Source organism: Oryza sativa, chromosome 8 (assembly GCF_034140825.1).
Source record: "Oryza sativa Japonica Group chromosome 8, ASM3414082v1".
NCBI classification, from domain to species: domain Eukaryota; kingdom Viridiplantae; phylum Streptophyta; class Magnoliopsida; order Poales; family Poaceae; genus Oryza; species Oryza sativa.
Window position 1 is genome coordinate 19,746,727 of NC_089042.1, and position 54,934 is coordinate 19,801,660.

The 54,934-nt window shown below is 46.9% G+C and overlaps 6 protein-coding genes, 1 long non-coding RNA gene and 2 other non-coding genes across 9 annotated transcripts; 7 read left to right on the plus strand and 2 right to left on the minus strand.

The window, feature by feature from the left end:
- Nucleotides 1-316: 316 nt before the first annotated feature.
- LOC4345543 (endochitinase A) lies at nucleotides 317-2,096 on the plus strand. The gene has a single exon (XM_015793510.3). The coding sequence runs from the start codon at nucleotides 533-535 to the stop codon at nucleotides 1,811-1,813; it is 1,281 nt and encodes a 426-aa protein (XP_015648996.1). The 5' UTR covers nucleotides 317-532; the 3' UTR covers nucleotides 1,814-2,096.
- A 20,446-nt stretch (nucleotides 2,097-22,542) lies between these two features.
- Nucleotides 22,543-26,035, plus strand: LOC4345544 (uncharacterized). The gene is made up of 3 exons (XM_015792969.3): nucleotides 22,543-22,958; nucleotides 23,515-24,260; nucleotides 24,656-26,035. The coding sequence occupies exons 1-3, from the start codon at nucleotides 22,668-22,670 to the stop codon at nucleotides 25,143-25,145; spliced, it is 1,527 nt and encodes a 508-aa protein (XP_015648455.1). The 5' UTR covers nucleotides 22,543-22,667; the 3' UTR covers nucleotides 25,146-26,035.
- Nucleotides 25,559-25,631, plus strand: TRNAK-CUU (transfer RNA lysine (anticodon CUU)). Its single transcript has one exon. It is a non-coding gene; the product is annotated as a tRNA-Lys (tRNA).
- A 7,826-nt stretch (nucleotides 26,036-33,861) lies between the features above and the next one.
- LOC9269859 (uncharacterized) lies at nucleotides 33,862-35,954 on the minus strand. Its single transcript, XM_015792970.3, has 2 exons — nucleotides 35,849-35,954; nucleotides 33,862-35,386 (listed from the first exon to the last, which is right to left on the minus strand). The coding sequence occupies exon 2, from the start codon at nucleotides 35,362-35,364 to the stop codon at nucleotides 34,102-34,104; it is 1,263 nt and encodes a 420-aa protein (XP_015648456.1). The 5' UTR covers nucleotides 35,365-35,386; nucleotides 35,849-35,954; the 3' UTR covers nucleotides 33,862-34,101.
- Nucleotides 35,955-36,434: 480 nt separating this feature from the next.
- TRNAK-CUU (transfer RNA lysine (anticodon CUU)) lies at nucleotides 36,435-36,507 on the plus strand. The gene has a single exon. It is a non-coding gene; the product is annotated as a tRNA-Lys (tRNA).
- Nucleotides 36,508-37,363: 856 nt separating this feature from the next.
- Nucleotides 37,364-39,900, plus strand: LOC9270036 (uncharacterized). Its single transcript, XM_015792720.3, has 3 exons — nucleotides 37,364-37,941; nucleotides 38,397-39,124; nucleotides 39,211-39,900. Exons 1-3 carry the CDS (start codon nucleotides 37,639-37,641, stop codon nucleotides 39,638-39,640), a joined length of 1,461 nt encoding a protein of 486 aa, XP_015648206.1. The 5' UTR covers nucleotides 37,364-37,638; the 3' UTR covers nucleotides 39,641-39,900.
- A 5,326-nt stretch (nucleotides 39,901-45,226) lies between these two features.
- LOC107275360 (probable E3 ubiquitin-protein ligase ATL44) lies at nucleotides 45,227-46,062 on the plus strand. The gene is made up of 2 exons (XM_015793797.3): nucleotides 45,227-45,746; nucleotides 45,824-46,062. Exons 1-2 carry the CDS (start codon nucleotides 45,248-45,250, stop codon nucleotides 45,919-45,921), a joined length of 597 nt encoding a protein of 198 aa, XP_015649283.2. The 5' UTR covers nucleotides 45,227-45,247; the 3' UTR covers nucleotides 45,922-46,062.
- A 1,328-nt stretch (nucleotides 46,063-47,390) lies between these two features.
- Nucleotides 47,391-51,716, minus strand: LOC112939842 (uncharacterized). The gene is made up of 6 exons (XR_003243687.2): nucleotides 51,466-51,716; nucleotides 51,107-51,194; nucleotides 50,133-50,284; nucleotides 48,764-48,822; nucleotides 47,908-48,047; nucleotides 47,391-47,693 (listed from the first exon to the last, which is right to left on the minus strand). It is a non-coding gene; the product is annotated as an uncharacterized lncRNA (long non-coding RNA).
- LOC136351611 (uncharacterized) lies at nucleotides 47,686-53,881 on the plus strand. Its single transcript, XM_066303800.1, has 3 exons — nucleotides 47,686-49,199; nucleotides 49,564-52,869; nucleotides 52,946-53,881. Exons 2-3 carry the CDS (start codon nucleotides 52,412-52,414, stop codon nucleotides 53,487-53,489), a joined length of 1,002 nt encoding a protein of 333 aa, XP_066159897.1. The 5' UTR covers nucleotides 47,686-49,199; nucleotides 49,564-52,411; the 3' UTR covers nucleotides 53,490-53,881.
- The last annotated feature ends 1,053 nt before the right edge of the window (nucleotides 53,882-54,934 follow it).

Consider the following 54,934-nt stretch of genomic DNA (forward strand, 5'->3'; position numbering starts at 1 on the left):
AACCCAACCCCAGCGCCATCCATCGTCTGCCGATCGATCGATCGATCGACAGAGACGACGCTGCTGCTGATCCTTTCACCGTGCCGTGCAGGAGGCAGCCACAGCCACGGCCACCACCAGTCCACCTCCACCACCCCCGAATAAACCTCTGGATCGCTGCCTGCCCCCCCCCCCCACCCCCCCTGCCACTTTCCGCAGCGCCTAATCATGCGCGCTGCAGGCCGCTGTCTGTCTCCACGCCCCCCCGTACACCAACGCACCGCACCTCCCCCGGACAAAAAAGCCACTTAAAACGGTGCAACTTGTGTTTGCGTTTGCGTTGGCCTTGGCCCTTGTGATTGTGGACGAATAATCAAAACCTCTCCTCCCCTCTTCTGCTGCTGCTACTACTACTGGTCTACTGCCTCTCGCCTCGCCTCCCTCACGTTGGATCCCGTGGAGTTGAGATGATTCGTAGGGAGGCGTAGGTTGTGGTCGTTGTTGCGGTTTGGAGTTGCACCGGCGAGATCGAGAGAAAGGGGTGGTTCGTGGGATGGATTCCGGCAACAGCGGGAGTCTCCAGTCGTCGAGTGGAGGGGACGACGAGTTCGACTCCAGATGCGGCGGCGGTGGCGTGGACTCGTCGCCGCTCTCCGCGCTGCTGCGGCAGTCGGCGTCGGCGTCGGGGTTCGGTGGTGGCACTGGCTCGTTTTATGGCTTGCAGGAGCTCGCGTCGCCGCCGCCCCAGCTGCCGCCCTTGTCTCAGGCGGCGGCGCATCAGTGGACGGCGCCGCTTCCCGGTGGAGGTGGAGCGGGGGGAGCGTCGTCCTCGCCGCCGTCGTCGTCGTCGCCGCACGGCGTGCAGGTCTCTGCCGAGCAGGTGGTGGCGCAGCAGGGACAGGGGGTCGGCGCGCCGCCGGCGAGGGGGTCGAGGAAGCGGACGCGGGCGTCGCGGCGCGCGCCGACGACGGTGCTGACCACCGACACCTCCAACTTCCGCGCCATGGTGCAGGAGTTCACCGGCATCCCCTCGCCGCCCTTCGCCGGGCCACCCGCGCGCTCGCGGTTCGACCACCTCTTCCCCGCCCCCTCCTCCCTCCGCTCCGCCGCTACCGCCGCCGGCGGCGGGAACCCGTCCTCGCTCCCGGCCTACCTCCTCCGCCCGTTCGCGCAGAAGCACCACCCTTCCCCGTTCCCGCCTTTCCCCTCGCCCTCCACGTCCTCGCCGTCGCCGTCCAACATTGCCATTGCAACCTCCACCGCCGCCGCAACCACGGCGGCGGTGGCGGCACCCGGCGACAGGTACCACCTCGCGTCGGCGCCGTCGTCCTCTCTCCTAGGGATGCAGGATCACGGCGGCAGTTACCTCTCCTTCCAGAGCCACCTCGGCGGCGCCCAGCTCGGCGCCAGCGACGACGTCAAGTACACCGCGCACACCATGTTCGACGCTCCCGGCAGCGACCTAGCCCCGCGGCCGCCGCCGCAGAGGCTGCAGGATCCGGCGGCCGGCTTCCTCGGCCTCACGCATGGCATCATGGGCGCCGACGGGTCGCACATGCACCAGCAACAACGAAGCCGCGGCCACGGCCACGGCGGCGACGAGCTGTCCGGCGTGGTCGGGGGCGCGTCCATGACCCGGAGCGTCGGCGGCGGCGGCAAGAAGACGACCTTCTCGTCCGGCGCCGGCGCGGCGGCCCACGCAGCGCCTCAACTGGAGCACAATGCGGAGAGCACGTCGGTCACCGTCGCCGCAGCGCCGACACCTTCGTCGGCGGCGGCGACGGCGGCGATGAGAACGCAATCCGTGGACTCGTGGATTTGTACATCGGAGTAGGTCAATTCACTCGCTTCATTATATTCCAAGAGCAGATTGGCTTGTAGTAGTAAAGCTCATTTAGCTAGTAGCTTAATTTCATTTGGTTCTTTAATATCTTATTAATCTCTACTACTCCTTTGGGTGTTTAATTCCCCTATTTGCATATGCTCTTTGTGTAGATCGATCAAACCAAACAACAAGATCATACTATCATAGTATATCACTGCTTATTACAGTTAATTAATCACATTCATGTAGGGGACAGTTTCATATTAATGAAGTTGCATGTATGTCTCCATTAGCAGCAGCTCGTGCGCTTGTCCTTGTGCTAGTGTTTCACCTGTCCTACTTGCTTTCGTCACACGCAAGCTGGTAGGTGTAGATAAGAGTCAGAGAGAGAGATAGATTAGAGAGATCACTGATCAGAGTAGTTGCTCTCCTGCTTAATTCCATTTCAACCTGTCCATGCTTCTTCTAGTAGAAAGATAATCCCAAGATTTTTACCTGACCATATATATATAGAATAATCACCGTCAGCTAACCCATTGGCTAGCGCGATTAGCGGTGAGATTTGACAGCGTAAAATGGCAAAGAGAAGATTTGTTACATCGGCTGTTAATCTCTGGGGCATATACTAATGTAGGGTTCATTGGCCACATGCATGAGCAGCTGAAGCACGGAACAAAAAGGAGCGTCTTTTGTCAGAAAGATCTCTTTTGGCCTTTTAGATCTTTCAAGGTTTAGACGGCTACCTACTTTCACATGGATGTAATATAATACTAATATAGTATTGGAATATAAAAACGGTGGATATTAGACTACCAGCACTGTCCAACAACCGTATCTCCTCGAGCTTAGCATCCACACACAAAGCCACTTAAAAAATGCATGGGGTAGCATTCAGGGAGCAAAAATCTGATCTTTCTTCGTGATTTTCTCCACTCGTGACGAGTATAGATGCAAATAGGGAGTAGTAGCAGTTTGTTTGCATGTGTATTCTTTACATACTACATAATAGTATATTATTTTTCACTATGTGTAGGTTACTGATTGAATAATATGTGCCCAGTGACAAATACACTATTTTTAAAGTAAACTAGAAAGGTAGCCGCGCTGATGCGCGGGCATCTTATTTAGTAGTGTTTAAAATTTGGGCATCTTATTTAGTAGTGTTTAAAATTTTGTTATGAATGTTTATGTATATATGATTTCTTTTTCAAAAAATTTCTCTTCTAAATATGTATATATCAATAATTTGTTTGGGAATGTTTTGAAAGTTAGTTTCGATCATTGGACGTACGGACGTGTGCTAAAAGGGACATGTTTCTGGACATTTGTCTATACGCATGTTGGACCGACGGGGATGTCAGGTCCTTTAAGGGGGGTGTCTGTGACATTTGTCTATACACATGTTGGACCGACGGGGACGTCAGGTCCTTTGAGGGGTGTCTGTGACATCCTAATTCGATTAGGATATGGCCTATGTTTTATTGAAAGAATATGATATGTGTTGTCTATAAGCGTTGTGTGCACTTCAGTACTACCGTATTGCTAGTTAAGCAAGAGTGCAACCAACTTGTAAGGCACTGCCCTTCTAACCATATCATTTTCGTGTTGACTATTTTACATAAAGCGAGAACGAAAGTGTAAGTGTGGGTGGTATTTGTAAGTGGACGTGCCGGTTGAATGGGCTGGGATGTGTTGTTCTGGAGAACGAGTTGTTACAAATTGTAAACTAAAATTACTTGAATCATGTCGTCTTAAATTTATAAGAAAAAATGTCGCAACAATGGATCCGGTTCATATGAAACTATCATTTATACTACATGTGTTTCTTTTTTAAAAAAATTTAGCATCTTAATTTAAACTTTTAAGTAATACTTTTTCTTGTATACTAAAGATGTATTAATAGATTTTAGGATATATTAAGTTAAGAAATTTCATATTAAAAAATACGGTAATGTGACTTCTTTATCTAATTAAAGACATAATTACATATGTCTATTTGCTTGTACTACCTCCATCCATAAATTGAAGGATTCAAATTTTATCCTAAGATATAAAGGATTTTAATACTACTCGTCCCATCCAACCATCCATTATTCAATTTTTATCCAACAGTACTCTAACTATCTTCTAACTCTGCACATACCTCATATTTAATGAGTCTTATTTAGAGAGGGGAATCTTAGTATATTTTTTTCATTCTTCCTTAATTCCTATAAAATTTTAGGATTCAATATAGGATGGACATAGTAATTAAAAAGAACTTCATTCATATACGGATTAACGGATTTATCTGTACGTTTGTAGATTGATTTAGCTTTACATATTTGTATAGGTAAATAGACCTCGTATATATGGTATATATGTTGAGAGATATAATTAAGTTAGTAGAAGTCGTTAGATGTCTAATAGTATAAAGTAATGAGTCCACCATTTTTATTAAAAAATTATTAAGTACTGAGTCCACCATTTTTATTAAAAGATTAAGGTGGATTTCTTTAGGGATAATTTTTAGGATTTTCTTTTATCCGGTGGTTAATTTAATTGCCGTAAGGGAAAACAAGGAGGCGAGAGCCGGTGGGTTCGTCTCATATGTAAGGAGGGAAGTGGATATGTGCATTGTACATACGGATTTTGACGGCCTAGTCGATCCATAAGTTTTATTATTAAGATATAGATCTAACATTTTAAAATAAGGTCTACTGGTTTGGGTAAGATGATTGTTTTTTCTCAAAAATTTTTATATTAAGATATATTAGAGCGTCATATGGTGATTTAGGAATGTTTATAGGAAGCTATGTGGTAGCTTGAAAGAATTTGTAGGACATCTAATGGACTTTTAATATATAATAATAGATAATTCATGTCATATTAATTAATATATCAATCAATAATTAAATAATTTGTGTGTGTAGTGTCCTGATAATCTTTTTATGGGTTCACCACTGAAAACAAAGGGTATATATCCAAGTAATGTCTTGATAATTTTATTTTTGAGTTCGCCCCTGGAAATTAAGGGTATATACATCCAAGTTACATATTATAATTTTTATATAAAAATATATGTACCAAGAGATTATTTAGCTATCTAATTAATTTTTATACTATGCATTTGGTTGTTAGCCAGAAAATTGGAAAGATGGAAAGGGAGGGTTAGACGGGGAGAGAGGGAGTACGTACATACATGTGCGCATTTTTTTTCGTTTTAAAACGTATTACGTGAACTTGTGTTCGGAGGGGGGAACGTACAGATTTTTTTTTTGGAAGATAAAATTTAATGGTGAAAATTAATAATCTAATAATTTAAAATATTGGGTCTACCGATTTAAAGGAAAGTGTCACGTGACGGTATAGAAGCATTTGTAGGAGTGACATGTGGCGGCTTAAGAGTATTTGTATGAAATTTAATGGACTTTTAGTAAAAAAAACACTTTGTTCCGATCACATAGAAATTCTCCATTTATCGTAACAACTCATTATCACTATTATAAAAGTTCATTACCTATTAATAGATGAAATTGCATATGTGCAAATAAAATAAGCCTAATATATCATTAATGCACTACTTAGCTAAGTCTTCATGTCTCACTTATTTCCAAATCCATATATAAATATTCTAAAAGTATCACTTTCTACCAACTAATAGGATAACAACCTTTAAGTTAAACATGAATGCCTCACTAATAGGTGATCTATTACCTTGAAAGTTGGGTACCTCATCGATGTAGCTGTGTCCCCTCAAGATCAGCATAAAGCACAATTTTAATTCCTAATTTACTATAACATTCTCATAGAGTACTATAACATACTTGGGCCACCTCAACTTAGCCATTTGTATGCCACGTGATCCACCAATTTAAATAAAAATTGATAGTGAGATTATATAGTGCCACATGACGATCTAAGAGCATTTGTAGGAGCACCGCATAGCAACTTAGAATTTTTTAGGTAGTTTAGTAGACTATTAGTATATAATATTTTTTCTTGCTGCGGACAGTACTACCGAAACTTTATTTCCTTTTCAATCCTACTTTTTTTAATAGGTACTATGTATACATCTGATCTAATGGTCTAAACAGGTGCACCAATTTAAACGAAAATCGAGGGTGAGACTACACAGTACCACGTGGCGGCCTAGGAGCATTTGTAAGAGCTCCATATGGCGACTTAGAAGTGTTTGTAGGATCACAAATTAGATATATAATTTTAAAATAATTTTAAAAGATGAACATTTATAGATGGTTGATTTGATATTTATATTATAGATCTAGTTTAACACTACATGCAATATATTTCATCTTTATATTGTAGATAGTTCTATTTTAAAGGCCATCGATTTTTTCAGATGGTACTAAGTACTTATGTTTTACTTTAGCTCTATCTTTATAGTAAGTACATGCATTTTTTTCTTCCGGCAAATATTATGTACATGAGAAAGGTGTTACATATTTAATAGTATAAAATAACAGGTCCACTAATTTGAAAATCAATAACACATATAGATAAAATATGAATCCATCTCAATTTAAGTGAAAATCAACATTAAAATTAGTTCAGCTGCATGTGTATATTTGTGGGCCAATATATTTCAACTTTATATTGTAGATATTTGCTTTTTGATAGTACTAATCATGTATGTTTTATTTTGGTTGTCGTATGTACGTACGTACGTTCTATTCCTTCGGCAAACCGTACGGAGAAAGGTAATATATATATAGATCTAATCTGTTGGTATAAAATAGTGGGTCCACTAATTTAAACGAAAATCGACGTTATGTATAAATCTAATCTAACGGTATAAAATAACGGGTCCACCAATTTAAATGAAAATCGACGGTGAGATTAGACTATGCCACATGGCGACCTAGGAGCGTTTGTAGGAGTGCCACGTGGCAGCTTGGGAGTGTTTGTAGGAAGATTAATGGACTTTTAGTATATAATAGATAGATTTAAAAAAAACTATAGAGACTTTTATTGAATTATCATCAAACTACAAATTTAAGAAAGTGTATCATGAAATTATAGATTTAATATCGAATTTATCACGAATTTACAAATTTACAAAACTACAGATTTAACAACAATTTTATCACAAAACTACAACTTTTGTAATTTTAGATACATAACAGTGTTATGGTTCTAAATTCTAAAATATATAGTTCTTTAATAACTTCATTGTTAAATTTGTAGTTTTATGATACGATGCATTAAATCCGTGAAAATTTTGGTGCTAAATTTATAGTTTTGTGATACATATTTATGTAGTTTTGCGACAATTTGGTTCAAGTATTTGTAGCTTTGTGAAATTTACTTTATTTTTTTTATCAAAAATAGCGCACATTTTCACGTAATTGCGCTGAGAAAGATTAACTATTATTTGAAACAAGAGTCGTGTACTTGTATTGGATTCTATTGTAAACATAATTGTACATCAACTCCTGCTCTATAAGAGTTACTCTTTTTCCCCTAAAATATCCACACTTTGGATATGTATCTTAATATCCTACAATACCATAATCTTACTAAATCGAAGCGATATAGATCTCACTTAGTATCCTAATTTGATAGTGTTTGATCTTACCATCTATTCCATACTATCCTATACTTCAAAAAAAAACTTACATTGGGACACTTTTCTAAAGCCATTTTTCAAATTGCTTCTTAAACCATACTTTTACTGTAGAGACGCTCTAGAGATATTTAGCACATTCTGTTAATCTTATATTGTAGAGGTATTTTTTTGGTGCTTTAAAATCTATCTCATGTGTAAAGGCATTTAAACTTGTGTGGAGGCAATTTTTTTAATATTAATGTACACTAAGTAACTAGAGTTAACTAATGCAAGACACATATTTACAACTAATGATATGAGAGTATAAAAATGATGTATTGATCGATGTCTTGGGTTCAAGAATCGGCAATAGCAAATTAGCTTTTTTTAATCGTTTTCTACATTGATTTACCTTGTTAATTTGCTATAGTTGTAGCATAATTTAATACATCTAGAAAGTGCCTCTATTTTTTTTATAAAAAGAATACTAAACGGTATAGAGATATTCTTTTTAAAACGCCTCTTGTTTCTAAAGACAATTTACCAACAGTTACGTATGAGGCATTTTAATGCTCTACAATATTGTAAAGATATTTAAAATGCATTTACAGTATTAGAAAAACGTCTATATCTACAAGACGTACTTTTAATGCTACCGGATCACACATATAGTATCTCGATCCCTATGATCTTACAAAATTAAAATAGAGTGAACTGTAAATAATGTGAATAAGTTCATTCAAGTTTCAAAATGTTCATTAGATTTATCTAAAACAATATTATAGGCTTCAATTTATACAACATATATACTACAAATGCTATATAAAAATATGAAAATTTAAAATTTGGTAGGATCTCGAACTTATGATACTATCATGAAAAATTGATACTATCTTATATCGCAATATCAATTACCTTGGTTGTGATGGTTAAGATGAGGGGATAGGCGGAAATTACTATATTTTTGGTAAAATTTGAACCATAAAAGTTGTTATATTTTAAGATTGGACAAAGGGAGTAGCTAGTTAAAACTAATGTGAATTCTGTTAAATTATGTTGTTGTTTTTTTTTAATTTGCCTATGACATGCTTAAAGAGAGGAGGCCAAAGCAAATCCCTAGATTTATCAATTTTTTATTAAAGCGAATAACACTAAGTATGTGTTTTGAAGACAAGGTGAGATGAGTTATTTATATTTTTAAGATGGGATGGTCGATCCAATCCGTCCATTTGACATGAGATGAAATTGTTGGTGTTCTACTCTTTTACCCTTTTAAGGATGTCTCACATGTGTTAAGCGATAGAGTAAATTAATATGGGTTGGATTAGTGGATCGGTTTTTTAATATGTCTAACCTGGTTCTTAAAAAGAAATTCTCTTTCAGTGATCATTTCATTCCACCTATATATCCTCAAATCAAATACGGATCCAACTCGATATATTCCATCCTTTAAACCAGATCCAACTCGAAATATTCCATCCTTTAAACCAAACGTACGTTTACAGATACCAATATTTGATCTCTGATAATTAAAGTCATGCAACTGCAACTCCAGTTCTGCACTATTATACTACGGAGTAAAAGTAATTCTTCGTACCTAAAGATATTTATAAATCTCTTTGTGGTAATTAGACTAAAAACATCTTCCTCAAGAACGGAGAAGTCCGGCAAACACCAATTACTGATGTTGGTGTCACCGGATGTAGGTATCATCAAAGGAGAGATTCCGTGAGAAACTGTAATGATCAAATTTCTCGTTTTAGCGACTATTGGATGTGATCTCTCTGCATTTGATATTTCGATGTGGACATATATATATGCTACGGAATCTGGCACTGTTCGTGCGAGAGACTAGACTGAAACGTTGACCGTCTACACGTACGCAACCATCTTTTTCATCAATCTTTCCGTTCTAAAAAAGTGCATCTTTTTCTGAACGAATGATCTGGGGATGATTAAGGCATGCGCCTCTGTGATGCTAGTGATTACCGTATAAATGCTTGCACAGAAGAAAGGCTATAAAACCTCGATGTAAAAAGTGGGCATTATTAACTGAATGCCAAACCTCTTTATTTTTCTCCTTTTCGCTGATATGCAAATCATGGATACAGCAAAAGTGAGATCATGATTATTACACAGTCATTCAGATTAGTAGTGTTCTGATGTTCCCTCTCTGCCTAAAATGTTTTTCATGGAGAGAGAGAGAGAGAGAGAGAGAGAGAGAGAGAGAGAGAGAGAGAGAGTTGAGAGTCGAGACATGTGAGTCCTTGTTGGGGTTGGCATGCAATGGCAGCAGCGAGAGCCAAAAGGCCCAAAGGCATCATTCATAAGCATGGTAGCCCATGGCAGCGAACAATCTGCTGCTTTGCAATGATGGCTGGCTTGGTCTGGTCTCTCTTCTGCTCGATCATATCACTCTCTCCTCTCCTGTGCGTCCATGCTGATGATGCTACTAGCATTTCCAATACTCATGTCATGTGAGGGGTGACCTCTCAGTCTCAATTGCCTATGGTAGGAGTATATGGCATGCATGAATGCATGGCTGTCTGTGCCACCTTCGACCTAGGAGTAGGAGTAGTATATGGCTACATGGATGATCATGCTAGCTACACGTACGACGTCAGCGCATATAATTTCGGGCCAAGCACCCAAGATTAGATACGGGGGCTTTTCTCATCTGGCCTTTCACATTGTAAGGACGTGGCGAGTTATCAGCCTCCCGCGTCACGTCGGACCTGCGCATACGTGGCGACAACGTTATACCGGCCGCCAGCGAAGATGTATTTATTTTCGCTAGCGGTCACTTAGATGTGCCACCAGCGAAGATGGATAATTTTCGCCGGCGGTTGGGTTATATAGTCCGGCAGGGAAGATACAATTATTTTTTTTTGCTAGCGGCCCACTTAAGCAACCGTCAGGAAAAATCTAGAAGGAACCACCATCTATTAACAAAAAATCACGCACCGCCCATGCTCCTTAGAGCAAGTTTAATAGTATAGTCTTAATAGTATAGTCCACTACTAGCTTCAAATCATATATAGCAAATGTAATAGCCAATTCATACAATAGTTGCTTACTATACTATTAGGGCCTATTTGGCACAGCTCCAGCTCCAGCTCCACCCCTCCTGGAGTTGGAGCTCAGCCAAACAGTTTCAGCTCCACCAAAACTGGAAGTGGAGTTGGGTGGAGCTCTCTCACAAATTGTATTAGAGTTGTGGAGCTGGGTTTAGTCGGCTCCACAACTCCACTCCAGACTCAACTCCTATAACTAAATTTAGAAGTTGGAATTGTACCAAACATGCTCTTAATACCTGGTCCCACCTGTCATACACACATTACGTCTTGGAGTCCATGCTGCAGCTGGCTACAGATCTATAGCCCGCTGCTCTTCTCTCTCTTTTTTTATCTCTTTAAAATATGTTTATAGCTGGCTTATAGCCTGCTATTGTACCTGCTCTTATCCACCCACCTCTCCAGAATAAAAATATCTCCAACTCTCCTCCTCCCCCTCCAGATCCAGATCCAGATCTTCTCTAGCACCCACCTCTCCTTTCCTCCTCCCTTCTACAGATCCACGGCGTCGGCGTCCTCTCCTCCTAGGCAGCGTCGGCGGCGGTGGCTCCGGCAGCTGTGCGCGGTGGCGACGAGAGACGGTCGTCGGGGGGGGGGGGGCGTGGCGACGGCGACGGGAGGAGCCGTCGTGGGGCGCGACAGTGACTGCGACGGGAGGTGGGGGCACGGCGACGGCGACGGGAGGAGCCATGGGGGGGCAACGGTGACTGCGAAGGGAGGCGGGGGCGTGGCGACAGCGATGCGACTGCAGCGGCGACGGGGGGCTTGGTGCGGCAGAAGGAGCTCGGAGGCAGTGATGCTCGGCAATGGGGCTCACACATCCGGTGCTGCTCGGTCGGCGACGGCGACAACGACCTCCTTCCTCTCTTCTGTTGATGCTGTTTTTCTTTTTTTTTATGTTCAAAATGCTTGTATGCTGTGTTCACTTCCATGTTAACTGAATCTAATGAACTCTGGATGAGGATTTAAATCGATGCTCAAAATTTTGGATGTGGATTTGAATCTGTACATGCTGCGAAAATCTGATTTATTTTCTTTTTTTTTGGCGAAAAGAGATTTTGGGGATTATTTTTTTATGGAAAATCATTTTCACTGGTGGCCCATGTAATGAAGCCGCCAGCAAAGACTATTTTTTCCTAGTGGAGCAAATAAGGTAGCCGCCAGCGAAGACTATTTTCTCTGGCGGCCCACATACGTCAGCCTCCAGTGAAGACGATTTTCGCTAGCGGCTGTCTTTAGCTGGCCGCCAGCGAAAAGTTATCTCCTCTAGCGGTTTAGCGCCGTCAGCGAAGATGCTACATTTTCATTATCCTTTGCTTTGTGGCGGTGCCAAATGCCACCAGCGAAGACTCAAAATGGCCGCCACGAAAGATGGTTTTCGTAGTAGTGGGAGGGCACGCGACGCAGGAAACCTGCGCTGTGGAGGTCATCGCTCCAATCGTTCGCTCCCTCGCTCTGCATCCTCACTCCCGCACTGGAATCCTCACTCCTATCTGGCTCTGTCTGCATCGATGCGCCGGTGGATGGGGAGGATGGAGAAACGGCGCGACGGAGGAGAAGTGGCGTAGGGGATTTTTTTGGGGGGGGGGGGGTGGAGGAGACGGCATGGTGGACACCGCCCCCGGTGGTTTGAAGTACCACCAGCCGGTGACACAGATATCCACCACTGGGGCTGCCTCTCAAAGCGAGAAGGACGACGACCACGAGTTGCTCCATCACTACTCCGCTCAGCGCTTCCCGGAGACGAGCATGAGGACGTTGTCACTGCTCCACTACGGATCCGCGCGCTGCCACCATGCATCCTCCGAGCCCTCGATGGTCCGTCTCCTCGTCGTTGGCCAAGAGAGGAGGAGCGAGGCGGATTGGGGAAGAAATGGCACGATGGATTTGGGGGAGAAGCGGCGCAGTGGGTGGCAAGGAGAAGCGGCGCGACGGATTTGGGGGGAGAAGCGTGCAGTGGATGGGGGGGAGGGAGAAGCAGCGCGGGGGATGGGAAGGAGAAGCGCCGGATTTTTTTTCATTGGTGCGTGAGGATAAGCTCGAAGGGGTAGGTGGATGTGGGGTCAAGGATTTGTTGGTTCGAGGATTCTTTTTGTTGGGTCACGAGCAATGTGGGGTGCATGGCTTTTGGGCCAATTTCATCGCACAAATAGGCCAGAGGCATGCATAGCGTGCCTTGCAGTACTACTACCCTCAGAGCGTGTGAGAAGAATGCCTCCGCCTAATACAAAGAGAGGCAATTTACCCATTGGGGCCATGGACCTAAGGGCCTTTATGGTGCTGAGGATGTGGCAAGTTCCTTCGTTCACCAGCTCAGATATTCGCCTAAGTGTTGACTAAATGCGCATCTCTGCTGAGCCTCTAGCCCCTACGCAAGGAGACGCGTTTTTCGCCATCACGAGACGACGCCGGGCCCAGAAAACGTAGAGGCGCTTGCATTGTGGAGCTCGTGGCTCTGATTCCTCATCCCCTCGCGCCGCACCGAAGCCACAATCCCCTTGCGCATGTGCTGTAGAGCTTGTCACTCTGACTTCGATTTTACAGTTTCAGGAGGGCAGAGACACGCGTGTCTCGCGTTGCTCTTGCCCTAACAAGGACCCCGCCTCTCTAGGGTATTTGTACACCCATTGATCTCATAATTCTTCTAGAGGTAACAATCAGGTTATTAATTTCATCATTGAGTGATCCTTAGGACCGAGAAACTACAAAAAGCATGGAACTATACACACATGCATCACATCTCCCATACTATGTTTGTTTATTTTGAGAGTAGCAAAATACCCACCAGGCCCAACAACAAACGGCAACACGCTAGCATCAGGGTTCAAAAAATGATCAGTTTTCGTGAAAAATCGGTTGGTTTTCGTTAAAATGTGAAGTGTCGGTTTGTGAAAATCGATCAGTTTTAGCCAGTTTCTATATGGCGTTGACGGAAAGTCACCAATTTTTGATCGGTTTTTGATAAACTGGTGGGGAACAATTTTCTACTTAAAAAGGATAGGTAAACCCTGCCTAGCACTCAAAATCCTTATCCCTATACCTAAATCCATGCACGCCACAAAATCAACTTCCTCACAGTCATGACCTCCAACCTACCGCCGTCGTCCATCCTCCTCTAGTTCTTGCTCCCACATTGCCACTCGTCACCATTCATCCATCCATAGCAACAATGTGCAAGGTAGCCTTCAAGTCAAGCGTCATTTTTTTTAATTCCATTGGTTGCAACACGTATGACCTGACGATATCCTAATAAGGATTCAAAGATCTTGAGAACAAGGATAAGCTCTATTTTGCCACGATTGCTGGCTTAGGGTTGAGACCGAGAGAATGGCTGGGACATGGCGCTGCATGAGTCATGATTTTTCCTAAGAGTCACGAAGGAAGTACGGTAACCATCAGTAAAACCAAATTTATCAGCCTCGACTCACCCCGATGCCCACCCTTCTCAGGGTCCATATATTTGTGTTGTGTGATTTATATATGTGACTTTTCACTGATTATCTAGTTGTCTCCGTACCAACAATAATACATGCGTAAATAAAAGTCAAGCTCAAGTAATAAAATAGAGGTTGAAAGTTAGCCAACGAATAGATAGTTAGTGGTGCAGTGATTTTAAAGCCATGTTGTATAATAAAATAGAGGTTGAAAGTTAGCCAACGACTAGATAGTTAGTGGTGCAGTGATTTTAAAGCCATGTTCCACCATGCAAATGCAATGCATTGCTGCTGGTGCATGTATTGTCTTGTGAATGTCCCGATATGTGGAAGTCAACAAAAGCCGTAAAGCGCGTACAAGAACACAAAAGGTAAAAGCCGTGAATTGAAGCGGAGATCGAGCTAAGCATGCAGTGGGCTTTCGGAGGGGGGAGGGGGACAAAGTGGAGGGATGCAGGCAAAGGGCGGTCGTCGAAGCGCCCATCGAGCCAGGCGAACGCAGCGAGCGCAGGCTCTGCAACAAAATGGAGCACACAGCGTCAACAAACAAACCGCACATGCAGAGGTGTGTAGCTTTTTCACGTCTGGAGGTACGGAGCTTTTCCATGTTTAAATGATACTCCCTTCGTACCAAAATATAAGCATTTTTAGCATAGTATCAAAATTAAATACTTCCTCTATCTACTTTTTGATAGTCATATTTTATCTTGGTACACAGAGCAAGGATAAGTAATTCTACTTATCATCCATTTAAACATGCTACTAGTCATTTCTCGTAAACAAGCAATTCATTAATATTTATATTTCTAGATGCCCATGTAACCAATCTTGTATGGAAAAATGGATAGTCATACATTAAATCCAAGAAAGTCATTAAGACGATATGTTATTGAATTGAAATATAACTATCAAAAATATTTTTTTTTAATTTAGAAATATGCCTATCAAAAATAGATGGAGGGAGTATTTTTAACTTTCACTATTAATAGAAAAAAATAAAAAAAATAACCATGTAAATTGATGTTAATAGATTTATCATTAAACAATCTATCTTAATATATAATTTTTTATTTAAAACATGTTATTTTTATGATATTGTTGGTTAAAGTAATATATCGAAGATTGTGATAGACTAAAAAGATACTTATATTTTTAAATGGAGGGAGTAGCACTGATCTTTTTGTGCGCTGTAAAAGCTGTAAACCACGTACTGTACGTCGATTACCAGATACTGCAAGAACAATCAAAATATTTCAACGTTGTAGTATAAAGGTGACAATCGATCGCCTCCTAGCTAATCCGCGGAGCTAGAGTGGGTGGGTCAGCAGGAGGGGCTCAGCGCAGCGCAGGCAGGCACGCACACCCCCAATACGCCACGGCATGATGATTGCTGGCTGCAGCCAGCCAGTAGCGGCGCAGCGATGCGCGCACCCTGCACGCCACGGCCATGCCTGTCAAGTGACTCTGAGGGACCGACGAGTCGTAGGAGAGGCCGGCAAGCAGGCGAGAGATATGGACCGATCTAGCTATCGCCCCCGCACAGGGCCACATCCCACTGGCGGGTTAACGATCGAGATGCCGACGCGCGCGTACACTAGTCAGTATGGTAGTAGATGGCTACACGCACGTACGTACGACCGGCCACGAGACACCGCGCGTGCGCATCGATCGTTCACTCTCGCTGCCTTGGCCGATGACCGTCGCTCGCCCGTGCACGGCGAAAACCTCTACGGGCAAGCTAGCTGGAGACTGGTGGCATGCACACGCATGCACAACTAAATACTTTATTCCAAAAAAAAAATTCCGGGATGAATGTGAAGTCCATATTTGTACGCAGAAATTAGTTTTTTTATGGAGGGAATAGGTAGGTGGGTAGGCCAATCTGATATCCTCGCGTCGATCACTACTGTCTGACAAGCTAACGCATGCCTGTAAATCAGCCAATCGAGGGATAAGTCCAATTGATAACCTAGTGTAGTGTTTGTCTAGAGCACGAACTCTCAAATTTAAAATCATTTATCAAACCCTTCTTTTTAACTTTTGAACTCTTCAATTTACCTCTCAATTATAACATGGTACGTAGTACAGTGACATAAAACAGAGATTAACTTTGTCAATGTCTACTTCGGCCATCGATCTTCTTCCTCCGCCCCTCTTTCTCTCTCTTCTTTCTTCTCTCTTTTCCTAATGCAATGACAGGCCACCACTGGTAGGCTCCCTAAGGATGCCGCTGTCGAGCTCCTACACCTAGGCCAGCAAGTCATCGTGAGAGAGATAAAGAAAATAGCAGGAGGATGACACAGTACAGAAGTGCAGTTGTGTCAATCTAGTGGCAAACGGAGAAGAGCGAGGACGTGAGGACGTGTCAAGAAGACTACAACACAGAGCCGAGAGTAGGGGAACGCATGGGTGGCGGAGAGACGATGGCAGGAGGATGACACAGGTGGTGGAGAGCTGACGGCTGGAGGGCTATTATGACTATCAAACAAACCAACTCTGTCTCTATCGGGCATCACTCATACAAATTTTGGATGGATTCTCGTAGTTGCGGTCAGTGAACATAGAGCTACAAGCAGCAGTGGATTGGCATGTCCACTGCCATCCTCCCATCCTCTTGAGCTCACCCCGCTACCATCTTCCTTGAGCTCACCCCCCACTACATATCTTTCATGAGCTTAGCCAATTGATTTCATAGAGGATAGGTGTCACGTGGCAAAGACAAAGCTCCGCTTGTTCGACAAATTAAAGGCCAACTTAGGTAGGAGGCGGTTGTGTAAGCGGAGCTTGCAGCGGAGGAGCTCGTGGATGAAGTGACGGTAGAAACACATAGGTGAAAGAGATGAGGACGTTAAGATGGTGCCATGCCCCGCGAGGGTGCTGACCCAGATTGTCCTTCCATACGAACTCACCACAAACCTCACTTCTCATATTGTCATCAAGCCATCCATTGTGTGTAAACACGCTCTCTGTTAGGAGGAAGAAGAACCAAGCTCATCAGAGTTTGTTGAGATGAAAAAATATATGAAAAAGTTGATTTTTTTAGACAACTATATGGAGGAGAAAGAAGCACATTAGTAGAAAGATAACATGTTAAGCCATTTTTATTTTTCCAGCTAATTGGACGCCACAACACAACATAAGTGATACATAGGTCAAAAGACTGAGGAAAATTTTAACAGTTTTAAAAAAACACCAAATGGTTGAGTTCTTTCTAGCAACACCAAATGATAAATTTCTCGTTTTCCGTTAGCACGACTTCCAAACTATTAAATGGTGTGTTTTATGAAAAAAAAAATATATGAATAAGTTTTTTTTATAAAAGTCATTTTTCTAATTTGTAATATGTAGTACTTAATTATTCATGCGCTAATGATCTATCCTGATTCAGGTGCCACCGATTAGCTGAGCATTTTGGCTCATTCGAACGGGCCATTATCCATTAGATTGAAGTGGCCGGGGTAACTCGACCGGTTAATTTGAACTTTGAAGCAGTATTAATTCCAGTTTGTACAAGAAGAATATTCAAGCAATGCACGTACATTCATGAGAGAGGCATGAGATCGACCCAGCTGATCCATCGAGTCACCTTCTCACAACGACACTAGCTAGTCACATATCACCATGACTAGCTACACCGTAGCTCACTAGCTAGCGCTCTTAGTTTTGTGACGTACAAAGGCGCAAGTGTGTGCTAGCTGCTTTACCTGATTGGGCTCAAAAGAGAACACCCAAAGATTCGATCCAGATCGTACTATATACTCCTACTATACGGGGATAGTCACCGTTAATGTACATTGTGCTTGTCTAAGCATCAATCGACGTCCAAGTCTAAGCCATCAATTGTCGAAAGAGAAGTAGCAAATTAAACCACGAGCAGTCCTCTAATGCTACACGTAATTAATTGGACTTGCTATTTCATCAGTCAACGGTCGATTTCTCTTTAAATTTCAGTTAATTCTTTTTGAATGTCTAGGAATACCTCAAGCAGTCAAGCTTCGTACTACTCTATAATTTACATTTCTTTCCTTCTAACGTGCACTGATTAACACCTCTCATTACTCACACAACGTCACCACCATACACGTCATCTGTCGGCCTCCCTCCACCTCCACCTTATTAGGACTACCTAGATTTATCATGCTACACTCTAATCGTCGACTGTTTTCTCATCCTCTACCATTGCCACCATATTGTCTCGCTGTCATTGCGCCTCTGCATCAGTCCTGGCATGACACCGTCCGATACCCTCCTCCATCCACTCACCACCTTCACGTTTTTTTTTTTTTGCCTACCACCAGTCTTTCACCACCCAAGCCATCCCTTTGAAGCCCTCTCACCGTTTCCTATGTCTTAAACCTTCCCCAACACAAAAACTTTAGTCCATAGGTAGTCTATCAGAGGTTTCATTGCCGCAACCGTCTAATCTATCAGTCCGCCATCTCCCAACCTCTCCTCTCTTCTTGTCCAAAGAGAAATAGTAAACCACAATTCAAGATTGAAGATGATGCTCTGACCATTATATTTTGATCTAATGACCAGGGTTAGGTATAATTTGTAATTTGCACAAATTTTAGTCACTTGATGAATAGCAAAGGTGTAATTAATTTCCGATCATAAGAGGAATAATGAACAAATCAATCAACGCATCCTCAATATTATGATATAATAGACGGTAAACAAGTTGTACTGTACCATGGCTATCTATCTATGCATGAAAGATACAATCATACTACAACTAGTACGTAGCAGTGGACACTAGAAAAAAGTTGAAAAAACAAGAGCAAGAAAAAAGGAATAGGGTAGCTAGAGGGTACTACAAGCATAGGAGGCCTTTGTACCTCACTCACGTCAGACACCAACATATGACAGATCCCAGCTTGTTCCCCTTGCAAAGAGGTTAAAAGCCCAAGTGCCAAGCCGTGGACAGCACCGGCCGGGCCTTTCGATGATGATGACCAATTGCATGGACGGTTGTTGCTGATGCTGTCCTCGGGATGCTCCTCTTTTGCTAGCAAAACCATCCAGCCAAGCTGGATGTGGATGAGTTCGCCGGAGATTTCTTTGTCTGAAACGGACAGACACGACTCGACGTAAAGAAGGCGACCTTTTGCTCTTTGGAGCGTGTCATTTGGCAAAGATCAGGATGGGATCACGCAACCCAGCTCCCTAAAAAACGAAGGGGCAATCTTCTTTCTTTTCTTTTTCTTTTTTGGTCACAATATTTTGAATTAAAATGTAAATATAATTGTTCAATTTCGATATGATCAGTTCGTGGCGTGGTGGCATAGTAACTTCTATTCGGTGGCTACTGGGCACAGGCTACTGTTGCGATCTCAGATCGTACAACGCCGTGGGATATGATTCGGGTGTGTACAGGAGCATGTATGCCGTCATCCGCCCGCAAAACGAAGCAGGAAAGCCGTGTCGTCCGCGCGCGGCGGCACAGCCACAGCCTACGCCGACGCCGACGCCGACGCCGAGACGCTCGATCGGTGGAGCCGGAAACACACAACAGACAAGCCGTGCGGGCGGCGCACCTGGCGTGACGCGCCCGCCCCACCACTGCACGCGGTGCTCAGCACAGCAGCGCGTCGTGCAGCCGTGCCCCGCGCGCGGTGCTGAACTGTGAAGGCCTTGGCTCCTTGCGCTGTCGCGGGCGCGGATGCATGCGGCGCTGCATGAGTGGGCTGGTTTAGTTGAGGAAAAAGTCCACTTTAACTCCCTTAAAAGTATGCCGAATCTAATTCGTACCCCTTAACCAGAAAACCGGGTAGAATGACTCCCTCAACTATTAAAACTGGTATAATTTGACTCTCTCGGCAGTTTTGAAGGGCGGTTTTGCTGACGTAGCGCTTTGACCCGGTCCAACCGGCTGACTCAGCATATGGACCCCACATGTCAATGTCACATTTTCCTCTTCTCTCTTTCTTTTCTCGTTTCCCCCAATCTTTCTCCATGGCGCTACGCGATGGCTGGCGGCGATGTCTTCTCTGCGCTCGTGCCGTTGCCACTGGTGGAGTACGCCGAGCGCCGCCACACGAGACGGACACCACAGGATTGTTGTCACGGGAGACGGTGATGAAGGCGACCACGGTGTTCGACTAGAGATGGAGGATCACCGCCGTGAGACAAGGAAGCAGAAGAACCCCCTCGGTGCGCGCCTCGCCTATTGAATCCCATCTCCCCCTTTTAGGCTTTCACCACTCATTCGCGATGCAATGTCGATCTCCCTCGTAGGTGGTGGCGGTGGCGACCTGCGTCGAAAGCGGAGGAGAAATTTGCATATGTGCCATCCTTAAAAACTGGCTTCGCTAGAATGCCATCATCAAAATGGGATTTGCTCGAATGCCACCCTTAAGCTGTGGGCATTCGCTACAATGCCATTTTCGCTATTTCTTGCACTTGTAAATTATTTTCCATCCATTTCATTTTTTCTCGGACCTTTTTGCCCCGGGCTTCATCTTCTTTCTTCTCTCATCCTCTCCTCTCTTCTCTCTCCACCCGCAGGGAACCGAGAGGGGGCGACGTCGGCGCGCCGGCGCTAGGGAGGGAAGCGGGCCTAGCGGCGCAAGCGCGCGGAAGGAGGCGGCGACGGCGGTGGCGACAGGGGCCGAAAGTGCAAGAAATAGCGGAAATGACATTGTGGCGAATGCCCACAGCTTGAGGGTGGCATTCGGGCGAATCCCATTTTAACGATGGCATTCTAGCGAAGCCAGTTTTTAAGGATGGCACATATGCAAATTTCTTTAAGTGGAGCAATGACATGGGCCAAGGCGAATCAACACCGTGGCCTTGAGGCGAAGCGGTGGTTGGATCTCCTGACGCGTGGCATTGCCCCGGCCTTGATCGGAGTGGCGGTGGCAGGACCTAGAGGGGGAACGGCGATGGGCCGACTTGGAGATGAAGCGGTGGCGCGGTGCGCCCAAACGCCCTACCGCCAGGTGCGGCTCGACCCACTCGGACCCCGGCTGACACAGGAACAGCCCCGCCGCGCCGCCTCGCTCCGACACGAATGTTACCTCCTCCCCGCCATCACCGATGAACTGCGGTGCGTTAAAGTTCACGGATACGCCGTCCCGTGTGGCGCGCTCGGCATACTCCACCAGCGGTAGCAGCACGGGTACAGAGAAGACGTCGCCGCTAGTCACCGCGCAGCGCCATGGAGAAAAAGAGGGGAAAACGAGAAAGAAAGAAGAGGAAAATGTGACATTGACATGTGGGTCCCATATGGCTGAGTCAGCCGGTTGGACCGAGTCAAAGTGCCACGTCAGCGAAACCGCCCTCCAAAACCGTTGAGGGAGCCAAATTATACCGGTTTTAATAGTTGAGGGAGTCATTCTACCCGGTGTTCTGGTTAAAGGGTATGAATTAGATTCGGCGTACTTTGAAGGAGTCAAACTGGACTTTTTCCTTTAGTTGATAGACGTGGGCTGGTGACCTCTTCTTTTTCGTGGTGAGTGGGTCGCGATGGCCTCGCAGCGACGCGGCCCACGTACGCCACTTTGACTCGGCTTCGGTGTGCCGGCTTGAGACTTTGGCTTGACGACGTACGTCCGTCGCCTACGCGGCGGGATATTCCGCCGCACCTCGCCAATATCCTCCTCCTCCTCCCTGCATGGAGATCTCCGGAGCTTCGGCTGTTGGATTCTTGCGCACGGCACCCTGCTTTTCACGGTTTTTGTGTTCCATGAGTGTACGCAGCGCCATAAGACGAAACTCCAGATTGTCACAGTTAGCTGTTGAGAATATAGAAAAACTACTGGATTTTCTTGTATCTTCTAGCTTCAGTTTAATTTTTAAATTCTATAATACAAATTTTGTGAGAATCTAGACTATTTAGATAGATGAAGATTTTTTTAAAAAATTATTCACTCCAACATATGCTTACGTAATTTTTTTCAAAGATGTCCAGATTCATAGTTTTAGGATAGGTCTAATCCCATCCTAGGTTCTAATATATTGGGACGGAGGGAGTATTCCCTAAGTCACTGTTTAGTTTCCAAAAACTTTTCACGAAAACATCATATCGAATCTTTGGACACATGTATAGAGCATTAAATATAGATAAAAAGAAAAACTGATTGTACAGTTTGCATATAAATCGCGAGACGAATCTTTTGAGTCTAATTAGTCCATGATTAACCATAAGTGCTACAGTAACCCACATGTGCTAATGACGGCTTAATTAGGCTCAAAAGATTCGTCTCGCGGTTTCCAGACAAGTTATTAAATTAGTTTTTTTCATTTATGTCCGAAAACACCTTCCAGCATACGGTCAAACGTCCGATGTGATACCCAAAAATTTTCATTTCACCAAATAAAAAGACCCTAAATGTGAGTGACAATGGCTTCTTTTTGTCATGATAAAAGTGCAGTCGTCATCTTTTCATCCCTTTCTCATCATACGAAGAAAGTCAAATGCTCGTGCTTTATTTTTAATCCACCCAACCAGTTAATCCCTAACTATATGAGCATGGTTCCTTGTAAAACATGGGCATAATACTAGTCATGCCTTTAGTAAAATTTAAAACTTCAAGCATATAAACATTATTTCGTATATTACATTGGACAGAATTATTTGCTTAAATTTGTCTTAAAAATTTCTTGTACTTGATTTTTTTAAAATTGCTCATCGAGCAAAGGTCCTATTTGCAAGAGTAGCATCTTCTGCCCGTTGGCCGTTACCAATTTCCCTCTACCAGCAAGACTACCGCTGCAAGAAGATCCAACTCAAACATCAACGCGGCGAGGGTTCCGAGATCGGGAGGCGAGGCCGCGCCACGCCGCGCCGCGCCGCGCCGCCGGCGATGGAGGAGGCGGCGAGGCGGACGCTGGTGCTGGTCAACCTGGCGGCCATCATGGAGCGCGCCGACGAGGCGCTCCTCCCGGCGGTGTACCGGGAGGTCGGGGAGGCGCTGCGCGCCACGCCCGCGGCGCTCGGCGCCCTCACGCTGTGCCGCTCCTCGGTGCAGGCCGCCTGCTACCCGCTCGCCGCCTACGCCGCCGTCCGCTACGACCGCGCCCGCGTCGTCGCGCTCGGGGCCTTCCTCTGGGCCGCCGCGACCTTCCTCGTCGCCGTCTCCGACAACTTCGCGCAGGTCTGATTCCAATTCCCCTCGGAATATCTCGATTCCTGCTTTTTAGTTGTTACCAAATATTCCAGTCTGTTTCACTTTACCTTGCCGAAGATCTAGGCCCGTTCATAGCAAAATTTGTCCAATTCTGCTGTTCAGAACTCCAGATCGCATTTCGGATCGAAGGATGGACGCATTTTGTACCTCTAGGATTCAGTAGTCTCAGCTGGCCATTTTTGTTGATTATTCAACATGTGAGTATTTGACCGTGCTATTCTAAGCTTGTGTGCTATAAATACATTCATGTATTGGGCACACCGATCTGAGCTGATTCCGTGGATATAGTGACGAATCATACGATGCAGACCTCTATTTGAATCCAGCTTTAATTTTCAGGCATGAATTTCCTGTCTGTTTATTTTTCTTGTTATGTTACTAGGTGAGATCTGATATTAGAATAGGCTGGTGTAACCAATAATGTTGGCAAGTTACAGCAGTTAAATAGAGAAAACTATTCTGCCTATAGAATTAAGAGTTGGCATGACCTTATCTTACTTGAAATGACAATTATTTTGTGTAGGTAGCTGTAGCAAGAGGAATGAATGGTATTGGGCTAGCACTTGTAACCCCTGCTATTCAATCTTTGGTGGCAGACTACTCCGATGACAATTCACGGGGATCAGCATTTGGATGGCTTCAACTTACTGGAAATTTGGGGTCTCTGATAGGAGGGTTGTTCTCCATCATGCTAGCATCTACTACATTCATGGGCATTGCTGGTTGGCGCATTGCCTTTCATGTTGTTGCTCTCATCAGTGTCACAGTTGGTATATTGGTTCGCCTATTCGCGGTGGATCCTCATTATATCAATTTTGGAAACAAAAAGCAGCATGTCCGCAAGTCTGCTTGGAGAGAAATGAAGGATTTGGTGGTGGAAGCTAAGGCTGTTGTGAAAATACCATCTTTTCAAATCATTGTAGCGCAGGGAATTACAGGTTCATTTCCATGGTCTGCCTTATCATTTGCTCCAATGTGGCTGGAGTTGATGGGTTTTACGCATAAGGGAACTGGAATTCTCATGGTCACATCTGCAGTAGCAAGCTCACTGGGAGGACTGTTTGGTGGAAAAATGGGGGATTATCTTGCTAAGCACTATCCAAATTTTGGTAGAATAGTCATATCTCAGATAAGCTCCGCTTCTGCAATTCCTCTTGCGGCTCTTTTACTGCTAGGCTTGCCTGAAGACCCATCTACAGGTTTTTTGCATGGTTCAGTCATGTTCATTGTGGGATTTTGCATCTCCTGGAATGCTCCTGCTACAAACAAGTAAGCAACATGTACCAGTTCGTTGCTTTCTTTGATATTGAAAGAATTTGTCAAAGAAACTAAAATTTCAGTACTCTAAAGTCATGTTTTGTGCAAAACCGTAATCCATTTTGGAATTTTGGAAAAATAGTAGTTCTTTCCGAAGGTAAAATATAATCTTGAGATGGAAAACTAAAGATATGTTACAAAATTTATGTGTTCTGGATGATGTACCAGCCTTTTCATAATTTCTTGATTAGAGCCAAAAGGCATAGCATAAGTTTTTTGAAAAGGAGGAATCATATTATATATCATGTCATGAGAATAATAGCAGTAAACTTCCAAATTCCTACTGATTTGACTATATGTGTTTGTGATTATTCCTACTGATTTGACTAATTTGTTTTTGCCTGTAGCCCTATATTTGCAGAGATTGTTCCTGAGAGATCAAGGACTAGTATTTATGCACTCGATCGTTCCCTTGAATCTTTATTTGCTTCATTCGCTCCACCAGTTGTCGGGTATCTAGCAGAGCATGCATACGGCTACAACCCAATCACTTATGGAGTTGGCATAAGCAGTGTTGAGAGGGACAAGGAAAATGCCGCTGCCCTAGCCAAGGCTCTTTACACGGCAATAGCCATCCCGATGCTACTCTGTTGCTTCATCTACTCCCTGTTGTACCAAACATATCCTCGAGACAGGGAGAGGGCAAGAATGGATTCGCTGATAACTTCAGAGCTGCAGCGGATTGAACCGGACAGATCTCATCGGACCAGTGATTATTACAATGGGGAAGGTGTGTCGGTGATCAATATTGAGTATGGGGAGGAAGGGGTGGATGCTGACGATGATGAGAAACCATTAATGCAGTTCCGAATTGAACAAAGCGCGGCTGACAAATGACCTAGACGTGAGAAGTGTGAGAATACAGGCAAACGACAATGTGATTTAGCAGATCTTCAGGTCTGTGTTCATACTCTACAGGATAATCATACCAGCAGTTTTTTTTTATCTACAGAAATCTCTGACAGCACAAATTCTTTAAAGATGATAGCTTCCTCAATAGCTAACGTATATAGGAAATAATGTTGGTTAGTTGGTTAATTGGTTTTATGTGACGGACCTTAGTGATTAGCAAGATTTTTGTGGGCCAGGAGAAGGGAGACTCTAGGTTGAAATGGCATGTGATCTTTGGTCACCAGTTCTATTGTCTACTGTTTTAACTGTTTGAGCCTATAATTTGATGGAATCATACAGCAGTTTTGTAAGATTCAGAAATATTACTGGTTAGAATTTATAGTTGCTCAGTTGTGTAGGCCCGTCTAGCTCAGTCGGTAGAGCGCAAGGCTCTTAACCTTGTGGTCGTGGGTTCGAGCCCCACGGTGGGCGTTGTTTTTTCTCTGTTTTCTAATACGTTTTTTTTGTCTATAAATAAATTTTTTTTGAGGGGAAGACGGCAGGAGCTCTGCCAATTTCATAAAAGGAGGAGCAGAAAAGGAGGTCGTTTTACAAGCCAGCCATGCAAGCTGAGGGCAAGCGTACAGCTTGCGAGATTAAAAACAGATGGGAAACCCCAATCTTGAGAAAGTGAACTGCAACAAGAAGTAGAAGGCGTAGAAAACTCATCTAGGAACTAAGGGCTTCATCAAACTCTTTGCACAAAGCAATGATGAAATTAACGACCTGAGCTACCGAGTTGTAAATGTCATTGAAAATCCTTCCATTTCTTTGCAGCCAAATGCCCCAGGCAGTGTAGATGAAAAGGCCATCAAAATTACGTCTTTGTTCCTTAACTAGCTCCTTCCTGCAAGCCTCCCACCAATCTAGCAAACGCCCCGGAAAAAGAGAGGGTGAAGGCATGTGTAGGCCAAGCTTGTTCCACATGGAGCTCCAAACTTGTCTTGCGAAGGCACAATCCATGAGTAGGTGATTAGCCGTTTCTGGTTCAATGCCGCAGAGGGGACAGATCTCACTGTTATCCCAGCCCCTTAGTTGAAGTTTATCAGCAGTGAGGATTTTTCTGTGAATCATCAGCCAGCCAAAGAATTTGCATTTATTTTCCGTTTTGGCCTTCCAAACGAAAGTTGATCTGTTGTCCTGTATACTTCCTAGAAACTGGATCCTGTAAGCCGAGCTAGCCGAATAGCATCCATTTGGGGTCCATCTCCATGATATGGAATCCTCAATGCCATCCTGCAAATGAATTTGCTGCAGAGAGTGCCAAAGAATGATGAACTCCCTGACTTGGACCGTGCTGTTCATTCTCCGCATCTGACGAAGCCAGCGATTATCGCCAAGTTCCTGGGCAACCGTCCTGTTTTTCCTGGATGCGATCTGAAATAAGGATGGGGCAATATCTTTAGGAGCTTTACCTTCCAGCCATCGTTCATGCCAGAATTTGGCTTTGTTACCATTTCCTAAGGAGATGATGGTGGAGGCCCTGAAGAGTTGCTTATCTGTTTCATCACAGGGAAGGTTTGAGCCCTGCCACAGTTTGTCCTGAGCTGTCCAATCATACCATAACCACCTCAGTCTGAGTGCACGACCAAAAAGTTCCAAATTAGTAATGTCGAGTCCCCCTAATTAAATCTTTTGATCTGCAAACCCTCTTCCAGTTGACTAGACAGTGACCTCCATTAGCCTGCTCAGAACCTGTCCATAAGAAAGCCCTGCGAATCTTGTCTATCTTTTTCTCTACCCATTTCTTGAGGGGGAACACCGTGAGGTGATAGGTTGGCAAAGCTGAGAGGGTAGACTTGATTAGAACCGCTCTACCTGTTTTGTTGAGAAGTTTTCCTTTCCAGGTAGGAAGGCGAGCAGCAAATCTGTCAATTAGGGGTTGAACATCAAGCCTCCGAAGCTTTCTGATGTGCAGAGGTAGGCCAAGGTAGGAGCACGGGAATTCTTTCAACTGGGCTGGGAAGGGGGAAAGAATATCCTGGAGGTCTAGATCTTTGCATCTGATGGCGTAAACCTCACTTTTTGTTAGGTTAGTGATCATTCCCGTTGCTCGTCCAAAGTGAAGAAGGATAGCCTGCACTGCCTGTATCTCATCCTTGACCAGCCTGGTGAAAATGACAGCATCATTTGCATATAGAGCCATGTTAAAGCGGGCAGTTCTCCTATGAAGGGGCTGCAGCAAGCCTTCATCCTGTGCAGCCACAAGAAGGTTTTGAAGCGGGTCTATGGCTAGAATGAAGAGAATCGGAGATAACGGGTCACCCTGCCGTAGGCCCTTGCCATGCATGAAACTGCTACCTGCTCTTCCATTTAGGAGGACCTTAGAAGAAGAAGAACCAAGAATGGAGCAGATCCAACCTAGCCATCTGCTACCGAACCCCAGCGTCCTAAGCCTGTCAAGAAGGTAAGGCCAGCTGACTGAGTCGAAGGCTTTGGCAATGTCTAATTTGAGGAGAATTGCCGGGGTCTTGGAAGAATGGAGCTCTTTGACCAAGTTGTTGACGAAGAGGAAGTTGTCCTGTATGTTTCTTCCTTTTATGAAAGCGCTTTGATTGTGGGACACAAGCTGTTGAAGTTTCGGAGCTAATTTGTTTGCAAGGAGCTTTGAAAAGAGTTTCCCAAATGCATGGATGAGGCTTATGAGTCTGAATTCACTGACACGAAGAGCATTCTCTTTTTTTTGGAAGCAAAGCAATGTAGGCTAAAATCAAAAGCCATAGACTTTGAGAGGAGTGATTTGCCACCTGATTTATTGCCTGTGTGATATCTTCATGAATGATGTCCCAATATTTTTTTAAAAAAAGCACCTGTGAAGCCATCTAGACCCGGGGAGTTGTCTGAACGGGATTGAAAAATTGCACTTTTGATTTCTTCAACTGAGAAAGGTGCTTCTAGATCAGCGAGGTCAAGGTTGTGTTCCTGTAAGGAGGGATTGATCACAGCGGAGTGCTGCTTGTAAACATTGAAAAGTTCTTGTCCTTTTTCTTCATGAGAGTGAACCATCCCGGAGTCTGTCAGGAGGTGTTGTATGAAGTTTTTCCTTCTTCTCGCGCTAGCTTTGATTTGAAAGAACCGAGTGTTTGCGTCACTTGCTTTGATCCATACTTGTCTGGATCTTTGACGAAGTCGCACCCTGTCTAGGGCTGCTAGACCTAAGAGCTTCTGCTTAAGGGATCTTCTGAAAAGGATCTCCTGAGCTGAGAGGTTCCGCTCTTCCTGTGCTAAGTCTAGTCTAAGGATCAGCTCAGAAGCTATCTCCATTCTCAACTTTAGACTCCTAACTCTGCATCTGCTCCAGTTTCTTAGTGCTTTCGCCGTTCGGGCTAACTTGATATGAATTCTTTTCAGGGCATCAGGCGAGTGGACCGTTTTGACCAGGCAGACTACACAGTTTCTAGGAATCCTGGGAGCCTTATCCAGTATTTTTCAAACCTGAGAAGGTTGCATTTAGGCCCCGAAGGGTTTGCAGTTAGCAGCAGAGGACAATGATCTGAGACCATCGTAGAGATAGCTGAAAGCAAGCAATTTGGGAACCTTTCTTCCCACTCATGTGAGCAAAACACCCTGTCAATTTTTGTTAAGGTTGGTATTTCTGTTTCGCTGGACCAGGTGTAGCGACGGCCATTTAGTTTTATTTCAATAACTTCCAACGTGTTTAAAGCCGCCCTAAAGGACTGCATCATGCCCCTGTTAAGATTGCTGTTATTTTTGTCGGAGTCCTGGACAATGAGGTTGAAATCACCTAAGATCATCCACTTTTGATTTACTGTGTTCTTTGTTTGCTTTAGTTCCTCCAGAAAATCTCTTTTTTCATTGTATGGTTGTGGTCCATACACCCCTGTTATGCTCCAAGCCGAGCCATCTTCTTTTTCTTTTAAATTTGCCATGATCGAGTAAACACCTGTTTGCACACTTTCAATCGAGTATTTTGAGTCAGACACTGCCAGCAGGATACCTCCTCTTGTACCTGTAGCCGGCGGGAAACAGAAATTATCTGCAAACGAAGGACCTAGAACCCTGTTGACTATTGCTTGATCAAAGAACTCTAATTTAGTTTCTTGAAGGCATACACAGGAGCAGTTTATGTCCATGACAAGGTTTCTGACAACCTGCTGATGGGCTGTGGAGTTTAAGCCTCTAACATTCCAACTCAAAATGGCACAATCATTTGTAGACATTTAACGGGATGGGCACCTGCAGTATCCCAAGCGGATGGAGGAGCACAACCTGTAGGAATGGTGAGGCTTGAAGCATAGTAGAGAAGCAAAACACAGTCGCAGGAAGAGATGAGGTAGAGCTTGGCCGGTAGAGGCAACTGAGCACTTCATTTTCTGTAGAGACATGACCTGGATACATGACTGAAGGACCATCCTTACTAGATCGAGGTCTAACTAGGTACAGGGGGAGCATGAGGCACAGCATAGAAGAACAAAGCCAACTAGAGCTACAGGAGCTCCAAAAGAAACTAAACTACTCTAAACCCCTCAGGAGAAGCAAACAACCCATTTCACTACTACAGAGACTCATGACAGCAAAAGGGAACAACACATCGAGAAGCGACGAAGCCAACTAAGTCTTCTTCTTGCTGTCACCAATGGCGCAGCCAGCCACCAGAGCAGAGAAGGCATCCATGACCTCCTGAGAGAGAGGCTGCTTGAAAAGCTTGACGTATTTGGCCATTGCATCCTCAGTCTTCTTGCCGTCCTCAGGGAGCAGGCCAGCCTTCTTCATCAGCAGCTCATGAGCGAGGTCACCTTGCTTGGCCGGAGAGGAACGAGCGGCTGCCTTCTTGGCCAACCGAGCACTCTTGCGGCCCGCCTGGCTAAGACGAGTCGGGCTCTTCTTCAAGAGCTTTCCCTTGGAGACCTGGCGCGTGGGAGTTTTGAGCAGAGGAGGCTGCACCACTGCGAAGGCCTGGGACAGGAAATCTGCAAGCTTGTCTGGGGAGATCATCAGAGGCAACTGGGAAGGTTGAGATTGGGCAGCCCGAGAGACCTACATCAGCACGGCGGACTGGGACGCCTGGGCAGCTACCAGCTCCTCCAGCATAGGGTCAGCCTCCATCACGTACTGGTTGGCCTGAAGAGGGGTGGCCTGGGTGATCGGGTCCTATGGGGGTGTAGAAGGGGGGCGAGACAGCTGGGAGCCGCCATCCTTCATCGCTGCAGGAACCGACAGCGATGGCGGGGGGGATGACCTTCCACACGGAGACCTTGAGCGAGCGGCCCTCACCGGAGAGCAAGCTGCCCTGCGGTGACCACCCCCGTAGGACCCACCTATGTTCTTCGAAGACCTGGAAGAGGAGCGCCTGGGGAAAGCTGAGCTGCGAGCAGGAGGGACATCCCAACCCAAGGGGCGGCGGCGCTCCCTCGCTGGCGGAGAGCGGGAACGTGAGCGCGAGCGATCTCTGCCTGGGCCCGGGCTAGGGGAAGCCGGAGGCTGAGGGGCAAGAGTGCCATCCTTGACGCTGAGGCTCCAGATAAAATCATGACGCTTTGGGATTTCTTCTGTCATCAAGACAGGGGAGATGATTCCGCTGGCCTGACTCCCTGGACTATACATCCAAGTTGGCTCAGTTGGCGGTGGGTTGAAGTTGAGCACCTGATCGAGATGCACGAGCACCGGGTAGGCCAGCAGCTTGGGAGGGGAAGTCCTCTGCCGAGCCTCTCCGTCCAGGTCCCAGCGTGAGTCTGGGGAGCGTGGGGACAGCGGTTCTTCAAGCTCGAAGTGCACCTCCTTGGGATGGAGTCTGGATCGTCCACCCACAGCCAGGCGCAGAGGCAAGCTGTCTCGTTCTCCGTTCTTGGCTCATCAAGGTCCTAGATCAAGCAACCTTCATCAAGCAGACCTGTAACTGTCTCTGCCGACCTAGCGTGGCTGGGGATGCCTTCAAAGCAGACACGAATGCTGAAGCGCCATTTGACCAGCTCTGCCTGGACGCGTCTCGACCACGGGAGCACCGAGAGGTCAATGTCCTCCACAGCAAAAGGGCTTGCCGCAACCATCATGTCCCTGAGCGACCGAGAGGTGCAGGTGACCAGGTAGCCTCCTTTTGGGAAGACGACAACATTGAGGTCCTCATGAGGAACCTAAAACCTGGACGCCAGCAACCTGTTGATCTGTCGCATGTTCGTCACTGGGAGATTGCCTGTAACCTGTACCACCGCTGCGGAGTGAGAAAGGAAACTTTCGTCCTCACGGATGGCCGATGTCCTGGGCAGGACGCGCTGGATGCTGTCCGGCCTGTTGGCTGGTTCCCCTGGGCGCGTCATTGCCGGGAGCGGAGGGAAAACAAGCCGACTGGCTAGCGGAGGAGCAGGAGTGGGGCGAGGAGGCTGGACCCCCCTATGCCATTGTCTGTCTCCCGGGCACCAGCGGGCTTTGTGGCCAGAACCGCCACAGAGAATGCACCTAAGGGGGTCTCTACAGGAAGCAACTCGGTGGTCCTGAGCTAGACAACGGAAGCAGTGACACCCCGCTCTTCAAAGGTTGAAGAGGCTCTTTAAAGCAACTCGGTGGTCCTGAAGGTGCTTGGGCTACGAGGGGAAAGGTTGGTGGCGATCAGTGAATGCAAAGGGAAGCTGAGGAGGAGCAGCGGATTGAAGGCGCATGAATGCCGAAGGCCGTTGGGCAGGTCTCTTCCTCCACCAATGCTTTGGCTTCACTGTCTGCCAAACTTGAAGACGGGTGGCAGTCTCAGACTGAAGATTTACCGGGATTGCTTTGGGAAGCTGCGAGGGCGAAGTCATTCCTCTTGCTGCTTGAACGAAGCTACCCTGAGGAGTAACTCCCTTTACCTTCAAGCCGGAGGGCACAGGAGGAGTAAATCCTTCACCCACCCTGCGCAGCAAAATCGGGGCTGCCTGAAAACCTGAAGAACCTGTGGAGGGGGGAACTTGCTGGATCTTGGCTGGCACCACGGGGGGACGCGCATCCGCTGCCTCACTGACCAGATCTGCCGGGAGGAATTGAGGGCGAAGCAGATCTGGCGAATCCCCATCCGAGCAGTCGCCGGAGAGGGAGCCGAGGCTGACTCTCTCCGGAAAGGGAGGAGAGCCGAGGAAGGAACCTGTGCTAGCGGGGGAGGACACCGGGGCCGGGCTGGACGGCGGAGGAGGGGTGGGCACCTGGGCCGGAGCGGCACCCGGCAAGGGGGCGAGAGGAGGAGGAGGAGACGCGTCGACCATTTTTCTTGTCTATAAATAAATTGAGTTTGAGGACTTGAGTACATGACATTCATAGTTCACAGCCCTGATTGGCGTCGTTCTCTCTCTCTTTTCTAATAGTTTTTGTTTCTATAAATTGAGTTTGAGGACTTGAGTACTTGACAGTTGACATTCATGGTTCATGGCCCTGATTAACATGGATGGTTTAGTAAGATAAGAATGTTACTAACACGGGGAAGATGTTTCGGTGATTGATACAATAGTGTTTGAATCTCCTGAAAATGAAGATGAAGATAAAGATTAAGTGTTTCACGCAAAACGGGGTGGTAACAATGTGTGATTAATTGAGTTTTGATTATTACAAACTTGAAGTATGGATTAATCTTATATTTTAGAACAACTTTCATATAGAAAGTTTTCGCATGAAACACACCGTTTAGTGGTTTGAAAAGTGTGTCACTTTTATCCAAAAGTTTATCCAGTTTTTGTTAGAGAAGAAAAGGGCCGAGTATGAGGAGGAAGGCTTGGATGCTGACTACGGTGACAAAACACTAATGCACTACGAACTGAACAAAGTGCAGCTGCCAAATGAACTAAACAGACTACAGACAAACAATGTGATTTATCAGATCTCCAGGTCGGTATGAACCTACAGTAATACCAGTAGTATTTTTTACAGGAATCTCTGGAAGTACTGATTTTCTGAAGGTGAATAGTTTTCTTCAACAGCTAACATGTACAGGTAAGAATGTTGATTAATTGATTATATGTTTGGGACCTTAGTGATTGGCATGATTTGGAAGAACACTGCTTTATAATTTTCCTTTAACAAATCTGTCACAGCATATATACGAATGTGTTGCTGTAACCCCCAAACACACACACACACACACACAATGCAGGCTGTCCTTTAACACCATGGCATCATGACAGCTCACTGAACCCCCAAGAGAAAACCTACTTAATTTAAGAAATCCTTATATGAGAGTATGAGACAACCTACTTAATTTAAGAAAACATTATGTCTTGTATACACTGGGAAACAGTAGTTACTGCGGCAAAAAAAACATTGGGAAACAAGCTTTCCCTTCAAGATTTACTTCCAATTCAACCCACAAAACAGAAACCTGCCATCAGTTTGGTGCCTTGCTCCAGCGACTGATTTGGTGCCAGAATGCGATAATCAGCATGGGTTTCGGTCAAAATCGACAAGGATATCCATGAGAAATTGCCAGCAGAAGCAAGCAATGTTCACGAACATGGCCTCAGGGATGAACCAGGAGGCAAGAACAAACCAGGGTACGGTAAGATGGCAGGGACCCTTTCTCAGTAGCAACAGATAGCTCAAAAATAAAAGCATCCTGTAACGTGATACGGAGAACATCAATGGTTACTACTGATAAGTGGTAACCATGATTGAACGGCCCACTATTCAAATATGACCTGCACAATGAAGAACTGATAAAAACATACACAATTCAAATAAGCCCAGCTGGTGACAAAAGATTCATTATAAGTTCACAACATTAGCATTGTGTCATCAACTCCAAAATACTTAGACATGGACCAAACTACAGTCAGATAATTGAGGTTTCCCCAAAAGAACTTAGTCACCACACTAAGGCTGAGGCCTGACGAATTCGGATGAAGTTAACATCAGTAAATCAATCAACCTACAATGGTCCAGGACAACTAATAATCACTGCGAGATTGCATGGCAACACACCTTCGCTTCAATCCCAAGGGAACAGCCATGTTGCAGAAATCATCTCATGCTTCCAGGCCATCGGCAGAGGGGAAGAGACCTCGGCGCTCCTCATGTCGTAGACATTGACAGAAGTGGTCTCCTCCTCATAGGAATACTCCTTGTTATTCTCCATAACATCATCAAGGAAGAAGATTTGGTCATTTGGCATCCCGTACTGAGACGCGGACACTGCCTTAGAGCATGGCCGTCCAAGGAAAACCATCTGATCAACCCCAAGGGTTGTCACATTCACCCACCGTGAGTTCTCCAAATCAGCCTTGAACACCTCAAACTCGTTCTGTCCAGGCACGACGGTCTTGCCTACCACTCTGCAGCAAACCTTCCTGCGTACCATCAGCAATACACCACATGATTCAACTAGGTAGAGCTTCTTTTTGTCCGTTGTGCTTGTGTCGTCGTCATCCGTAATCAGAACTGAAGACCAGGTGGGATCGCCCTTGATGACCTGCCCAATTTGGGAGATCTGTGGATCGCCGGTGTTTGGATCCTGGCTGATGTTGACGACAAGGAGGTTCTCATCATGAGCGAGGGCGTACAGCTTCCCCCGGTAGAATGCCATGTCTTCAAACAGCTTGCACTTGTCATAAGCTCGTACCGACCATGAGGACGCCCCTGGCTGGCACACTAGAATCTGGCTGTTGCGTCCAGCATTGGCGAGTGAGCTGCCGATGAACGCGGCGACGAGGTTCTGCGAGCACAGGAGTAGCTTGTTTATGGGCATCTTGTCCGAAGTCTTGATATGCATCCAAGTAGCGTGAGGGTAGAACATGCTGACATGTGCATTACGCCCTGCGATCCCAACATTTACATAACTAGCAACCGCATTTGGGGGTCGGAGCCGGACACGGGACAGGGCGGGGAGCGTCACGGTGGCGCCGGCGAAGGGGTCGACCAAGAAGCAGCCGTCGTCGTGCGGGAAGACGAGCCAGCGGCCGCAGGCGGCGGTCTTGTAGCCGGCGCAGCCGGCACGAGGGAAACGGAAGGGCTTGCCGTAGGGGAGGCAGTAGAAGGCGCCGTCCGGGAGCGCGAGCAGCGGCAGGGGCGCCGGCAGGAGGGCGTTCCGCGCGGCGCCGCGCCACTGCGGACACACGGCGGCGAAGCAGGCTCTGTCCACTTGGGCCGGGAGGAAGCGGAGCACCTGGACGGCCAGGTCCCGCGGGATGTCCGCCCACGACGGCGGCTGCCTCTGCTGCCTGGCGCGCGCCGCCGTTGCCTCGTCCTCCGCCATGGCGCGCCCGCCGAGGTCAAACCTTTGCATACAGCAAGAAAGACACCGAGACATCACGCGAGCGTTAGCGCTACATCATCACGGGGAACGAACGCATCAGGATCCAAACAAACCCCACAAGGAAACGGTGCGGTCCGCACGAGGGCAATACGTCGAACACCTCGCGTGCACGGGCAATGCCACAGCACACACCGAGGCAAATGGGGATTTTTTTTTTCTTTTGGGGGGGAACTTTCACATGGGAAAAACAAATAAACCCCATGGGGATTGGCTGCATATTCCCCTCCAACCGTTTGTTTGTTTGGATAATGGCGGATCGGAAGGAGAAGGCTCTATTTCAAACTCTAGAAGATTAAAAAAATGAAAATCTATAGAATATACCCGAGAAATCCCAAAAAATAGTACATATAAATTCGAAAAAAGAAATCGCCTAGAATCAAATGGGAGGGATGAGAACGAGAATGCAGAGGAGGAGGAGGGCAACCTGAAACCCCAACGCAGCCGGGGAAGAGCAGCAGTATGGAGTGGGGGAAGAGAACCGGAGAAGCGGCGTGTGCCGGGGCAATTACCACTTCACCAGGAGAGAGGATGTTGGAGAGTCGCGACCCTTGTCTTCATTTGGAGTTTGGACTGAACGTTGTTAACAGTTCACTTACCTATGTCAAGTTGTCAACAGACCATAGTTTTACAGTCTATATCTAACGTTGATCATCCGTTTTTTTTAAAAAAAATATAATTAATTTTTTTTATTGTTGTTAGATAATAAAACATGAATATTACTTTATATATGACTAATTATTTTTATTTTTTTTTATAAAATTTGTAAATAAGATGGACTGTCAAACGTTTGACATAAAAACCCATGACTGTATTTAAAATGCAACGAACTTAGTATTACATATTTATGTTATATGGATTTTATGTGTTTATAATACATAGGTTTAGTGATATCTTGTTAAACGTAACATATAAAAGTGAAAATGGTTAAATATCTATCTAGTGTTAACATTTGTGCCGGTAGGAATGAACGTAAAGGATACAACAATGAAAATGTAACATTTACCATCCTGGCCCGTCTAGCTCAGTCGGTAGAGCGCAAGGCTCTTAACCTTGTGGTCGTGGGTTCGAGCCCCACGGTGGGCGCCTTTCATTTTTATTCTTTTAAATTTGAAGTACTTTTCTGTTTTGCCACCAATTGATGTGTGTGTTTAGTTTCACACACATACAAATCCCTTTTACTAGGACAGGGTTGACATGGTGCTTTATGTTTCGCCCTGATTGACATGAATAGAAGCCAAAGCATGTTAAACATTGCTCAGCACCTGGGCAACTTGCTCTCTCCCTCCATTTAATTCCAGCTGCAAATTTTAATTTCCATGTAGGAAGGGGAAATGTGGTTGTGCCGCTGATGCTTAAGCCGATTTTTAATTTCTCAACTGTTTTCTCTTCCTGCTGCCTCGCAAGCCACAATGTTTGATGTCTCTGTCAAGTAACTTAACCCTCAACCACGCTTTCCACATGGGCTGTGCCTGTCCCGTTACATGGCGAGATAGAGAGCGGACATCAAATGCCATGGTTGATTTTGCCAAAAGGCTCGATTGGTGCCATCTCTAAGTAATCTAGATTTGTGTTCCAGTGATCCAGTTCGAGCACATCCTAATCAGGTGCTAACTTTGCCATGTTTTTTTTTCGAACGTGTAAAAGAATTACACGTCAATATATTAGAAGAAAAATGTTATATCTACACAACACAATCAGCCAGACCAGCTTATGATGCTAGGGGAAAAGAGAAAAGGTAAAATAAAAAGCTAAAGCTTATAAAACTACGGCGGCTAAAACAAGACTCCAAACAACGGGAAGGGGCCGAGCCACGCTACACTCCTAACAAATCCCCAAAAGCGGCAATCGCTAATTTTGCTATGCATTGAAGTAGACTCCTCAATCTCCTCTTTTTTTAGCGGTTTATACGAAAACAAGGTGACATAACTCCAGTCCATTCAGAATCAGAGATGCAGTCCCAGTTGCCAACGAACCATCTTAAGACGGAAAGCAGCAAAAGCTCTCGTGGTGAAAAAAAATCCCCAACACTCGCGGCGGATCTCGCTGTCAGCTCCAGCTCGGCTGCTCCTGCTCTTGCTCGCCCAGGTCAACATCCCCATCCAAACCCCAAATTCACAACGACACGCATGCTCCAGCGACTCCGTTCCGCTTCTGCTCCCCACATTTAAGCAAAGCGAGAAGGAGAGGAGAGGAGAGGAGCTACCGGCGACGGCGATGGGAAGGGAGGCGGAGGCGCGGCGGCGGTGGACGCTGGTTCTGGTGAACCTGGCGTCGGTGCTGGAGAAGGCCGACGAGGTGCTGCTCCCGGCGGTGTACCGGGAGGTCGGGGCGGAGCTGGGGGTGTCGCCGACGGCGCTGGGCTCGCTCACCCTGTGCCGCGCGATCGTCCAGGCGGCGTCGTACCCGCTCGCCGCCTACGCCTCCGCGCGCCACGACCGCGCCCGCGTCATCGCCGTCGGCGCCTTCCTCTGGGCCGCCGCCACGCTCCTCGTCGCCGTCTCCGGCTCCTTCCTCCAGGTCACCTCCTCCCCTCTCGCTGACTGCGGGACCCACTCCACCTTCCCCGTTTTACACGCACCTACTCCTATATAATTTGATTATCCGAATATTCCATTTCCATCCCAATTTTTATCTTCGAAAAAACTCCATTTCGATAAGAAAAACCAGACAAACAGGAAGAAAGCTCCATCGTTTGGCATACTATGGACATATATTTACAAACGAAAAATAATTTACAAATAAAACTTTTATGTAAGTGTTCTTAGCGATAAGAAATAAAGGCCGAAAAATAAAATACGATAAAGTCAACTTTAAATTAGAAATTAAAAAATTAAATTTTGACTTACAAAGATAGGTTTAAGTAAAAAGATGAGACTGTCAGCCTCAGTTTTTTCTTCCACTGACGCTGTGGGTCCCACCTGTAAGGGAGAGAGGGAACTGGATGAACTGAAAAAATTCCGTGGCGCGCGCAGATGGCGATCTCGCGGGGGCTCAACGGCGTCGGGCTGGCGCTGGTGCTCCCGGCGATCAGCTCGCTGGTCGCCGACTACACGGACGACCACACCCGCGGCGCCGCGTTCGGGTGGCTGCAGATGACCTGCAACCTCGGCTCCATCATGGGGGGATCCTTCGGCGTGCTGCTCGCGCCGGTCACCTTCCTCGGCGTCGCCGGCTGGCGCCTGGCGTTCCACGCCGTCGCCCTCGTCAGCGCCGTGCTGGGCATCCTCATGTGGTGCTTCGCCGCCGACCCGCGCGCCAAGTCCAAGACCGCCGCCTCCGCCGCCGAGGAGGCCCGGGAGCTGCTCCGCGACGCCCGCGGCGTCATCGGCGTGCCCACGTTCCAGATCATCGTCGCGCAGGGGATCGCCGGGTCGATACCCTGGTCGGCGCTCAACTTCTCCGCCATGTGGCTCGAGCTCGTCGGCTTCACGCACTGGGAGACCAGCGTCATCACGGGGCTCTACCTCCTCGCCACCGCGCTCGGCGCGCTCTTCGGCGGCCTCGTCGGGGACCCCGTCTCCAGGCGGTTCCCGAACACCGGAAGGATCGCGCTGGCGCAGATCAGCTCGGCGTCGGCGCTCCCGCTCGCCGCCGTCCTGCTCCTCGCGCTGCCGAACGACCCGTCCACCGGCGTCGCGCACGCCGCCGTGTTCTTCATCATGGGGTTCGCCATCTCCTGGAACGCGTCATCCACAAACAAGTACCATGCTCGACACTGAAACAATTTCATATCTGAATCTCCAATGCAATGCTGATATGTCTTACAATTTACATTTTGCAATGCAGCCCAATCTTCGCGGAGATTGTACCGGAGAAGGCGAGAACAACGGTCTACGCTCTCGACAAATGCTTTGAAGCGGTGTTCGCTTCATTCGCGCCACCGATCGTCGGTGTTCTAGCAGAGCAAGTGTTCGGCTACAAGCCGGTCTCCTCTGACGCAAGCGTCGAAACGGACAGAGAAAATGCGGCTGCATTGGCCAAGGCAGTGTACACGGAGATCGCCGTGCCCATGGCCATCTGTTGCCTGACATACACCTTCCTGTACTGCACGTATCCTCGGGACAGAGATCGTGCTCGAAGGAACATTCTGATGGCATCGGATGACCAGCTCTGCCAAGAAGCAGGTGAGAGTGACTCAAGTGAGATTTGTACCCAGGAGGATGAAGAATTTGCTGTTGGTTCCATAAACCAGAGGTTAATACATGCAAGAGAGTAGCATCAGAAGAGGGGCAGCCTGTTTTACAAAGGTCTCGCAATCTTCCAGAGTCTGCACTCTGTTGCTTTCCATTTTCAGATTCTCAACTATTGGAGAGCTCTGCCTGAGCAGAATCGCGCTCATCAACTAGTATTGGAAGATATATATAGTACCCGAGAGATGTAATTTATACAACATCCTGTGAATAAGTGCTGCAATTGATTGTTTTCAGGAGCTACCAAAAAAAGGAGGAAAACAGTGTAATGGCTTATTGGCACTCAGCTTCTCGTTCTTTTTAGTCTTGTACGATTTCTCTAATCAATTTAACTACCAGATGTTCTGACGAATTGGTAAAAAAAGAAAAAGTTATCCTAAAAACTATAATAAGAGCATTGCTTTATGAAACACAAAATGACTTGATGACGATCGTGCATATGATACCATGGACACCATTATCGATATGAGCCCACTACGATGCTTTCTGCGGGTAATAGAAAACAATATAAATCATTGATCTTATTTGATCGAAGGGTTCAGGTTTATTTATACTACCAGTTAGCAGTAGTAAAAATGTGGAGATTCATTATTGTCAACAAAAAAAGTGGGGGAGGGTATAATTTTCATTTAGCAGTGACTAAACATTTTTCCTTCTTTTTTTTTTGGCTTTTTTATGGAATATGATCAATGTCAATGCAAATGAATGATCATATATCGATTTAGCTGGAAAAAATATAAATGACAAAATAACTCTTGAATTATTGTATTAGTAAATTACTAATTTACTCCTAATAATACTAGTAATATAATACTACTAGTAGAGAGCACTAGGCATCGCTCGATGGATACATGACAAGCAACACGGCAGATCAATTCAACAGTGTACCACTGGGGTCACATATTAATAAGTGCGGGCGAGGCCGATGCGGCGAACTCGCGGAGCATGACGACGGCGCTGATCACCCGTGTGGCCAGGATCTCCATGAGCACGCCGGAGACGGCATTGGTGGCTCTCCATGGGCTTGAGTAGGGCTCACTGGCCACCTCCCCTATTCCAGGCTCGCCGGCCGCCTCTGCCGCGCCGCCCTAGCTTCCCAGCTCACTGAAGAAGAGAAGAGAAGAGAAGAAAGAAAAGAGAAGAGAAGAGAAGAGAAAGAGGAGAGGAGAAAGAAAAGATGCTACATGTGGGTGACATATTTTTTTTATTTTTTATTTTGTTGACTAGGGTGCCACATCAGTAAAATTATAGATCCATACTGCCATGAGACCTAAATTGCACGGTTTTATACATTTTAGGGGTGAAGATTTCTGGTATTTGGAATTAGGGATGTCATACAAAGTCGACTTAAAGTAGATAGAGGCGACAAAACGGCCCAAATGGCCGGGAGCACGAGGGCCGAGGGAGGGGTCTTCCTAATGCACGATCGATCGCCTACGCCGAGGGCGCGTGATCGGGAAAGCCCACATCCCTCCCCTAACACGTTTCTCTTCCCTTCTTCTCTTCCTACTACACCATAAATTTTTAGAAATAAAAAAACACAAGTTAGAAAAAAAATTAAAAATAGGAAAAAAAAATCTAATACTCTTATTTATGTGGATAGACTCTATACTTATGTATAGACTTTATACTGTAAACTTCACACGTATAAACTTATATGTACAGAAATACTATATATAAAAATATTTGAATTCAAATTTAAATTTGAATCGAGTATATAAACTTTTGACGTATAAACTTTGGGTCTATAAACTTTATATGTATAAACATTAGATGTATAAAATTTAGATATATATAAACTTTAGATGTATAAACTTACTAAAATAGAAAAGTAAAGTGGTGTAAAAAAAAAGGAAACTGCATGGGAGGAAATCCTCTAGGGCGATCGATCGCGCGATAGGTTTTTCGCGGGGGAGAGGCGTCGTTTGACTGGTCGCCTGCGGGACCGAACAAGCCGAAGCGTCGTCCACGTGAATGCGATGTAGGCTTCGCAACAGAGATCGACGGCTGAAGGCGAGCGGAGCATTCCGGCGAACGAGTGCGAGACGGAGAGAGAAGATGACCACCGGCGCGGCGGCGCCTAGAGGAGGTAACAGTGAATCGAACCAACGGAGCGGATTTTCCGGGAGGGGAACGACGGCGGCTAATCTCGCCGGTCGAGGGAAGTTCGGGTTTGGCCGAACCGGTACGCACTCGCGATGCGCCGCGTGGGCACGGACACCAATGGTCACCGGGAACAGCCGCGCGACGAAGCTACGCGGCGGCGGCGGCGAGGGCGCTACGGCGAGAGACGAGATAAAGCGGCCGGCGAGCAGGGAGCTTCTTTGGGAACGTGCTAGAAGGCTCAAGGAGGACGGAGGCGCGACAAATTGAGAAGCGGCGCGAGGGCAGAAAAGCTGCCGGCGTCCAGTGGCGTCGACGCGCGAACGTGACGCCACGCGGGCGCGGCGAAGGGCTCATCGCCTCATCGGCGGGAGATGGCCCCCCAGGGGCGGCGCGGCCCGCAGACTCGGCCCTCACAACGGCTTCTTGCCGTAATTGTTGTTAGTTATAAAAGTTAGTCGATATAGCGGAAAGACGACTAACCCTCTCGATCGCTTCAGTCATTGATCATCCAAGACATGTCAGATGACGACACAGGAACACACGATATTTGTTAACGAGGTTCAGCCGAAGCCTACATCCCCGGGGCTCTGATTATGGGCGCTCCTCCCCAACCAATATAGCTCCTAGCCGCTACGAGTCCATGGCCACGCCGCCATCATCTCCCTGCGTGTCTATGCTACATTGTAGTCGTCATGGTTACATTGTGGTGTCCCCCTCTCTATTTAAGAGAGTTGCCGGGTTACAGAATCCGACTCTAACTCCACCCACTAACACCTATTACAACTCCAAGTCCAACTGTAACCAAATAGGACTAGTATATTCGACACATATTCTAACAAACTTCACCTTGGCGAATATACGCCACCCAGAAGTAGTAGAATCACCATGCCGATCCATCTGTCCTCCAGACTTGGGTTGTTTCCTTTTGCAGCTTCACCACGAGCCGCCTGACGAGCCTCCGCTAGACCCGCCGCCTTGAAGAGACTCCGCTATCCCTGTAATTTCTTCCTCTTGAATCTACCTGCAACAGTGCTCCACCTTCTCACCTATCATCTCAGTCGTCTTGCCAAGCGAAATTAGATTTCTTCCTAGCTGTCACATCATAGACTCCCCGAAGACCATGTTCACCTCCATCTTCCATCTTAAATTTGACTTGATCTAATCCATGGCCAGATAACATGCGTCATCACCAAATAGATAAATCAAACTCACCAGACTTGAAGAGAACCATTTCTTCCTTGTTGTCTTATGAACCAAGCTAATAAATCCAACATCCTCGCTTTCCCGCATCCGTAGACTGAACCTATGATACTTTGAGAAAATTCACCGTTGCCTTGAATCACTTGAAGAAATTAACACCATAGCACTTGCTTTTCCTCGTCAGTGATGCAGATTTCATATATCCCCATCATGCCAACCTGCATATCTTGGATATATCATGTACTGCCAAACAGTATCGTCGACCCCATCAACGATATTTGACCCGATGTTGCCCAGAATCTTTTTTTTCCCTTCAGTTCTGGTCTAACTCCATATATCTCAACTCCTCGTCGAGTCCCATATATATCATGTCTGCCAGATAATTCCATATGCGACCTGACCGACCTGTCGCCGCCAGTCTATTCGCCATTGTCACTTGCAAACTATCTAGACCGTATAACCTTTTTTCCCTTCTTCTGAATCCGCTCACAAGTTTCTGCAACGAACCACCGGTCCGTTGAACCCGGTCTAACCCTCCAAGCTCCGCAGTCTAACCAGTCCGTCGGTCTAACCACCCTGCCGGCCCAGTTTAACCAGCCTCGATCCTCTCTGGACCGAATGCCACATGATGTACCATCTCCTAAGTCACCGTAGACCATACAAGTTCCGTCTTAGGGCAGCACCACACCAATTGCCTCTGCGCCTGTGCATCTCTCTACTGAATCACCACCACCTTAATTACGTCAACCAATGCGTCCTAGACTCCCGGTAGCCTTGCACGCTTTGATCTCCACGCGCAGCTTGATGACCCACGTTAATTAGCACCACCACACAGCTAGCTTATTGGTCTTCCGGGCTCCCTGCCATACGTAAACCAATGTTGCACAGTAGTATAATGCATGCACGTACTATGGCAGCCAACATATGCTTGCATACACATGTAACCCTATCATAATTAACGTGACCAGCAAAAGACTACTACTCTCTCCTTTTTTCTTGGTCCACCGCCTGACTTTGTGGAGGTTAACACCGGTCCATGCACTTCTTACACATGCCTGCCTTCCTACGAGCCAAAAACCAAACCCCGACTTGATCTCGGTCTCCGCTTCCTCCTGCTACAAGCCGCAGCCTACGCCTCCTCTGAGTCGTCGCCGCCGCCTGCATCAGACACCGAAACCGAAACTGCCACCGCTCGGATTAGAGAAACTTCTTCGCTAGAGTCCGTAGCTACTCCTCCACGATGGAGCCCACTGCCACCTCTCCCTGCTTAAGTTGACGTCTCCGCACCGTATCCGTCTTGGTTCTGCTCTTGGAAACCACACCTATGCATGTGTAGGTGTGCACAAGTCATGCCTCCATACACGACGTCCGTGCCCCTGCACGCACAGCAGTCGCAGCCCTCATGTTCACCGTCCACGACCCCGTCGTCATCGGCCCTGCACGTCCGCCGCGCCGCGCCACGCTCGCCAGCTTTGCCCTTCCGTCAATGGCCTCCCTGCCGCCGCGGATCCGCGTTCGCCGCGTGCGTCGGACGCGCCGTCCATGGTGCTACCCCTCTAATCTCTCTGAACGCCTTCGGCCACGCCCGGCCTCGTCTTCCGGTCACGCTCCACCATCGTCGGTCTGATCGCGAGTGAGGTCGTCGCCTCCACAACGTCCTCGTTGTCGCCATTGATCTCATCGCCACGACTGACGATCTCCTATCGATGCGCGATCCCACCTCGTGTTTCCTTCTCCACATGTCTTCTTGATCCAATGCTGAAACCTTCTGCTCTGATACCACTTGTTATAAAAGTTAGTCGATATAGCGGAAAGACGACTAACCCTCCTGATCGCTTCAGTCATTGATCACCCAAGACATGCCAGATGACGACACAGGAACATACGATATTTGTTAACGAGGTTCAGCCGAAGCCTATATCCCCGGGGCTCTGATTATGGGCGCTCCTCCCCAACCAATATAGCTCCTAGCCGCTACGAGTCCATGGCCACGCCGCCATCATCTCCCTGCGTGTCTATGCTACATTGTAGTCGTCATGGTTACATTGTGGTGTCCCCCTCTCTATTTAAGAGAGTTGCCGGGTTACAGACTCCGACTCTAACTCCACCCCTAACACCTATTACAACTTCAAGTCCAACTGTAATCAAATAGGACTAGTATATTCGACACTTATTCTAACATTGTGCGCAGCAGCAGCAGCAATGGCGACTCCCGCCTCCTTCCAACGGTCATTGCCGCAATTGTGCACGCCTCAACGGCGGTCTTCCGTCGCGGCTATAACATGGGTATCTGCGTATCTGTGTGTGCGTTCTCCTGTGCATTCGAGATGAGCGATATCCGCGGCTTCCACCGTGCGGTCCCGAGCGACGCGGCTGACGGAACTGCCGGAGGAGCTCCGATCAGCGCCGGCGCCATCGCCGGCACCGTCTGCGCCGTTGTCGTGGTTGTCGGGCTGCTGGCCCCGCTCGTGTACTGGCTGTATCGGAGGAAGCTGAAGGCGGCGGCGAGTCCTCCTCTGCGTCCGCCGGCCGCCGCGGCGACGCCCCTCGTCCGCGCTCAGGAAGCAGGCGCGGCGGTCGGAGGCCAAGGCGACTACACGCGGCGTCGTGCGCAAGTCGCCGTCCCCGCCAGGGATGGCGGCGACCTCTGCTGCGGCATGTGCGGCTCCGCCTACGACATCGTGCGAGGAGGTGGGGAGCTGCCGGAGACGCTGGAGTGCGGCCACCACTTCCACCGGCGGTGCGTCCGGCGGTGGCTGCGCGTCAACCTCGCCTGCCCGACGTGCAACGCCACGCACATCCAACTGTGCGGAGACGACGACGACGGTGTGCAACACCTCTCCCTGTTCATCCTCTTCTTGGCGCGTGAATCGTGGTTAATCATAATTTTTCCTCTTCAACAGGTCAAGCGACCACGCCCAGGCATCGGCTGACGGCGAGCGATTACAGCGGCTGGGATGAACTCTCCACCGGCGTTGGCAGTTCCAGCTGCCGTTTCTGATGGATAGTTTGCAGCTCGTAGTTTGCTAATTAGTAGAGGAAATTAACTTTTAGGTTGAGTTATTAGTATTATTTATTTATTTTGGATCGAGCTAGGTTGGTTCTTGAGCTTTTTTCAATAAAGTGCACAGCTTCTTACAATTAATCCATCACAAATCTGAGGCATTTGTAACTGTCCTCATCCCCCTCGTGCGGTCGGCGATGGCGGCGCGCGGCTGCAGCCGGCGGGGGAGACGGAGGAGGTACGCGCGGACGCCTTCGCCCTCGTTGTCGACGTCGCCACCGATGACAAGGTCCGCGCCGCTCACCAGCTCGCACGCCTCGTCGTCGTCGATGCTCGCCACCTCGGTCCGTCCGGCCGCTGCCCGTCGCATAGACAGTGGATAAGAAGAAGAAATGGAGAGCTCCGTGACGCTGTGGGTGGTATTACTACTACTCACAGTCACAGAGGACGACGACATGCGTGCGGCCGGCGCGAGTGCGGCGCCGCGGCCCAGCGGACGAGCGACGAGAAGCCGGCGGCGCGGTGATCGCGGTCGCCATCGCCTATCAGAGGAGTCCTCCGCCCGCGCCTGGAGCCGCCGACGACGATGAGGCTGAGCGGCGCGAAGTCGTCGGCGCCGCTGCTCCCCATCCGCAGCCGTGCTCGCCTGCCACCGTCGCCGCCTCTCCGGCCTCCGCCACCGCGCTCGCCTGTCGACGCCACCTCGCCCTGCCGCCGCCCTCCCCTTCTCCCGTGTCTCCGCCGCCGCGTCGCCGCCCCGCCGAGCTTGCTGTCCTTGGAGAAGACGCTCGACGAGCTACGGAGGATGTGGTAGACCAGTGCCTGCACCAGCACGAACATGACCGAACATGACCGACCTGCTCCTCTACACGTGCATCGCCTGTGCATGCTCCTGCTCCTCGTACTCGTGCTAGCGTTCGCCAGGTGGGGAACCGACCGGTCGATCTCCTCTCCACCACTCCTTCCCCGTCGGCCGTGCCAACCCTCTTCCCCGCCGCGTCGGTGATGCCACTTCCGCTGCATCAGCCCTCGGCCCTCCTCTCCGCGGCGCTCCTCCCTCGCTGGCCCTCCCCTCCGCCGCACCGCCTGCACCACCGGGCGTTGCCACCTCACCCCGACGATGACGCGTGGCCACGGCAATGGCGCCGCACGGCACGCGGAGTAGGAGGGAAGGCAAACAACCGACGCGCTCCTCCCCGTGCAACGGCAGCCATTGGCGGCGGCGCCCGTCGCATCGGTCGTCCTCTCCGCCGCGCTCCTTCCCTGTCAGCCGCTGGCCACGCCGGCCCTCCTCCCTGCCGTGTCGAAGACGCTGCCGCCATCCACGCCCAGAAGAAAAAGGAGAAAGGAAGGGAGAGAAGAGGGGAAAAAGAGAGAGGGTGGTGACTTGATATGTGGGGCCCACGTAAGGTCTCACGCTGGCTCAACCGCCACGTCAGATAAAATCGGGGTTAAAATCATAGAGGGATCTAAAGTGAACTGTTTTCTAAGTTAAGAAATGTCATATATGGACGAGACTACAACGAGATCGCTATCGCGATAGCGCTAACGCGCGACGCTCCTGACAAAAAAAAAAGGAAAACACGGTTTCCTTTTTAGCGCGCGCGCCTCTGACAAAAAAAGGAAAGCCGCGCGCGCGTCGTGCCACGCACACCGTGCTTGGCGTGGGACAGCTAGCGTGGGCCCACCTAAAGGAAGCGCGCTACGCGCCTCACCCCCCCTCCAATCTAACAAATCCGGACCAGCGTCGATCCCGAACGTAGCTGTGGCTGCACAAAAATCAGAAAAAAAACGAGAGAGAAGAACGAAGAGTGTCAATCCAGAACTCAACCGCCGCGGCACAAAAATCAGAAAAAGAAAACGAGGAAGCACGAAGAGGAGGAGGAGGAAGCACGAAGAGAGAGAAAAGAAGAGCAGATCACAGGTAACTACATAGCCAATACTGTCTTTTCAGATCTATCGACAAAAAACATACAAACTAACCTAGAGAATTTTTAGGTTCTTTTTGTCTTCTGTGAGAAATGAATTCTATGAATCCTGTCTTCCCCGAGATACGAATACTATGAATCTGTCTCCCTTTCTGACTTCCTTCGTATATCGAATAAATTTCTTTTCAAGTGCTGCTGAAAAAAAATAGAGGAAAAAAGGCATTAGTACTGGTGTTCAATTCTCAGTGCAATTTCAAAAGGGTTACTTCTAACACTTCGATAAGTTACTTCCTAGATATGCAAGTTACTTTCCAATAAACTTGAATTTACATTTCCTAGTTACATAGGCATGAGTGCTGTTGTTTAAAAATCTCAGAGTAATTTTAACATAAAGTTACTTCCTAGAAACATGCAAGTTACTTCCAAATAAACTTGAATTTACATTTCGTAGTTACATAGGCATGAGTACCGGTGTTGAAATCTTATAGCAATTTTAACATAAAGTCTCAGTGCATTTTTAACAGAAAGTTACTTCTAACACTTCGATAAGTTACTTCCTAGAAACATGATACATTCCCCCCTAGTTGCCTCTCAAAGAAATTTGAACAGAACGTTACTTCTATCAACTCAATAAGTTACTTCCTGGGAACATGAAAGTTACTTCCAGAAAAACTTGAATTTACATTCCCTAGTTACACAGCATGATGCATCCCCCCAGTTGCCTCTCAGAGCAAACTTAATAGAAAACTTAGTTCTAACACTTCAATAAGTTACTTTCTAGGAACATGCAAGTTGCTTCCAAAATAATCTTGAATTAAAATTTCATAGTTACAACTTTTGTATCCATTAATTACATTGTTGGGCAATTTTAACTGTAATTTCAGTGAAAAACTTCTGTATCCATTTTATACCTGGTATGTGTACACAACATGATGCATTCCTCCTAGTTGCCTCTCTTTCTCTTCTAGTACTGCATCAAAAACAATATGTGAAAAAAAAACCATAAGTATAGCCACTGGTGTCAAAAAATGAGAAAAATTGCTTCTTAGAGGCATCTAACTGTAACTGTCTAAAAAGTTATTGTCCTGTTGCATGTTACTAACTTCAAAACTATACTGACTTACTTCCAAACTATACTAACTTACTTCCAAACTGTACTGAATTACTTTCCCACAAATTGATAAGGAAGACAGGGTGCAGAACATATTCCGGGTTGATGGAGCAGCAAGAAAAGCGTACAAGGACTACAAAGATTACATCTCGTTTGACTACACATACATGACAAACATGTATAACATGCCTTGTGCACCATTCATTAGGATAAACAGATATGGGCAATCTATTTAGGTACTTCTCTTGGTATTTGTTTTATGCAAAGTTACTTCCTATTAATGTGTGAGTTACTTCCAAAAATGCACTAACTTACTTTCAGAATCACAATATGTGCTGAATTACTTCAAAACCAGAACTAATTTACTTTCAGCAACACAAAACTGTACCTAGTTACTCTACAAGTGTGTCAACTTACTTCCTAGTAATGTGTGAGTTACTTCCAAACTATACTAACTTACTTCCAGAATGATAATATGTGCTGAATTACTTGATAACAATACTGAATTACTTTCAGCAACAAAAAGCTGAACCTACTTACTTTGCAACTGTATGGACTTACTTCCAAACAGTAACTAACTTACTTTTTTTTTATATTCAGTTAGGTTGTGGGTTCCTAAGGAATGAAAAGACAAAAACCTTTGTATAGTTGTTCCAAACATAATAACTTATCAAGACTTAGCTATGAAGGCAGCTATTATGCTAGTTTTCCCAAATGCTAAGCATCACAATTGCCGGTGGCATATAATGCAAAATGCTTAAAAGAAGATTGGCCATATACTAGATCATGACCAAGAGTTGTGTACAACATATACTAGATCATGACCAAGAGTTATGTACAAATTACTTCTACACAGGAACATGCAAGTTGCTTCCAAGAAAAAATAAAACTTCAATAAGGTGTAGCACTGTATTCAACATCAAAATCAAAATACACATGTCCAAGTCCATATTCAACATCTAAATACCATTTCAAAGTACTGTAAGTTACTTCTAGAACATGTTAAGTTACTTTTCACAACATATTAAGTTACTTCTAGAACATGTTAAGTTACTTCTAGAAAAATACAAATAAAAGTCTAGTGCAGCATCATCGAAAAAAGTGTAGTGCAGTGATAAAAAAGGCAAAACACAGGTTCGGGGGTAGAAAGATAGATGGTTGTTCAATACCTTTGTTCTACTCCTTTTTGGAGGAGGTTGCGTTGCATCATCTCCACCATGATCTCTCTTCTTCCTGCGTTGCGATACACTCCTTTTTTTCTGACTTGACTCTAGTTTGTCCAACGCGCCTTTCGTTACATGGGATTTCTTCCTAGCTATTCCTGGAAAATCATTTTGACTATTAGTTTCACCAAAATCTAACCAATTACAACTAAACAACTAGTAGAAAGTAACATTTATGTGTTTAGAAGTAAGTCAGTACATTTTGGAAGTAACTTAACAACTAGTAGGAAGTACAAAAAAATTGCAAACTTAATTTCATTGTTCTCAAAATGTTACTCACATGCCACGGGAAAAAGTAAGTTTTAACTAGACTAGATGTAATTCAATAAATCAAATGTGTTACTTAAGGAACATTTTGAGACGACCATTATTTGCTACTAGAGGAAAATGTTACTAGACATGCCACAATATTTGCAAAAAAAAAAAAGGTAATAACATCAATGACTAGGGAGAGCTTCAGATTATTAGCAACATGGTAACTGAAAATCACATTGGATTAGCCAATCCAAGACGACATAGATTAGCCAATCAAGGGATCAATCGATCGGTCAGCACTCATCTGCCTGTCACCACTGATCAGTAGCATGCATGCATATACATGCTGACATGCATGCTCTCCCCCCTGCTACCTGCAGCCTCTATTCTCTGAATGTACCTCGATCTCTGCAAATCAATGTCAATCGATTTGATACATGTTGCTTGTTACGACTCGAAACCTATCTAGCTACCCAAATTTACATTGTACATGAAGCATGGAAACCTAAAGCTATCAAGGGGCACACAAAAATCCTAGTAAATGGCAGCAGAAGTACACCAACTTTTTATTATACTGAGGCTACACAACATGGAATTTGAATCATGAATTATCCAACAGCCCAAGCCATGTACAAAATGCCAAATGGAGAGAAAAATTGAAATACCTTCAAATCAAGCCGGAGATCCACCACCACAAACTTTGCACTCGCCGAGAGGACGCAGAGGAGCTCCACGGAGAGGACGAACTAACACCTGGATGAGGGAGAGAGAGAGAGAGAGGGGAAATGAGGGGATAGAGCTATTATAGGGGAGAAAACAAACCGAGAGGTTTGTGGAGCACAAAAAATCGCACATATGCGCAGTGAAAACTGCACAATCTCTCCACCTCTCCCGGCACACAAATTTGCACAGTGAAAACTGCCTAATCTCTCCACCTCTCCTAGCACAAAAATCACACACAAAAATCACTCCACTCTCCGGCTGAAAAAAAACCGCAACCACCTCTCTGCACGCTGCAACTTACCGCACGGGCGCCAGATTTGGTGGAGAGAAAACCACCTAAGCCGCAGCCTTCACTTCCCCCCGCAACTGCAAGCACGATGTGGAGAGAAAAAACGCCGCCTCCACGCAGATTCCGCTGCCTCCACCGCCGATTCCGCCGTCGGCGCGACGGGACGAAACAACCGCACCTTCCCCCTCCCACACTGCCGCCGCAGCGACATCTCCACCGCCTCCGCCGACGATTTCGCCGGAGATTGTCGCCGCCTCCGCCTCTCTCTCTCTCTCTCGCCACCCACAATTTTTAAATAGTAAAACAACTCTCTCTCTCTCTCTCTTTCTCGGTCGGAACGAGCGGAGCAGCTCGGTTTGGATAAGCAACACGCGGTCGGGACAAGCGCGCGCGCCGGATGCACGCCACGTCGCCCGCGCGCCAATGGACGGCTGGCACGGGCATCGCGCGTTAAGCCTAAACGGAGAGGCCTCTCTGTTTAGATTTTACGGTCATATATCTGGTTTTGCGGTTAAGGGACGATTTTGTAATGACAAGTTGAGAAACCTTCGGTGTACTTTTTCCTTTTTGCAATGGAAAAAGTACACCGAAGGTCCCTCAACTTGTTATCGAGTTACAAAATCGTTCCCCAACCGCAAAACCGGATATAACGCATCCTCTAACTTACAAAACCAGTGCAAACAAGATCCCTCGGCAGTTTTAACCCCGGTTTTGCCCCACGTGGCGGCTGAGTCACCGTGGGACCCACGTGGGCCCCACATGTCATGGTGCCACGCCAGCACCACTCTCTTTCCCTCCTCTTCTCTTTCTTTTTTTCCTTCATTCCTTCCTTCCTCTCGTTGTCTGCTCTCGCACGGGTGGCGACGCGCGCGGCCGGAGGGTGGTGCGGCCGGCGACGGCGGCTCCCGGGTAGCGGCGCGAGCTCGCCAACCTCCCTGTCCCCTTCGTGCGGTCGGCAATGGCGGCGCGCGGCTGTGGCCATCTTCGACTCGACACCGCCGCCATCAAGTCGCTGCCGTCGGCGATGGCAGCGCGCGGCTGCGGCCGGCGTGGGAGGTGGAGGAGGTATGCGTGGAGGCCCTCGCCCTCGTCATCGACGTCGCCACTTCGAGCCCATCATCCCGCGAACGGACAGGCCCTCGTCCTCGTCGTCAACGTCGCCATGCCGGACCTCCTCCTCTCCCTGTCCACCACTGCCTCCTCGCACTTCCGGGCATCCGCAGGGACCTCCTCACCCACATCATCTCCCACCCTCAGGCGCTCGCCCAGTGCGAGCTCACCCTCAACGCCATGGGCCTCAACTCGGCTCCGGGCATCGGTGGTGCCCGTAACCTCCTGCAGCTTCCCGATATCATCCTCAACGCCCGTAACCTCCTCACCGGCAACAAAACCGCGCTCTTCGCCATCCCATGGCTCGTACGTCTCACCTCACCTTCAATACCCTCCACATTTTCCCCAATTTGTTGATCTGTTTGTTGATTTTGTGCCTCAGGGGAGGTGCTCGCCAACGGCATCCAGGACGACGCCGGCGACGTGACGCGGTTCGTGACCAAGATCGAGAGGGAGGGAACGTCGCGCTGCCCGCGCCACCGTGCGTCGGCCACTCTACGCAGGCCCTTCCCTCTGCCGTGCCGCCCGCACCACCGTGCATCGCCACCTCACCCCGACGACGTCCCGTCGGCCACGGCAATGGCGCCGCACGGCACGCGGAGGAGGAGGGAAGGCAGACGACCGCCGCGCTCCTCCCCACGCGACGACAGCCATTGGCGGCGCCGCCCGTCGCATCGGCCCTCCTCTCCGCCGCGCTCCTTCCCCGTCAGCCTCCGGCCACGCGGGCCCTTCTCCCCGCCGCGTCGAAGACGTTGCCGACATCCACGCGCAGAGGAAAAAGGAGAGAGGAAGGGAGAGAAGAGGTGAAAAAGAGAGGGGGTGGTGACGTGGTTTCCCTGACATGTGGGGCCCACATGGGTCCCACGCTGACGCAGCCGCCACGTCAGATAAAACCGGGGTCAAAATCACTGAGGGACCTAAAGTGAACGGTTTTGTATAGTTATGGGACCCCGTATATCTGGTTTTACAGTTCGAGAACGTTTTTTATCCCGATGACAAGTTGAGGGACCTTCGGTGCACTTTTTCCTTTTGCAATTAAAGCTGATGTTGTCGGCCTTTGACACAGAGTGGACCTCCAGCAGGCCCATTAGCGGCTCAAATGTATCAACGGTCTTATAGTTATAGTCTAATCTATACCGGCTCATAATAAAACCGTTCGGTTCAGAGCGGCTCAAATGTATGAACAGTCTTTCTATCTGTAGTCTAATCTGGATATTTTACATTCTAAATTTTTTACATTCTATATATTTTAAAAATATTTTACAAAAATATTAAGAACACTTATCTGAGCGTCAGGCTCTTTGGTCTAGAGAGTAACCCCAATAGCCGGTTCATAATAAAACTATTAAGTTCAGAATGGCTCAAATGTATGAACAGTCATTTTATATATAGTCTAATTTGGATATTTAACATTCTAGATATTTCTAGAAATATTTTACAAAAATATCTTTAAGAAACTTATCTGAGCATCAGGGTCTTTGGCCCAGACATTAACCCCAGGGGTTGAGCTGATACCTATATCGAACACACCTGTTGAAAATATACTTGTGTGGTGGGGTGGTAGTATAGATGGCTAAATGGGTCAACTGGCCTGGCCCAAGCATGACCAGGCATGGCCCGAGATCAGTCGGGCTGGCATGGCTCGACCGACACGCCGGGTCATGTCGTGCTCGCCCACGGGCTACACCAACTGCCCAGACACGGCCTAATAAAACTCGAGTCGTTCCGGGTCGGCCTGAAGGCACGACAAGCCTACCACGCTCCTCCTTGGAATTAAGGCTATTATGCCTCGTTCATATCTTTGGGCCATGTCTTATATAGCTAGAATAAGTCCATTTTGTATCCTTCATCTTTTTGGGACGTGTCTTATATGGTTGTATTATGAGTACAGGATTACGGTGAAGCCAATATTCCATGAATATTTAGCATTGATAATTTGGTTAGGAGGGATTGAAATGGTAGTAGGAGATATTGTTTTTTAATGAAAAATAAGACAATATATCATTTATTCTTGGATTGCTAATTTCCCAAATTTCTCTGGAGAGCGGTACATATTGCTTTTATATTATACCCTCCACATATTATATCTCATATTTTTGGGATTTGGCTTGTGTGTATTGATAAAAAAAAACTAAGAAACTTATTCTTGTAAGAGCATCAGTAATATGTTGAGCTCTATGACTTAATAAAAATGATGTGGTCTTCGATAAATCACCATCAAAATCTTATATGCAAATACTTTTTAAGGTAACGTGTTGTCTCCGGTGTTGGGCTCAACTACAAAGGTTCGATGAATACATCAAACTAATAAATGGTGCATGTCGTAAACTCGAGTGCAGATTTTCACAACTTCGAGTATAGGTTCACGAAT

Excerpts from the sequence above, each read along its gene's own strand:
- LOC9269859 (XM_015792970.3), bottom strand. The coding sequence starts at position 35,364 with ATGGCGGAGGACGAGGCAACGGCGGCGCGCGCCAGGCAGCAGAGGCAG.
- LOC4345543 (XM_015793510.3), top strand. The coding sequence starts at position 533 with ATGGATTCCGGCAACAGCGGGAGTCTCCAGTCGTCGAGTGGAGGGGAC.
- LOC107275360 (XM_015793797.3), top strand. The coding sequence starts at position 45,248 with ATGAGCGATATCCGCGGCTTCCACCGTGCGGTCCCGAGCGACGCGGCT. Across the intron at positions 45,747-45,823 it reads GTGCGGAGACGACGACGACG|GTCAAGCGACCACGCCCAGG; the intron begins GTGTGCAACACC and ends CCTCTTCAACAG.
- LOC136351611 (XM_066303800.1), top strand. The coding sequence starts at position 52,412 with ATGGCGGCGCGCGGCTGTGGCCATCTTCGACTCGACACCGCCGCCATC. Across the intron at positions 52,870-52,945 it reads TCTTCGCCATCCCATGGCTC|GGGAGGTGCTCGCCAACGGC; the intron begins GTACGTCTCACC and ends TTTGTGCCTCAG.
- LOC4345544 (XM_015792969.3), top strand. The coding sequence starts at position 22,668 with ATGGAGGAGGCGGCGAGGCGGACGCTGGTGCTGGTCAACCTGGCGGCC. Across the intron at positions 22,959-23,514 it reads TCTCCGACAACTTCGCGCAG|GTAGCTGTAGCAAGAGGAAT; the intron begins GTCTGATTCCAA and ends TATTTTGTGTAG. Across the intron at positions 24,261-24,655 it reads AATGCTCCTGCTACAAACAA|CCCTATATTTGCAGAGATTG; the intron begins GTAAGCAACATG and ends TTTTGCCTGTAG.
- LOC9270036 (XM_015792720.3), top strand. The coding sequence starts at position 37,639 with ATGGGAAGGGAGGCGGAGGCGCGGCGGCGGTGGACGCTGGTTCTGGTG. Across the intron at positions 37,942-38,396 it reads TCTCCGGCTCCTTCCTCCAG|ATGGCGATCTCGCGGGGGCT; the intron begins GTCACCTCCTCC and ends TGGCGCGCGCAG. Across the intron at positions 39,125-39,210 it reads AACGCGTCATCCACAAACAA|CCCAATCTTCGCGGAGATTG; the intron begins GTACCATGCTCG and ends TTTGCAATGCAG.